The sequence below is a fragment of the Manacus candei genome, unplaced genomic scaffold, assembly GCF_025592945.1.
Source record: "Manacus candei isolate 608988 ecotype Guabito, Panama unplaced genomic scaffold, ASM2559294v1 h1tg000053l, whole genome shotgun sequence".
NCBI classification, from domain to species: Eukaryota; Metazoa; Chordata; class Aves; order Passeriformes; family Pipridae; genus Manacus; species Manacus candei.
Genome location: NW_026138101.1, coordinates 97,218 through 166,609, shown reverse-complemented (window position 1 = coordinate 166,609; position 69,392 = coordinate 97,218). Strand labels below are relative to the sequence as shown.

At 49.4% G+C, this 69,392-nt stretch overlaps 4 protein-coding genes across 5 annotated transcripts; 1 reads left to right on the top strand and 3 right to left on the bottom strand.

Moving 5' to 3' along the window:
• Positions 1-13,754: 13,754 nt before the first annotated feature.
• On the bottom strand, positions 13,755-15,702 carry FOXL1 (forkhead box L1). The gene has a single exon (XM_051801804.1). The coding sequence runs from the start codon at positions 15,560-15,562 to the stop codon at positions 14,684-14,686; it is 879 nt and encodes a 292-aa protein (XP_051657764.1). The 5' UTR covers positions 15,563-15,702; the 3' UTR covers positions 13,755-14,683.
• A 5,545-nt stretch (positions 15,703-21,247) lies between these two features.
• FOXC2 (forkhead box C2) lies at positions 21,248-24,372 on the bottom strand. Its single transcript, XM_051801770.1, has one exon. The coding sequence runs from the start codon at positions 23,646-23,648 to the stop codon at positions 22,182-22,184; it is 1,467 nt and encodes a 488-aa protein (XP_051657730.1). The 5' UTR covers positions 23,649-24,372; the 3' UTR covers positions 21,248-22,181.
• Positions 24,373-29,377: 5,005 nt separating this feature from the next.
• MTHFSD (methenyltetrahydrofolate synthetase domain containing) lies at positions 29,378-48,563 on the top strand. Of its 2 annotated transcripts, none has more exons than XM_051801787.1 (8): positions 29,378-29,428; positions 29,602-29,708; positions 30,391-30,504; positions 31,562-31,675; positions 33,455-33,545; positions 34,389-34,501; positions 34,713-34,838; positions 42,842-48,563. In XM_051801787.1, the coding sequence occupies exons 1-8, from the start codon at positions 29,413-29,415 to the stop codon at positions 43,352-43,354; spliced, it is 1,194 nt and encodes a 397-aa protein (XP_051657747.1). In that variant the 5' UTR covers positions 29,378-29,412; the 3' UTR covers positions 43,355-48,563. The 2 variants fall into 2 exon arrangements, with proteins under 2 accessions (XP_051657747.1, XP_051657746.1); XM_051801786.1 differs by lacking the exon at positions 30,391-30,504 and adding an exon at positions 30,547-30,660 and having other exon boundaries at positions 42,842-48,556.
• Positions 48,564-54,106: 5,543 nt separating this feature from the next.
• FOXF1 (forkhead box F1) lies at positions 54,107-58,574 on the bottom strand. Its single transcript, XM_051801779.1, has 2 exons — positions 57,515-58,574; positions 54,107-55,869 (listed from the first exon to the last, which is right to left on the bottom strand). The coding sequence occupies exons 1-2, from the start codon at positions 58,572-58,574 to the stop codon at positions 55,709-55,711; spliced, it is 1,221 nt and encodes a 406-aa protein (XP_051657739.1). The 3' UTR covers positions 54,107-55,708.
• Positions 58,575-69,392: the final 10,818 nt, after the last annotated feature.

The following is a 69,392-nucleotide window of genomic DNA, read 5'->3' as shown; positions in this document are numbered from 1 at the left end:
ATGCATTAAATAAAGGAAAAGAAAACATCCCCAAAGCCAGGATCTGGTCAGCAGATGAACCCTCATCCATGGAAGGAACATAGAGGATGATTTCTCTCAGTCAGAGCCTTTCCACAGTGATGAAGAGGGGGGAAAAAACTGGGAAAGTTCAAGATAAGATTGACTTAAAGATCACATGAAGTGGTTGATTATGCTTGGAGACAATTTGACTTGACAATCTGAATTTCTCCCGTGGGAAATCTCCCACTGCCATTTTCTGCACAACCTGCACCTTTGGAAGAAAAGCTTAAAACTTTCTCCTGAAGGTGGATGACTTAATTTCTGTGTTAGAGCCTGAATCCTATGGAAGAATCAGGGATCCCAAGATCTGAGTTGTTCTCCACACAAAGACCAAGGTGTATTTGAAGGCAGGATTTAGGGCTGTACCACAGCTCTGTGCTGAGCCAGGCAGAGGGTGAGGTTACAGCTACACCAGGAAGTAAATCTGCTAAGGCAGATACTACTGGTATTCCATGAGATAGTAGCCAAAGGAATCCAACAACTATCTCTGATTTCTCCTCTTGTGTGCAGGTTTCTCAAAGCATTTATAACCCTTAACATCCTTTTCCATTACGGCAGGGAGGAGGACAGTTGGGCACTGTCCCTCCAGCTGCTGGTAGGACCTCCAGGCTCCCCTGTCCCAAGCTTCAAGCCCTCAGAAGCAGTACAATAAACAGACTACAGGGAATTACTCCCTTTAGTAATTTAGTGTGTGAGAAAAGAGGCATCACCTCCTCTGCATGTGGGGTCGGGGGGGGCAGGAAACTGCCTTGAGCCCACCCCAGGATCCCTCTGTGGAGTGGCTGAAGGGGAAGGGAGATGCAGGAGACCCAGCTCCCACCCACAGGTTCAGCCAGAGAGAGGAGATCCAGCACACTGGTGCAGAGCAGCAGTGAAAGCTGAGTGCTGCAGGTTCAAAAGGCCAAAGAGACTGAATTCAGAACGGATTTCTCTGCCCTCGCTTTCACAGGCACGAGATGATCCCGGATCCAGCCAGTCCCGTCTGCGGACAAGGACGTGCCGTCTCTGTTCTACCCAGTGTCACCATAAGAGGGATCCTTTCGCCTGTCCCTGGAGGCTTGCCTGACATTTCTTTTGAAAATTAAGAAAACAAAGCCGTGTGAGTTGAGTGAAAGTGCAATTACACAACGCTTTGAAGTGCCTTGCTAATCCTCGCGCTCCCTCGGGACATGAGGCACAGGTTTGTGGAGTGACAGACACATCCCTTCACCTTACTGTTGATGCTGGCTCACAGTAAAGGTGGTGGAGGAACTGCTGCCTCAGGACAACACCATGGACTTGGGCAGAAAACGTCCCAAAACCTCTGTCCGGGCAGACAGTCCTTTGGTTGTACCATGAGCAAGGAGGAGGTACCTCAGGGTAGCAGGAGAAACCCCAGCAGTGCTGAGAACCCCTCTGCATGCAGAAGCAGTCAGTATTGGTGATTTGAAACCAAAGAGGACCGTGGTAGGAATGTAGTCACTACAGTATTTTAGGATACCTCAATTCAGGTCCCAGGATGCTCTGCAGAAGAATAAACCAGGTGAGGCTGGTGTGGATCTTACCCTGCCTTCTTCTTTACCAGGAATTGGATTTCAGTGATCCTTGTGGGTCCCTTCCAGCTCAGAATACTCTATGATTCTGTGATTCTAACCCTGGCATAGCTCAGAAGGGAGCTGTGGTTTTGCCTCCTGCCTTCCACCACCTCCCTCTCGGAGGCCAGGGATGTCCCAGCTGCAGAGAGCAGCAAGCCATGGGGCTCCCAGAGGGACTTGGGAGAGGCGTTCTCACCTGCCTCCAGCACCTTGGCAGAGCTCTTGGCCCCAGTCTATTTACACAGTGTTTAATGCTCTTGATGTCAGTGTGGAGATGTGTTAATAACCCAATTAAACTGTTCACCCAACTATGTCAAATCCAATCTCTTGAGGAAGGCTTGTGTGTTTTGCTTTGTAATTCTTGTGCCTGGTTGCAGCATGCCAGAGCCATGTCCTCGTGGCTGACACGTAGCCCCAGCTCGTCACCAGCGGGGTCTCTTGCAGGATTAGGCAGTGAAGTGCTGATATAAAGTTGTATGAGCACATGAACACCACCTGCACTCACTGACTGCTTCCTCCCCATCATGAGGATGGAGGCACACAGGGGCGTGAGATCCCGTGCGAAACTTGGCAGAAGGTGCTCTGGTGGTGGCTTTTTGAGGTGGGAAACGTCCATATGAGACTTTGGCAAGTGGACTGCAAAAGAGGGGGGGTGAATTCCTACGGCAAGGGCACTGGGTTAATGGCAGGACAACCCACTGGTTAGGCACAGTGCAGAGTGTACGTGGCACCGACCACGCCGGCTGTGGCTCCGCGCAGGCAGCAGGATGAGGCCTCAGGTCTGCCTGAACTTGCCCGTGCGTGGCTGTCATGACTGTGTCTCTGCTTTCCCATCCACCAAAGGAAGGCAGGAATGTTTCCCTGCCCCACTCAGTCATTTGGGAGGTTCCAGTCACTCCTGTCTGAGAAGGGATCACCAGTCTGAAGCTCTGTTTTGCAGAGGTGTTTACTAGAAAAGATCAGCTATTATTGTCCCTCTGTCATTATCCATGACTGTCACCCTCTGGATGTGAGCAGCCTGTGAAGCCCAGCACATGTGCAGGTGTGTGTGTATGTCCATATATCCATATACACAACAGACCCATGTTTATATCTCAGTGTATAAATCACAAATATTTGAATGATGTGGTTTTTATTTCCTTGAGATTTATCCAACTTCCTTCTCTTCTGATCAAAATCTGTAAGCTCAGAGTGTCCACAGAACTACAAATTTAACACAAACTCCTCCAGGAGCAAAGAAATTGAAAATTTTGGTCTTGTGGTCCCACTAGAAGAAAATATCTCCCCTTCAGGAAGTCCCTAAGCACGTACTTAACTGTAGGCATGTTAATGCCAGCTGGGATCCTCAGAGCTGAAAAACACATCCATAAAGCTGAAGTTCACCAATTCACCGAAGGGCTGTTCCAAACAGGGACCAACTTAAGCATGTGCTTAAATATTTTCTTGAATCTAAGCCTGTATTAGTGGAAAAGTCATTGTTCCATACTAGATTTTTATACGTCTGTGACTTTAGGGTAGTTTTAGTATTCTCAATAGATTCCTTCTTTGGATGGATTCCTCCCCTCATCATTAATATCTGGCGTCAACTGTCTTTCTTTCTCATCCATTCCCAGAGACAAGGAAAAATTTTCCCTTCTTTCCACGGATGTATTTATGTTCCCTATGGAAATTCTTCTCTATGATATATGAACTATTTTCAGAGAAGTTTAGCAAAGCCTAAATCACAAAGGGGAAGAAAACCCCCTCGGCTTGAGTTCATAAGGGGAAAAGTTGAGATTGCAGTGACCTGTAGTGTGAATTTTTTCTTGAGTTTAATTGTTATTTCCATTCAAATCCCTTATATCCTTAGCCATAAATAAGACTCCTGAATAATCCTTTATTTTTTGTCCCTATATCTGCCTGCCATAAAATTAGGAGGGAATATTTAGGAGCTGTCAAGATGACAAAGCGTCCTTTCTGGTGGCCGAAAGACAGGAAGATTTTAACTTTGGGAGAAAGGAACATGCTTTTCTTCAGCATAGGATTTCCTCCACAGAGACATCATCACAGAGTGTCAGAAGCTGGGCAACTCTCCAAAGGTTAGAGACAGGGCCAAAACTTACAATTTCTGCTTTACACAGGGCCATTTCTGTCCCTGAGATTTTAAAGACTGTCTCACCACAGCTGTGAAATTCGGAGCTCCCACATTGCAGCTTGCTTGAGGCAGCCTGGGAGATGTTTCACATCTAGGGCTGTACAGGCTATTTCTAGTAAACCAGTTGGAAATTAGTTGTAAGCTGTGAGTGCCAGGAAGGACACAGCCTGATCCTGCGAGATGACTTGTTATCTCTGCAGCTGCCATGGGAAAGCTCAGCTGCACAGACCCCCTGAGGGACAGACGGACTTCTCCCTGCAGTGCCCACACCAAACCACCCTCAAACCCACTTCCTAAAAAACCTCCCCTCTCTCTCTGCAGAGCCAAGTGTGGTCCCCCAGGCGGGTGTGAACCGGGGGAGCTGAGTCACCTAATTGTTGTTGGGGTGTTTTGCACGGCCTGGGACACTGGACCCTTTGTGTGAGAGCTGTGCAGAGGCACAGGAAGGCGTGTGGTCTCCAGTATTTCACATGTGAAGTTTCCATGGCCCGTAAGGTCACCCTCTGGATCACACATCCACTTGGAGCTCAATTCCTCCGCCTGTCACTATGCCTAAGCCGGGGAGAGCTGATGGAGAGCAACGAGGCTCTGCTCAGGCCACCCAGGAGACATCCACCTTCTTACAGAACCCAAAGGCTCTCCTTAGCTGAGGATGGGGTCAGGGTGCAGCTGCCCTTGACAGAAGGTGGGTGACTTCACCTACGATGCCAAAACAAGCCACTTTCTTAAGAACCGGAAGAATCAGCTCACAGACTCCACATCCACATCTCTGTGCCACATCCACAGGCCTGAGGAGATCCACGTGGAACCGTGTGCAGCCATGACCTTGGATTTCCATCCGAGCACTTTCCACTGGATGCAAAGCCATCCAGTGAGACGCTGAGCCTGGGAAAGGTCTGCACAGCCCAGCCTGACTCTCCAGTGGTTACCCTTTGGGCCAAAGCGGAGCTGCTGGTCTTATCTTTGCTGGGGCAAAGTGAGCCAGGATTTATGGGCTCCCAGATGCTGCTCTAAGCCCTCCATGCACGCACAAATGAACACACAGGAATCCCCCGTTCATCGGCTCACTGATCCTTCCCAACCTTAGGAAACAAGAGGAGATGGATTTTCCCTCAGACATCAGAGTTTGGGAGGCAAACGCACAGCTCTGGCACTGATCCAAGGAAGTGAGCCTGGGATAGGTTTTCTTTCAAGAATTTCAACCCATTCATGTACTTTCTTAATGATTCGAAGCCTTCAAGGAGTTGCCTTTTAGCTTTAGCTCCCTTTCAATATTTGTCATGTGTGTCAAAGTCGATTCTTCATGTTTCCTCTGTAGCTTTAATGGAGAAACTTCATTTCTTAGGCATTTGAAAGATATTTTTCCCTATCGCTGGTTTTTTTTTAATTCATGGAAGAAAAGGTCACTTCGAAAGCAAGTAACAAGGATATACAAGGGTAAGAGCAGAGGGAAGTGTATCTCATTTGGAGACTTGATGTTAATGTTCTAGCATGAAGAAATCTTAGTGAATGACTGGAAAAGGCCATGGAGTCACTAATTCCTTATTAAGGTTGGATAGACAAGCAAGTACCTGCAGGCAGTGACCACTTGTCCAGGCTGCTGAGTTCTTGGAAACTCCAGGGAAATGCCCTACACCAGGTGGTCCTGATAAAGAGAAGGAATGGGAAGGAAAGCTTCCCATCCTCCAGCTCCTCCAGGAGCTTTTCTCCCAACATGCCTACACATCTGGAAGCTGAAGGAAGGGCCAGAAGGTCTTCAACATTTGCTGAGCCACCAGGGTGGAGTATGACTAGTCCTGTCTTGACTAAAGACTTGACAAAAGCATTTGACAAAGCAAGGTCGAGCGACCGATCCGACAAAACCCTGTTAGATTCCTGCCCAGGCAAAGCCTGAGGATTGCAAATTAAACACTCAGCAAAGCTCACCTGAGCCCCGAGACAGGGAGAGACAGAGTCCCCCTCCAAACACCCCTCCTGCTCCTCTTGGCTCCGAGGAAGTCAGACCAGAAGGAACTTCTGCAGCCAAAAGCCCAATTCCATGTCTGGAGAGGCAGGAGAGCACCTGGGATTTTTGGATTTTGCACGGGATTTTTTATCACCGGCTGCAGAAATCATATATGGATACAATAAGAATTAGTTCAAAGGGCTGAATCACATCTCAGTCTGGTCCTGGGCTGTCTCTGCTCAGCCACAGTCCTTATCAGACAGGTTTGGCTACATGATTGCATTTCACACTCTGAACACAATTATTTTCTTAATCTTTTATAAACTACAGCTACAAGTTTTTGCGACTTGGTTTTGCTGACCTGCAGTTTCCTATTGACGCTCGAGCCATAAGTAAAATATCTCTGAAATAAGCTAAGGAAATAAAACTGGGCAATCAAAGGTTTCAAGAGACCCATCAGGCTGCACAGGAGTGCAGAGCAGCAGGCTGGGTGCCCTGTTTTAAGCTTTAACTTAGGCTGCTACTATTTATTCTCATTAAATTCAGAGTCATCTGGCTTAATTTGGTTTGCCAGAAATTTGCTTTAGGAAAATTTAGAGTAGGATCAGAGTCACCAGGCTTTTTTTCCCCACCATTTTAGGACAGAGGATAATAATAGAGGATTTTTTTTTTCCATGAAAGCATATGCAATTTCCTCTACAACCATCCAAAACAAATAATCAGGAGATTTCCCCATGTTTACAATGGGGCTTTCTACTGACCTTCCCTGCAAAGCACTGTAGGAGAAATCAGTGAAAAATACTCTGTAAGAAGTGGGTCACAATTGCTGTTATTGTTACTTAGAAATTATGTAGCGTCTAATCTGAAACCAGACACAACAATTAAGGGCTTCTCTTTGCCCTTTTCATAACAAACCAATTATATTCAACAGTAGGAACAGTTAAATTGGAATAAATCTAGTTTGTACACAGAGACATTTCATGTTTATTAATAATCATTGTGTTTAGTGTTTAGACCAATTCCAAATATAAGCTGTAACGATGTATAAAAACTTTTCTCCTTGGCATGACTGAGTGAACATGACTGACTTGGCTCTCCCTCTCTTTTTGAACAACTATAATTATATCAGTATAAAAGTGACTACATGAGCCTCAATTTGTAGCAAAGCAAAGATGGACAAAAGTGAGAGTATTACTTTCAGATTTCATGAGGAAAGAGATTTTTCAGCCCCTAATTTGATGAGTTTTGACAGATTTCTTTATCTTGTGCCTCTGTTTGAGGAAGCAACTACTGTGCTGCCTTTAAATCACATCACTAGTGGTGATTTGGGAGTCCCTGCTCTAAATCTGAGCACAAGGAAACCAGGGATGTCTTACTGGCACTGCAGCACAACCCAGCCAGGAACAGCTGGTAAGGAAGAGAAAAGGAGCCTTTTGGGTGAGTTTAGAGAGGATATTGTTTAGGCAAAGGTTGCATTTGCCAAGCAAGCTGACAGGTTTAGAAGATGTAACCTGCTGCACATGGCTTCCACCTGCCCTAATTCCCTAAACCACAGATGTTATCCAGCTCCTCCTCATGTAACCAAAGGGTGATTTTACCCACCTCAAAGCTTGTGCCTCAAGTGGTTGGAAGTTTCAGTCCTCTGAAGGTCTTTTGTGTCACAGCAGATTCTGGAGATAATTTTGATGGCCAGCTTAGACCAGGACTGGAGTTGTCATGTGACAGTGTTGATTGAGACATATTGAGCCATATGCAAAGTGTCCTGCCCAGGTTTGCATGAGTAATGGCAGAGATGGAAAGAGATCCCTGGGAAAAAGATCCCTGGGAAACAGTATCCTCATCTCTGTACTTTAATTTTTTGGAGATGTGATTATGAAATTTTATGCAATGCGTGCCAGGAGCTGGAGGTCCATATTGCCTTCAGGACTCCTAATCTTGAGATGGAAACAAGTGAGTCTGTCTCAAAAAAAACACAGTTTGAGGATGCTGTTACTATGACATGGCTGATCACAGAGTCCCTGTTCCTCCAGGGTCCTCCAGGTAGGTCTCACTCATGTGGAGCTGTTATTGGGACAGGGACAAAAAGGAGAGAGATCACAGAATCACAGAATGGTTTGGGTTGGAAAGGACTGAAAGCTCATCTCGTTCCACCCCCTGCCATGGGCAGGGGCACCTTCCACTAGCCCAGGTTGCTCCAAGCCCCATCCGACCTGGCCTTGGACACTTCCAGGGATGGGGCAGCCACAGCTTCTCTGGGCAACCTGTGCCAGGGCCTCACCACCCTCACAGGTAAGGATTTCTGATTTGCCTTGAAACAGTCCTGGTACAAAAGTGACCTGATCTGTCCTGTGAGGGCTGGTGCTGGTCCAGGGAAGGGCAGCACTAGATCTCTCATATATTTAAGTTTCTGCAGGACTATCATGACCATCAAAGCCAATGCAGCACAGCTCACTGTACAGAGGAAGGTAAAATAAGAAATAAAAGAAAGTAAAGATGACGAAATACAGCTGTTTTTATTCCATATATCTGCCTTTAGGGAGGTGGGTGCTATCTGATGACTACTCAGCATTTCTCATTAGGTTCCTGCTGTGCTGATGGGTGGATGTGCAAGCAGCTGAGACGAGTGGAAGGACAACACCAGTTTTGCAAGAGGTGAAGAGCTCCTTACGCACTGTGAGATCACAAATCCATCACATGAAGCCTAATGAGGAGGCTGAGCCAGTACAAATACAACTGTTTAACAGTTTATTTTAACCATCCAATGAGAATGAAACAACTTAAAAGGATTCATGCTGCCAACAATCTTTTCCCTTTTTTTTTTCCTTTTCCTCTTCCCCTCCTTGCATGGCATTTGTTAGAAATCAGGATTTTCCTTAACTAAATGTCTTGTGGTCTCCTTAGCTTTGTTTCTTAACAGGGTTGTCTTTATGTTAGTTTTCTTTGGCTTCCCAATAGAAGAGTAACAGATTTCTTTTGAAGTTTTTATTGATGAATGAGCTCCTATAAATAACTCTCTGTGGCAGCAGCTTGATCTCAGAGTTTACTCTGGAATAATAGTAGCAATGGGAATGGAGGAAATTTATGGCAGCATGACATGAAATAGTTTAATGGGCTTCATACTGTTTAACTTAATCTTTACAGATGTAAAAACAGAAATACAATTATTTTAACAACTATTATTACATATTGCTCTTCTAATGAAAACAGAAACTTAGTAAGCAATTGAAGATAGGTAGGGAAGAATTAAGGAGTCCACCTCCCTGCAGATTTGGGAATTAGTGTGTTGGGCCAGTGTATTTGCAAATCTCCGTGTGAAGAGCTGTGGAAGATCCAAGGTGGTTGCAGAGGATGGGTCTGCAGGTGGGAATTGGTACTTGCATGTAAAGCTGAATCACAGGGCTTTGGATCAGGATGTAGATGCTTTGGGAAAAAAAAAATCAACTCTGTGTTTTCTTCCACACCTCCTTATTCCACCCATCTGCCTGGTGAGGAGTTGATCCCGATCCCACCAAAGTCCATCCTTGGTGATGCTGTGGGATGATTGGTCACATCCCTTGTATCTTGTAGCCCCATGAGTGGTACAGCTGTAATCCTCCCACCTTAGGAGCAGAAAGGGGGACTAAACTCACACCAACCAAAGGATGAAAAGGACAGAGGGACATGATGAAAACTGACCTGATAAAAGAGAATTTAACTGTTTATCATCACGTCTGCTCACCTTCCCATCATGGGTCTGCTTGCGTCTCTAAGGCAATGCCACTTGATGCAAAGGTGACCCAAATGTGCCTCTTTAACCTGTGTAAAATCAGGAAGGTGAAAAGGAAAATCATCCTAAAATCATCAGTTTTCTGTGTAAATGCCCAGCCTACAGGCAGGCTGGTATTTAACCCAGCCAGGGATCCAGACCGAGGACGTGTGGAACACAATGTGCAAGGGGTGGGTGTAAAATCCACTATTATAATTACTAGGAAGAGGCACAGGACCTAATTCAACCCTGAGATTTCCTTTGCAGGGGGTTGGATGTGGCTCGTAGCCAAGGGCAGTTCCATTGCACTTCTTGGTGCTTTGCAAAGAGCTTGAGTAAATATTGAAACATGTTGGTACTCTGCGTAATTTCTATAACAAAAGCTGACAGCTTTTGTTTCCTCCTTGAGGGAGCATTATTTGAAATGAAACTGCAGTGAAATTTATTAGCGTTGTGTGCTTTCAACTGTCTGTTCAGTGGGAAATTTGTGCTATCCATAACATTTTCCAATCCGCAGAAATCGCCCGTGCAAGGAATAACTTGCAAATTCTTACTCCATTTCCAAAAATGTGGGAAAGTTTATTTATTTCTCCATGCATTCCTGATTCGCAATGTGCTCTCTAAAAATGTCGCTAAGATTTAGGCTAACCAAGCTCATGCTAAATTTAGCAACTATATTTTAAATAAACATTCTTTACGCTTTACTGAACCGGCTTTGAAGCCGCTTAAAACAAATCGTGTTCGCATGAACATGAACAATGTTTTACTTTGGACTAAGTGAACATCTGAATAAGTAATAATGTATTATTATTCAGTATAATCCGAAAATGAGATTTTAGGGATCTAATTCAGTTAATTTAGGCAAGATTCCTGTGAGGAATACCGAACCAGGCCTGTATTTATTTCTGGAAGAGCCTGGTTTTTTTCTCTTTGACCACACAAAACTTCCTTCTGGTGTCTTATTAGAACTGAAGCTCCAAGGGTTGGTGAAATCAGCTGTGATTTTGCACGCACTGCACTTGAGGAATCTGGCCCATTTTAAAGCACTTAATGATTTGTCTGGATAAAGCACTAAAAATATACTGTGGGGAGCAATTATGCAATGTCCAGACTGATGGATTGCATAACCTCATAGACCTTTTCCATCTGTAACCTCTCTAATTCTGTGATCTTGTCTTCTTGGTCTTTCACTTAAAATCAAATATGTGATCTGTTTAATATCCCAAACGCTGTCTCCTGGGAGATCTGTTTTCTGGGTGTGTGGGGCTACGAATCAAGTAAAGAAGCAGATCCTTCTTCCCCTCTCATTTGGCAAATTGGCTGCTTCTCTCACCAGGCTTGGGAGCAGCCAGTGGGTTTTGGTGTGAAAAAGGATGCTCTCTCCTTTATGTGTCTTCCTTGGCGAAGGATGGAAAGAAAATTAACTATAAAATGGTGTGAGGGGAAGCAAAAGCAGCTACAAAGTCCCTCAGATTTATGTCACCTGTAAATCAGACACACAGACAGCCACTTGCAGTGACGAGCCCTGAAAGTGGTTCCTGCTCACATGTAAATACTCGATTATATTTTATATAAGCTGCGGGACCAACTTTAGGAGAACACACACTGAGCGCATTTAAAGACTGGGAGCCCCATTTATGAGAAATTAAACTCCGGAATTATTTTAATACGCCAAATTTTCAGTTCCCCTCAAAGGAAACGTGTGTTTGGAGCGAAGCCGCCCTGTGAACCGAACGAGCCTCTTCCACTGTGGGATCTTCTCTGCCCCTACGAGTTAAAATTGGCTGCGGAGCTCGGAGACGTGGAACCTTGCTGGGTTGGGAGAGGTCACTCCTCTCCAGAGGAACGGAAAGGCACATATATCGCCCACACAAGAAGTGTGCTGTTTATACTGCATCCTGGGCTATTTTCTCCATTTCTCCACAGTATTCCAGACTGGTGTTTACAGCCAACCCTGAGAGGTTGGGAAAGCCAGGAGGGGGAAGATTCCAGGGATGAGTTAAATACTGGGTGGCAGTTTTGTGCTTGGCAGCTGGTTTGGGGGGGGGGGTGTGTGAAACAGGTGTGAAACCATTGGCATCAATTCTTTGCAGCTTGTCAAGTCCTTGATATTCATGTGGCACTTTGGCTGATTTAAACTACACCACATCAAAATTCACATGATATATAGAGGATTAAAGGATGCTCAGTCACATCCAAAGGCCAGGAACTAGTGGATTGACACTCACACTCATTTCTCTGCACCGAAGCACTGTTGCTTTTATTTTATGTTTTTATTGTATGTTTTTATTGTATGTTTTTATTGTATGTTTTTATTTTATGTTTTTATTGTATGTTTTTATTGTACCATTACTTGTCCTCTCTCTATAAACAGATGACGTGCAAGAGCTGTGTGTGGTTAGTCATCCTGCCTGCTGGCAATAAGACCCTTTTTCGTGGTATTCATCCCCTGTTACAGCACTGGCCTGATCCCAATTAATTCCAAATTGCCCCTCATAACTATTCACTCTGTTGTGAGTTCATTTGAGTTAGTGTCACTTTTGTGCAGAGCATGTTAAGTTTACTAATTTTACTCTCTCAAGCGAAACCAAAATCAAGCTCAATGTGGCTTTTAAATAGTGCAGCTGTACTTGGTCCCACTTCACTCCACCAAAACAGAAATAAGATCAAATGTCAAAGCAAAGCTGCACTAAAAAACAAATTCCCATTGCATAGAAAATGCTGAATCTCCCCCCCCCCTCCAAAAAAAAGCGTCTGTGATAAAAATATACATGGTCTACATATTAAACTGAGACTTATTCCTTTGGATGATTTTTTTGACCACTAAAAACTGCTCTTGCACAGAAAGGGCTGTGAGATGGAGAGGTTATAGATGTATGAGTAGGAAAGGAATTAAAGGCCTGTTTACGGTTCAAAAAAGGTACTTTGTGAAGCTGGAATAGGAGCATAGAGGTGACAAAACGGGGGGAGGGGGGTGTCACAGCTGGGATGCCAAGTTAGGAGAAAGGAAAACAAAGGAGCTTGAAGACACAGGTTAAAACTGGTGATTAAGAGCATAAATATCCACGGTGGTGGGGGCCAGGCTGCCAGGACGCCAGGGATGCAGGATCCCCACCTGTAGGAACTGGCTCTGGAGCTTGATGGAGATCCATCAAACAAGTCTCAGAGGCAGCATTAACCTCCCATCTCACACCCGAGCCCAAAGCATCACTCAGGGAGTGGAGAGATGATTGGAGGTCTCTGCTGGGCAAGAACTGAGCTGGATCATTTTCCTACCCCTGCAGCTTCCTGTGAGTGATGTCACCTCACGGACTCCAAACAGACTGGTGATGTCAGTCCCCAACCTTGAACAGAAACCTCCTGGCAAAGTGGTCACTGATTTAACCAATACCTGTCTCTAATTACACACAGGAGTGGCACTGCAGGGATAGGATTTCACACAGGGAGCATCAACACTCTCAGCACTTGCCCAGCCTTGTAAATGGTGGTGGGGACACATGTCCCTTTGGCTGAGCAGTGACACCTTCATTTTACAAGTGCTTTTTTTTTTATTATTTTTTATTTCAGTGCCATAGCTTTAAAGAACTTATTCAATATATATTCAAGTTGTCAGAGTTGTCAGAACTACTTAAATAAAGTCTATCTTGCAAATCTGTTTTAAAAAAATCTCTTCTATTCCCTTTTTTCACATTGAGAAGAAGGAGCTCGACCTATCCAGGGATCTGCCTGTAAGCATCATTCTTTTGGGAACCTCAGTATCAGTTCCCACCTTTTGGAGATTTTCTGTATTTCCCCATATGAGAGTTCTTTGCCTTGTGCTGGAATGAGGCCCCTGAGCTCCTGGTCCAAATGTCAAAGTTGTTTGGTACTGATCTTCTTCTGCGCAAACTGAATCACAACTCACCTGAGAAACCCACATTTCCAATATCCAGGTGCTAATTTAAGGACAAGCTTTTCTAGCGAGATGGGGTGGGATGGAGGGAAGAGAAGGAGAAACAATCATTTTGGGAAACATTACCTCAGTTTCAAGGAACAGGTAATTTCCCAGGACTCTGTTTTTAGTCTCTCCCATCTTTTATAAGGTCCGTCATGTCCTCACCAGGATATTCACTGCATCCAGCAGCAGACCCCACTCCTTGATCCTCCAGGGTGTTTTACATCACACCAGCCACACTCCTGAACAAAATACTTTTATTGGATATAGGTTTAGTTTCATAATGAAAATTGAGAATATAGATTTTTTTTTCCAAAATGGCATTTATCCACTAATATACAAAAAGCCTCTATTTATGGCAAACAAAAATAAGAAATATTCCTGATTTCTTGCAGTCTGGATTCTTCCTTCTTTAAGAAAAAATAAAATTTTAGATACATAGCTGATGTCTTTTTTTTTTCCTGGTAGTTGTCCTGGTTGTTAAAAGACATATTTCAAAATGCCAAGAGTGGCCTCCACAACCCTGCTTCAGTCTTTTCGTGGTCAGAAGCAACTGATCCCAGCAAGATATGGAAAGGGGATGCATCCTTGTGTTTGCTCATCCATCCCCCTCTCATCAGTGAGCAGAAACTCTTTTGAGATACTCGAGAAGCACGAGTGCTGGGCAGGAAACCAGTTACACACAGTGCTGAGCCTAAGCAAGCAGGAATGTGCAGGATGAGTCTGGATTGCTTGGTCTGCCCTTATTTCATCTCCAGTTACTTGCCTTTACCCACTGGGAGGACTGGGCCAATGGGGAGTATCAGGAATTATTAATATCTGTGGGTATTAACGGCAAAACAAAGCTCAGCCCCCTCCCCCACGGATGGACAGAGTGGGTTGGGTTTCCAAAAGGAAAATAAAAGAAGAAAACCAGAGACCTGAAGGGCTCGAAAGAAACCAGGTCTGAGGAACCTGAGGGATGCAAAGAGAAGAGGTGCAGAGCAAACCCAACAGAGCTTAGGGGCAGTGTGGGCAATCCTCCCAGTGCCTGTCTCTATCTTCACTACCCATGGGAAAAGAAAGCTGGTTTACCTTCAAAAGTCGCTCTGGCGAGGGGGTGGGAGGCAACGGCTAAAGAGAGTCCGCAGCAACACGCGGCTTGAAAATGCCCTGAAATCCTGAGTCACCTTTTACATCGCTCTGGGGTTTTTTTGGTCTACCCGCGCAGTGAGGTCTGAGTCCAGCCTCTCACCCCCATCGCGCCTCGCAAGCAGCGCCCGGGGCCGGGGGGGGTTTAATTATGGGACAACTACTGGAAATTAAATACCGCCTCGGATACGTGGAGAGGGAAGCAGGAGAGGAAGGGGATGCCGATGTGGTAGAGCCTCCCGTGCACCTGGGAGTCGAGCATGAGGGAGGCGTTGAGGGTCGGGCCGAAGCCGCCGCTGGCGACCAGGGAGCCGCCGAGGCAGCCGGCGGGGCCCTCCCGGGCCGCCTTGGGGGCTGCCCCGGGGGGCGGCTGCCGCAGCCCCTGCGCCAGGATGCTCTCGATGCTGAAGCTGCGGCCCCGCGGGCCGCTCTTGTGCGGCGGGGCGGCGGCGGGAGCGACCGGGGCCGGACCCCCCGGGGAAGCCGCTGCCCCCCGGCCCGGCCGCGGGACCCCCGCGTCCCCCGCGTCCCCCGCGGCCGCCGCACTCCCCTTGGACCGCTTGGGCTCGACGGGGCGGGCGGGCGGCCCCGGCTGCTCGCCACCCTTCGCCTCCGGCGGCCCCGGGGCTTTGGGCTTCCTCTTCCTCCGGCGGTAGTTGCCGTTTTCGAACATGTCCAGGCACCGCGGGTCCAGGGTCCAGTAGCTGCCCTTGCCGGGTCGCCCCTTCTCCCGCGGCACCTTGACGAAGCAGTCGTTGAGGGAGAGGTTGTGGCGGATGCTGTTCTGCCAGCCCTGCTTGTTGTCGTGGTAGAAGGGGAAGCGGTCCATGATGAACTGGTAGATGCCGCTGAGCGTCACCTTCTGCTCCGGGGCTTCTTTGATGGCCATGGCGATGAGGGCGATGTAGCTGTACGGGGGCTTCTGCGGGGGGTCCTGCCGGGAGATCGCCCCCCCGGGGGTGAAGCCGAGGGCAGCCGGGAGATAAACCATGGAGGGGTTGCCCAGAGGGGAGAGGTGGCTGCCGTAGATGTGGCTCATCGCCGGCGGGTTCCCAGCTCCGCGTCTTCCCCCTCGGAGCCGAGCGAAGGGACGGGGCAGGGCAGGAACCTGGGACGAGTCCACCGGGGAGCTGTTTGTACGAGCTCAGCTCCCAGCCCTGCCTGAAGGAGCTCGCTCTGCCTCTGTCCCTGCTTCATAGCTCTTAAAAAAAAAAAAAAAAAAAAAAGGGGAGGAAAAAAAAAAGTTAAATAATTGTTGTAAGTTTGCTATTATATGTTGACTTAGCACTGGAAAATAAATTGTCTCTGATAAACAGTCGTTTGTGTTCTCAGCCCACCCACATTAATTAAAATTTCATTGCTACAAAACTCCAAGCTCTCTCCACGTGTCTCGCTGGTACCAGCCAATGGTCTCCGGGTTATTCCTTCATTTGTTTATAGAATTAGTCTGTTGATAAGTCTGCCCACCCAAGTCGAATCAAGCTGTGTTTATTTGGAAAAATTTCCGGGCACCCAATATATAAACGCAGTGATCTGATGTTTGAAATATCACGTCCACCCTTTGACGCTGTAAGCACACACAGCAGAGCAGGATGTACACTGCTGGAGCTGGGGAGGAGCGGGCAGGGATCCCCGCAGGAAAACTGGGGCATTAAACAACATAAAAATTATTTAAAAAGAAAATTAAAGAAAGGAAGAAAACGGGATGGGTGAGAGGAGGAGGCAGCGCTGGGACGAGGAGGAAGGAAAAGGGGCTGACTGGAGTTCTGAGGAAAGAGGGACTCAGGTGTGGCGGGGTCTCCTGCACGTCCCAATGCAGGGACCCTGCTGTTCATCCCCGGGGGACCCCCGGGAACGGCGGAGGGGACTCCCCGTCCAGCCCCGGTCCCAGCCAGGCAGGGCTGCTTTGGGGGAATCTGCAGAAAAAGGGGAATTTGGCAGGCGCAGGGAGGAGGGTCAGTATTTGTGAATGCGGGCCTGTTGCTTTATATTATGTACTTTCCTGTTTATAACAAGGAGGGGGATTATAACAACTTTACAAGTGCACACAGCTGGCCGGTGCTTACATTAGGAATTTGTGATGCTCTTTTTCTGTATAAACGTCCAGGTTTGGGGCTGTGTTTTCTGTTATTGGACTTTTTTTTTTTTTAATTTACTGACGTAACAGCTTTAATCCGAGGCCCCGAGGGATTCCGATGCAGTTGGAGGTGTCGGCTCTTTCCCCAGTCCCCCCGCTGCTCGGACCTGCGTGAGACCCCAGGAGACTCTGCTCCGTGGAGCATCATTTCTCCGGGGGAAGGAAAAGGGCCGAGGGGGATCCCTTCCTCCTTCACCGAGAAATATCCCGACAGTGAAGCTCCCACGATCCTGGTGGGTCTTTTACCTGGAATGAGAAGAGGTAAAAGCCGGGCTTCTGGCTGTCCCCCAGCATCACCCGGCCCTGGCGATGCCTCGACCTTCGCACCCCCAGATTTCTCTGCAAACTCCCCTTCACCCGTAGGGTTTTTCGTCCACTTCTGCTCCCGTCCTCTTGGACGAAGGAGTTTCATCCCCCGGGTAAAAGCCAGCGCGATTCTGTGGAGCTGCAGATGCGTCCTGAGAGCTGCAAACCGCCATGAGAGCCTGGGAAACACAGCCAGAGTGCGAGGGGAGGCGGTTTCTGGAGCGAGGGGGATGAGGGGGTCTCTTCTCTCACTGGCTGGCCCCACGCGAGGGAGGGAAAATCACCTCTCTGACACCGCCCTTGGCGGTAACTCTGCATCCCTCCCCCGTGGTGCGCACACCCACCGGCCCCCGGGAGCTGCAGGACCCATCCGCAGCTTATTGCCATAAATGCAATAAACCTCCAAATAAATAAAAAAGGGGAGGTAAAAGAAAAGGTTGGAGGTGGGGGAGACTCCTCTCGTCTCCGCACTGAGGACCAGCCCTCCCTGGTAGCCTCCCCGCACAGGTAGCATCCTCGCCGGGGAGGATGGAACGGAGTCCGGCTGCTCTAACCCGCCCGGAGCATCCTTAGGGCAGCCGGACGAGGGTCTTCCCCCCTAAAGCCCCTTCCTCTCCCCAGTTCGGGGAATCCCCCGCTACTTGGGACACTCCAAGCACGGATTAGTAAAACAATAAATACTCGCATGTACGGCAGGAGACAGACACACGGGCTCCCGCTCTCTCCCTGAGATCCCTCCCCCTGCAAAATTCTTCCTTGTTTTCCCCTCTTCGCGGTGGGAAATCCTTGGAGGCGGGGATGCGGCTTTTCTCTTCGTTCCTTCTTCCCAACTCGTGTGCTGCCTGTTATCCCTGTTATCCCTCTCTTGCCGGCGGCATCCCCGGAGCTCGCTGCGTTATCCACCCGGAATCAGCCCTCCGAGCGGTTCCGATGGCTGCGGGGGGACCGGGGAAGTGGGAGAAAGGGATTCTTGTTGGTGTTGTTGTTTGGCCGTCGCTCTTTCCCTAAACGGGGAAAAAAAAAAAAAAAACGGAGCAGGCGATGGAGGCGCTCCTGGATGGGTTTTCCCTCCTCTCCAGCAGACAAGTCCCTTTTACAGCAGCAGCGAGGAGACGTCCCGTTCGGGGCCCTCGGGGGGGAGCAGGGCGCAAATCAGTGCTCCCCACTCCTGCTATATCCCGGAATGAGGGGGGAGAAGGAGTGTAAGTCAGAGCTCCCTATTCCTGTTGCATCCCGGACTGGTGGAAGTGAAGGAGTAAATCAGTGCTCCCCACTCCTGTTGCATCCTGGGATGGGGAGAGCAGGGGTGTAAATCAGAGCTCCCCATTCCTGCTGCATCCCGGGATGGCGAGGAGAAGGGGTGTAAATCAGTTCTTCCTATTCTTGCTGCGTGCCGGGAAGGGGGGAACAGGACACAAACCAGTGCTTCCCACTCCTGTTGCACCCCAGCCTAGGGGGCAACGAGGATGTAAATCAGTGCTCTCCACTCCTGCTGCATCCCGTCCTGGGCTCCCTTAGGAATTATCTCCCGGCGGGAATTGCCCACCCCTCGCTGCCTCGCCGTGCACGGCCCTGTACAGTTGCGAGGTCGCTCGGTATTGCCCCGGGCTCAGGGATATAATTCCTTCTCCCCTCCAAAACGACAGAAGAGCTCGCGGCCTTCCCCAAAAACCTCCTGCACGGTGCCTTCCTACGAACTCTGGGGAAGATGGGGTTGATTGGAAGGGGTCAGACAGCTCGTGCCTGGGTCGTGCAGAGGCCTGAGGGGCTTTCTAAGGGGACTGTGTTTTACCTGGGTCCTGCAGCACCAGAGAAACGCTCCTTTGACTGAGTTATGGGGACCTTCCCGGTGGGGACGAGATAGAAAACCGCTGTCCCTTCTCCCAAAACCCGGAGCTGTCTGGGTTTTCGGACAGGTTTGCAAACGTGGAGGTGAAAGGTAGCACAAGAAAAAAAATCATACATATATGAAAACCCATCCACCATCCTCTTCCCGGAGCCACCGGCCACGCAGCAGCATCAGCTCGTCCCCCCCATGGAGAGCTTGTCCCCCCTGATCTGCGAGGAGAGGGTTACAGGGGTGGGGGGGTTACACCGGTCCTTCGGCTTCGAGGGACTGCAGAGCCCGACCCGGCCGCGGCTGCTGCTGCAGCTACCCTGGGCCTTCCTCCTTCCTCCCTTTCTTCCTTCCTCCCCCTCTGCTTCAGCCAGGCTGAAATCACCTGTCGCGACAGGCGCCTATCGCCTTGTTGACCTCCATATCTCAGCTTTTAAAGAGAGTCCCAAATACATGCCTGCATCCCGCACTTAGCTCTCGCCTCTCCTGCGACACCAGCCCACCCAAAAGGGCTCCCAGCGGGATGATGGGGGTGACTGGGGGTCGACGGAGAGGGATAGGTGGGGTCCAACCCCCCACCCCAGGACGGGACAGAGCAAAGGGACGATGCTCTGAGCCCCCAGGCCCGGAAGAACACCTCCAGGAGGGAGACAGAGCGGGAAGGTCCCACCGGGACAAGCCGGGAAAGAAAACACCAGCAAGGAGCGGTAGGGTGAGATGAGACCCCTAAACCCGGTTCAAGCTGAGACCCCCCAGGAACTGTCCAGCAGCAGCGCGGGGGGAGCTTGCAGAGCCACAGGGGTTCCCCGACCCCCAGTACCGCACTCCTCGGCATCCCAGCCCTGCCTGCCGGCGAGGAAAAGGTCCCCGTGTGCCCAGAGCCCTTGGCCGGCGTGGGAAGTTGTGGGAGCATCGGAGGCCCCGGGATTTCTGAACGCTTGTGGGAAAACCCACAGCAGCCACCTGACTTCAGCCATCTCCCTCACGGCGTTCCCGTGCGGGGAAAAACCCGGAGGAAACAGGTCTGAGCCGGGGGAGAATTCTTTCCCAATTCGGTTTTTTCCCCCCTTTTATCCTGTTTATTTTCTAGCCATCGTTTTACTCTAATTATTTCCCTTGTAACTTTTTTTTTTACCCTTTACATTATGTATTTTCTCTTTTTAAAATTGCACTTGGGATTTTATTTCATTTTTAAAAAATAAAGAGAACTAAAAAAAAAAATAAAAACCACCCTCTGAGAGCCAGGAAAAACGGCAGGAGTTTTTTTACAAGAATGTTCCTTAAAATACAGATCAAGCGAGGCTCGGACATTTTTTTCTCATTTAAATCGAGTTTCAGTGCTGTTTGCCAGCTTTTAAGCGCATGCGAAATTTAATCGGTCAAAACCAATTTATTTCATCAATTTTAGAAGCCTGACACGGGTATAATCACTCCCGAACTCAGAAAAAGGGCTACTAGGGATATTGGGGGGGCTACAGAAGGTGGGACAGGAGCACGGCTGGGAAATATCCCCTGGAAATACTGTTTGGCTGAGATTTTGCAGCCGGAAAAGGACATGGCTCCAGTGAGCTGGGCTTGAAAAGTCCCAAAGACCCTCCTAAACTCTGCTTCAGGCTTTGCCGGCATTCCCGTGCTTTCAGCCTTGCTAAACCCCACGCTTCTGCCCTGGGTTAAAGCTGCTGGAACAGGTAAAAGGATGGTTTGGGGCAAAGGCACAACATCTGGCAGTGTCCAGCATTTCGAACTAGAGCTTAAAGAGATAAAGAGAAGGTTAAAATCAGCTAATTCTTAGTACAGGAGAGGATTTAAAAACTGTACTGTTTTTAAATTTAAAAACTATTTGGTTTTAAATGATTGTCAAGTGAACTTTCCACTTTGCTTTTTGAAGTCTCCACAATGAGTCCGGGTTTAAGTGATCACTCTCATCACCCGCACCCACTCCCAGCCTCACAGGCTTCCTTTAAAGAAAAATAAATACATAAATAAAATGGATTTTTTTGTTTTGTTTTCTGTCGTGGAAAGATCAGGCCCCAGGCTCGGAGACACGCCGAGCACTGCGCAAGGCCCGCACTCGCAGAGATGGGGCGAGGGGAGCAGAAATCCCCTTCCCTACTCCTGTTTTCCCGGTTCTACCCATCGCAGGCCTGGGAAAACTCCCTAAATTTCGAGCTGACAGGGATTCCGGATTGAGGGTGTTCAGCCCCGGCTGCCAGCGCAGTGCCTTATTCTTTCCCCTCCACCACAGTTGTACAGTTTCCATCTCTCCACGTGAATTAAACCTTTCATCTAAGAAATAATCATCAGAAACCTTTAGGCTCCAGGAAAAGGACTTGGTTTTAAAAACAACCAGTGCCACGTTTTCTGCATGAAGGAAAGGTGAGGGGAGAAAAAAAAAAAAACCTGCAAAAAACCCAGTATATACACAGAGAAGCGCCAGACTTGGAGCAGAAAAAACCAGCATGGATTTATTTTAAGGTAAGTACAACAATTAGGACCACATAAGACAAACGAATTTTGAAGCAGGTTAAAGCAAATAGTCCCTAAGAATGGTCAAGGTGAAATCTATTATACAAAACATCACACATTGTAAATAATAATAAAAAAGTATCAGATACTTTGTCTATTTTTCCTTTAAAAAAAAATCCACCAGCAAAAAATAAATTATTTCCTCATCTTGCGAGAAGAACAGCTCTAAAACGAAAGAAACTCTATTGCATAATTGTACACAGAAAAAGAAGAAATCACTTGTCATTAATTTGGAAGTTAAGAATCGTTGGGCGAGACAAAAATAATCCAGTGAACTCAACTTTAAATATTATATTAATGGCTCTGAAAATCAGCCTGATTAGAAATCCACACATTTTTTACATCACAACAGAGAACTTAAAAAATACCCAGGACATATATTTATATATATATTTATATACTTTTTTTCCTTTTAAAATGTATAAATGGTCGTTGTGATATTGGTCCATAACTTATTTTTCGGAGACCCCCTATATTTTAGCATATAAAATTTGCCACTTTTAGATAGACATATATATATATAAAATGATTCTCTTTTTTTGCCACTTTTTTTTTTTTTTTTTTTTTTTTTTAGGAGAGATCCCCGTTTTTTCAAGTACGATTTACTTGCCTGGAATCTAAGGAGGCCCGAAACGGGGCTTTTTGGGATCTACAAACTCTGTGACTCCCAGGTTGGCGGGGAGACTGTCAGGTTGTTTCTGGTTTTATTTTGGTTTGTGTTTTTTTTTCCTGCGTTTGGTGCGGTTTTATTTCTCCCGATCTTTTTTTTTTTTTTAATAATTATTATTAATAATAATTTTTTTAAAACTTTTTTTTTTTTCCAGATGGCCCTAGGCGGGGGGTCGCGGCTACTCAGTACTTAGTGCAGTCGTAGGAGTAGGGGGCGGCGTGGCGGTATAGGGAGGGCGCGGATCTGTAGGGGATCTGACAGGCGGAGTTGCTGCTCACCTGGTGGTCGCTGAGCGAGGCGCTCTCCATCCCCAGCCGGTGCGACGTGAACATTTCCCGCACGTTGGGAAAAGTCTGTTGCTGAGAGCCAAAAGTGTGCCCGGGCAGGTGGCTCAGCTCAGCCCCGTGGTTGAGGTACCAGGAGGCGGGGGGCTGTCCCCCCGCCGCCCCTCCGCCGCCGCCGCCGTGCGGGTGCCCGGTGCCCAGCGCGCCGTCCTGCCCCGACGGCAGGCTCAGGGTGCCGAGGGGCGACGGGGCGCCGGTGGGATGCTCGGCCAGACCCTCCTCCAGCGGCGCGCACATGTGGCCCGGCCTCTCGCCGCTGTAGAGGCTCATGGCCCGCATGCTGCAGTGGTAGCTCCCACTAGTGTCCAGGGCCTGGCTACACGCCGCGCTGTAGCCCGACGGCTGCCCCGCGGGGTAGCCCAGCGGCATCCCGGCGCCCGTCCTGCCAGAGGCGGCACTCACCGGGCTGAGGTCCCCCGCGGGGGAAGTCCGCAGGGTCATGATGCTCTCCACGCTGAAGCCCGGCAGCCCGTTGCCCGCGGGGTGATGCTCGGGCAGCGAGGCCTCGGGGGAGGCGGCGGCGGGGGGCGAGGCGGCGCTGCGGGGGCTGTCCCGCAGGGCCCCGCCGCTGGCCGGGCTCAGCGTCTCCACCTTGGTGATCACTGGCAGCTCGGGGGACGCCGTCTCGCTCTTGATCACCACCTTCTTCTCGGAGGCCGGCGCCGAGGCGGAGGAAGAGGAAGAGGAGGAGGAGGCTTCCTTGGGAAGGTCGGCGCCGGGCAGCCCGGGGGGCTTGGGCTGCTCCTTCAGCAGCCGTTCCCGGGCCTCCTCTTTCTCCTTGGAGACATCCTTCTTCTTGAAGCGTCTCCGGCGGCGCAGGAAGCTGCCGTTCTCGAACATGTTGTAGGAGTCGGGGTCCAGGGTCCAGTAGCTGCCCTTGCCCGGCTTCTTGTCGTCGCGAGGCACCTTGACGAAGCACTCGTTGAGGGAGAGGTTGTGGCGGATGCTGTTCTGCCAGCCCTGCTTGTTCTCTCGGTAGAAAGGGAAGCGGTCCATGATGAACTGGTAAATCCCATTGAGCGTGATCTTCTTGTCGGGGGCGTTCTGGATGGCCATGGTGATGAGGGCGATGTAGCTGTAAGGTGGCTTCACCAGGTCCTTGGGGGCGGTGGGTTGGTGGGGGTGGTAGGGGCCGTAGGAGCGCCCCATGCCCGCCGCGTACTGCTCGGCGTGGCCCGAGTAGACGCTCATGGGGTTGCCCATGCCGCCGTACGTCCCCGCCGCCCGGTAGTAGTTCTGCTCGCTTAAATACGGCACCACTCCCAAAGCGTTGGGGTCCGAGACGGAGTAGCGAGCCTGCATCATGGAGAGGGGCTTCCCGCGGCCGGGGAGGCGAGGAGGAAGAGGAAGAGGGTGGAAGGGCCTCACCCCCGTCCGGGACCCCTCTGCGGAGAAGGGAGAGAGGGAGAGAGCGGGAGAGAGAGAGTGAGTCCCGGAGCCGAGCTAAATCCCAGCGTGTCCTCTAGCAGCGGCACCGCAGCGGCATCCTCCGGGTCGCCGGGGGCAGGGTGGTCTCTGGCGGCCTCTCCCTCCCTCTGTATGACTGTGATTCTTGTACACACGGCTACGGCCCGCGGCGGCGGCGGGCACTGCTGCGGGGAGCTGGGCGGGGGAGGGGGGCCCTGTTCTCGCAGGAAAAGGGAATTAAAAAAAAAACGAAAAACAAAACGAAAAAAAAAATAATTAAAAATATTTAAAAAAAAAAAAAAAAAAGGAGGAGAAGAAGAAGAAGAAGCCTTGCGGAAAGCCCAGTTCTTGTCACAACAGCGGCCCGAGGCGCTCCGGAGCCCCCGGAGGGGTGCGGGGGGTGCGGGAGCGGCCGAGCTCCGTCCCGGCCGCGCTGCGCAGCTTCAAAACTCGCCCCGCGCCGCCGCCGCGCTTTTACTGCCCGCTGGCCCCGCCCCCGCCCGCCGCTGCCGGCCAATGGCGGTGCGCGCCGCCGCCGCCGCAGCCAATGGGAGCGCGGGATGCGGCGGCGCCGGCAGCATCCCCCCCGCGCGCGCTCCCGCCGCGCCGCGCCCGGGGCCGCGCCGACCCCCGGGATGGGCATGGACACGGGCACGGGCACCGGCACCGGCACGGACATCCCCAACCCCCCCGACCGCGGAGAGCTTAACGCTCTCGCCCTCAAAGGAGCCCCGGCCGCGGGCTCTGCCCGCTCCCGCAAAACACCACGTTTTTAAGCACTTTTCGGACGCAGGTTGATGGCGAGGCCGGCGGGAGTCGCGATGCCGGTATAACGGTGTCCCAGCACTCGGGCAGGTCGTTTGTCTCACTTTTAAAGTGTATTTAAGTGAACGGCCCCGCGGTTCCTCGGGAAAGGCCGCCGAGTCCCTCGCCGCGGTGCTCGCCCGGTGGCGAGGGCATCGCGCCCAGGTTCGGCCCCGGTCGCCCGCGGGCTGAGAGGTTCCCTCTGTCGCGTTAGGGGAGTTTGGGGTATTTTATTATTTTTATTTAAAAAAAAAATCAAAACAAAAAAATAGTGAGCGAATTTAAGCGGATTTTTTTTCGTTCCGGGCTTTGAGGCGGATTTTCTTGTGCCTGTGAAATCCGCCCCCCTGCCTTCTCTAATGAGTCCATTAGAGGCAATCAGATGGGACAATTAGGGACGCTTGGTGACCAAGTGTAGACTCAAGTACTGGGGGAAACGGCTGCGAGATGTTCTGTTCCACCCGGGAGAAGCGTGGATCTGCCCAGCGAAGGAATGAAGGTGGGAAACCAGCGATTTCCCCGCTTCGCGAAAAAAAAATTTAAATATATATATATATATAAAATAGCGCTGCAAAATCGATTCGAGCCCGAAAAGATTAAGATAAGGTTGAAGTTAATTAGCTGTCACTTCGACTGGGCTCCTTCCCGCTGCCTCCCTTGGGTTCGGCTGTTCCCGCTCTGATTCCTAAGCGGTGATTTTTTGGTTTCTTACACTGTAATTCTGCCTTTCCCTCCTTGCAATTTGTGTGGTTTCCTAAGGCTTTAAACAAAGATATTTTTCTCCCCCAAAGTCAGGCTGGGATTTTTGCTGGCTGCTGGACGAAGGGTCCCTTTCCCGCTCCCAGCCGGGGCGGTGGGGACGAGACCGCAGCCGGCTCCGGCCGTGGGAACTCGGTGGTGCTGTTAATTACCGGCGATTTTCTTAATAAGAAAGGAAACGATTTTATGCGAGAACTGGGGGGAGAAAAAATACTAAAATTACGAGGCAGCTCCTCTACAAGGAGGTATGGTTAAAAATGATCTGCGATGGAAAAATTGATTGGAAAGTTTCGCCGGGCTCTTCAAAATTGTTATTTAATTTTGATGGAAATAATTTTAAATGTTCTGGGAGATTTCATCCACCCAGAAAACGTCCGGGGGATTTTTATTTTTTTTTTTATAAAAACAAATAGTGAATTCAGCGAGCTCTGCGGCTACTTTTCATATAAATGTACGACCGTAAGAGAAAACTTTTTTTTTTCTTTTCTGGAATAATTTGAGAACGACTTCACACTTCTATGTTCGGTTTTCAAATAAATCGTATTTCTCGTAAAAAACTAAGGCTGTGTCTCAGCGTACACAAGCACATGGGATTCCTTTAACGATATAACTTTTTAAAATGCAGGAAATTTTAAATGCGAAGTCTGAGCAAAGCTACCCCTGCGGCGTCCCTGTGCTGTCCCTTCCTAGAAGCCTGGAACGCGCTCGAGAAACAACCTTGATTGAATCTTACCTCTCCTCGGCTGAAAACTTTACCGAGATGAATTTCTACAGAACCCCTAGAAGCAGCAAAAGGTCTTTGCTTGCTGCAGCTGGGGACAGAGCAGAGACTGAACCAACGGGCTCGGAAAAGCCCGAAATTCGAATGGCTCGAAGGGAAAAAAAAAAATCGGCATTATGAAAAACAAGCTAGAAAGCGCAGGGATAGGAGCCCCTTCAAGGAAGAGAGCGGGAGGCGCTTGAAAACGCGCTGCCCCCCTGCCCCGGGCACGGTGGGTTCCCGTCCGCGGGGCTCCGCGGGCGGTGTTTGCCCGGTTCGCCCCGACAGCCACGGGTGGGAGACACTGGTTTTGCTTCAGCAGCCTTTATCGGGCTTTGGGAGCAGCATCCGAGGCTTTCCAGGCTCGGGGCGCTCCCCGCGCCGGCCGCTCCCGGGGCCGCTCCCGGGGCCGCTCCCGGGGCCGCTCCGCGCTCACCTGCCCGGCCCGGGCTCCGCGCGGCGTGTGCTGCCCCCCAGGGGACACCGCGGGGGTTGCACCGCACCGGCACCGCACCGGGACCCACCGAGTGCGCGGGGACAGCGCGGGGACAGCGCGGGCAGCGGGAGGGAGAGGGGAAAGTGAGAGAGGGTCACAGAAAGAGAGGGTGAGAGAGGGAGCGGGCAAAGAGTAAAGAGTGCGGGAGGGAGAATGGAGATGGGAATGAATGAGAGAGAGCGGCAGAAAGACGGGGGAGAGAGAGGGAGGGGGAAAGTAGGGAAGAAGGGGAAAAGCAGAGGAGGAAAGAGAGAGAAAGGAAGAGATAAAGAAGGGAAAGAGGGAAAGAAGGAAAGAGAGAAGAAAGGAAGAAAGGAAAGAAAAATAAAGAAAGAGATAAAGAAAGAGAGAGAAAGAAAGAAAGAAAGAAAGAAAGAAAGAAAGAAAGAAAGAAAGAAAGAAAGAAAGAAAGAAAGAAAGAAAGAAAGAAAGAAAGAAAGAAAGAAAGAAAGAAAGAAAGAAAGAAAGAAAGAAAGAAAGAAAGAAAGAAAGAAAGAAAGAAAGAAAGAAAGAAAGAAAGAAAGAGAAAGACAATAAAGCTGTCTAGCCGTCTCTTGCCAATGCAAACAGTGGCACCAGTCCAGCAAAGACCCATCGATGCACATGGATTTCTCCCAATTTTGCATCTGTGACTAGCCCAGGACTGGTCTCCAGCACTGATGGCTACAAGGGCTGACCCAAATCCCACACCTATTTCCCAGCAGAAGACATTGTTGGGCTCAAATGTGTTCACTCAGTCCAGCCCCTCCTGCCCTAATGTGCGTCCTTTGCTGGGTTATTTCATAAGCACAAAAATTTAGTCATACACTGTTTATTCATGCATGGAAATCCATCTTCTAGCACCCAGTTAATGCGCTGTATGATGAAAACCTCATTAAAAGCTCTTGCCTTTCAAATTTGAAGCCTATTTTTACCTTTCAATCCTGAAACCCCAGTAGAGCATTAGCACTGGTTTGATTCTTTGGGTGCATTTTGGCTGCTTTCTGTGGTTGCCCTTGTGTGTTCAGCCTGCACTTCAGAGAAATGATTCCTGCAGCAAAGGGAGGTTCTTTCTGCATTATTCACTGGGTTTGGATTATCTGTCCCTCCCTTTTTCTAGGTGTTTTCCCAACTTGCAGCTGTTTCAAACAAGAGCTGCATTTTGTCTTTTGTGCCAAAATCCAGGATTCCTCTTCAACCTCTTTCACTGTTGGTAAAATGGATATTAGAAGTGATTCAGGCATGTCCAACAGACTAATTTAATTCATAAGGATGCTGGTAGCCCTATCTGTTTCCTAATGGAAAGAGAAGTTTTCCAGTGGCATCTGTAGGAGCTGCATGAGGCTGCTGGAGCTACAGCTAAAGGCTGCAGTGTGTGTGACGGAAGAGGCCCCGCAAAATGGATTTGGAGCAAATTTCAGACCTGTGAAGCCAAAGAGAGAATTAAACCATCAGGAAAGATGCCTCCTATCAGCAAACTCCTCATTTGCTTGAGGCAGAGTACTTGATTTCTAGAAAGCCAACTCAGGCCCTTGTATTTGGAAGCAAATCCACGTAAGGAACAGCTTTACTGAGCATGGTTGGAGGGAGCTGTAGGTGGTCTGGAAGAATCTCAGCCCCTCTTGATTGTTAATGTATTAATTAATAGCACTGTTGCTACCACCCTCACTTTCCCTCCTCAAAGGAGAGGAGGAAGAGTGTGGAGTGGACACAAGTCCCAGGGGCTGCAGCCTGGTGATTTTGTGGCAGTGGACAGACAGACAGCACTGGCACTTCCAGCCCAGGAGCACAAATCACTCCTGAGTTACAGGGAGGCTGTAAATTGCTCACCAAGGGCCTGATCCCGAACTCCCCGCAGAGATATCAGAGTCACGGGGAGTTTTCCGTGAGTAGGAAGTGGAGGAATGAGCTTCAAACATTCAGGCCCAGCTCCACATGGGTGGTCTGTTATGCCTGGATGGATTCCCACCGGCTCCAGCCGCGTTCTGAGGTAGTAGAAAGGCTCTTCCCAAACGCACCCCGATGCAGATCCAGCACTCTGAGCACTCTGAGCACTTGCGAGGGACCCCAGTGAAAAGGCGAAGCCTCAGGCTCACCAAAATTATATTAATCCCACTTCGGAAAACATGGTTGGAGGGGAAGAGCTCCTGGACCACTTTGTAGAATCATTCAACAATCTTTGAGAGAAAAGGGGTTTCCATCTGCAGCTGCTCAGAGAGGAGCATCACAGTTTGTTCTGGTTTTTGGGTTGGCAGAGCAGCCTTCGGCTCTGAGGGGGACGTGGAGCAGCAGCACCCGAGCCAAGCAGATCAGAAACCAAATTCTAAAGCCATTTATCTCCACCATTCCCCGATACACTTTAAAATAAACCTCCGTTCCATTGTTCCCATGACCCCTCCATCCCGCTCCGCTCAGGAATGTTGGGATTCTCCACGTCCTCTTCTTGGGGGTAATTGTGGGATACACTAATTCTACAAATAATAAATTGTGCAAACGAATCATTTATTATCCTATTAAACGCAAACAAGAAATGCACTGTCGGAAAGCTGGCAGGTTGGGAAACCCACGTAGGGGCTGGATATTGTTTTATCCACCAGCAGCCGATTTTAAATGGAAAAATAGTTAATTTTGGGGGAGGTATTTTACAAAAAGTGGTGTGGGGAAAGCCCGTGGGATTCGTATAAGTTGTGCGGCCCGTTAATGCTGCAGCACAGCCTTTTTAATGTTTAATTCGAGAGGGAAATCGAGCCCTCAGAGACCCTCAACCCTCCCTATTTCGCCGCCGAGGCGTTTTGGCCCCTCCGTGCCGCTGTAGGAGGAAGGGGCGTGGCCAGGGAGGAGACTCCGCCCCCTCGGCGCCCGCCATGGAGGGGCGCGCGGGTGAGCGGGGGCGCGCGCGGGGGGGCGGGGCCGAGCGGCCTTGACGTCACCGCTGGAGGGCGGTGATGTCACTGCTGGGTGGGGGTGACGTCACTGCTAAGGGGGTGAGGGTGACGTCACTTCTAAGGGGTGAGAGAAGGCCCCCCCTTCACCTCCGCCTCCCCCCCCCACAGGCGCCTCCTCCAAGTGGGACATCCGGGAGAAGGTTTGGGATCACCTGGAGAGCACCGGCCTGGCCGAGTTCCCGCGGCCCGTCCACCGCCGCATCCCCAACTTCAAGGTACCGCCCACCTCGTCTCCTGGTGCTCCGAGCCCCGTCCAGCCCGGCCTGGGACACTCCAGGGATACAGAGGCAGCCTCAGTTCTGCGGGATACGTTCTGCCTCAGTTTTGCGGGATATGGTTTTCCTGTTTAAGATAAAATGGGTGCTGAAGTGGGTGGAGGAAGGTTGAGGCTTCATCGCGCCCTAAATCAGAGGATATCAGCTTAAATTACAGGAGGAGCGTGTGCTCTGCTAAACTGGAGCTCCTCGGTTAAGTAGCGAATCTTCTGAGTTTTCAGTATAATCACTGTCAAGGGAGAGCCTTGTCCAGGAATTCTTCATTTTAAAAAAAGTTTTTATGACTTGCGTTTAAAGGAATCTGTTTATATTCAGTCACTGAAAAGGAAAATTGATCTCTGCCTTTCTTTGATGAAAGAATAATTGTGATGTTGATGTCTGTCTTTAGGTGTGAATGAGGGGGAATTCAGGCAAAGAGGCTGTATTTGGATCCCCTCTTTTTCTGTGAGATAGCCAAGCACTCAGCTCGTATGAGAGTTTCCCATAGAACCATCACAAAATGAACAGTATGTCCCCCATATTTAAAATCTGGGGAAATCAGCCCCTCCAGAGGATGAGAGGTTGCAAATTGGCGTCTGTGCTGTGAGCTCCTTGGTGATGCACTGATATCCTCTGCAAACAGGGTGCCTCCCACGCTGCCACGAGGCTTCTGGCTTTGCAGGAGTTCAGAGCTGCCAGGACTGTAAAGATAAACCCCGATGCCCCCCAGAGGAATGCTCGCTTCCTCACGCTGGAAGTAAGTGAAGGTGTTCTCTTCTTCCTTCCTTTCCTGCCCCAGGGCTCTCTCCAGGCCTGCTCCTCTATCCAAGAGCTGGATGTGTTCAGCAGAGCACGGGAGGTTAAGGTGGATCCCGACAAACCTTTGGAAGGGGTTCGGCTGGCAGCTCTGCAGGTAATGGCACCTCTGCACCCCTGAGGAGGGGAGTGCAGAGCTTGGCAGCATCCTACCATCGATACCTGCCGTTTCTCAGGCAGGTTGTTCATGTAAGAAAGCATATCTCTGCCCTCCTGGCAAATGGCCAAGGTGCAGGTAAGGTTTGGGGAAATTAATGTGTTTCTGCAGAGCAGTAGCTGTTTCACCATCGCTGTGTTCTTACTCCCCAAAACACAATTTGAGGAAGCCTTGCCTCAAATTATCACAAGGTGAATGTATGACAAACTTATCTCAGACCTGTGCATGTTTAGGAGCTGATCTATGTCTCTTATTTATGGACATGCACTTTGGATCAATAAGTATTCACATAATTACAGGATGATTTGGGTTGAAAGAGACCTTCAAGCTCATCCAGTTCCACCCCCTGCCATGGGCAGGGACACCTTCCACTAGACCAGGCTGCTCCAAGCCCTGTCCAACCTGGCCTTGGACACTTCCAGGGATGGGGCAGCCACAGCTTCTCTGGGCAACCTGTGCCAGGGCCTCACCACCCTCACAGGAAGACTTTGTTCCCAGTATCCCATCTGACTCTGCCCTCTGGCAGTGTGAAGCCATTCCTCATCATAAAGACATTATAAGATACACCTTAAAAAATATGTAAAGATACACCTTTAAAGAGGTGTCCTTAAATATCTTTAAAGGTTAAAGGTATGTCTTACTTTTTATTTCTTAAATAAACCCTTGTCTGGAATTTTCCTGTAATGGAGGGGATGAATCTGCAAGCACTATACAATAAATAACACTAATTACTCTCTAGCAAATTAGATGATTGGCCACATAATTTTTACTGGGTGACAGTAAAATTATTTCTTTAGTGTAAAACAAGCCTTTTAATGTGGCAACTTCTTCTGTTCCACAGGCAAGGAAGACTTTGTTGGTTCCCACACCACGCCTGAGGACTGGGCTGTTCAATAGGATTGTTCCGCCTCCAGGTGCAACTAAGGAAGTCCTGAGAATATGTGCCACGTCTCAGGTAGGAATGAAAGATGAGGGAGGCCTGAATTAACTCATGGATGACTGTGGTGTTATGACAGACCACTTGGAATTTGAAAAAACAGATGCTACTTCAAATATAATTCTACCACGATGTTATTTCTCGGTCTGTGTACACAACTGCCATTAATAATTTTTAAATCATGGGGAAATTTAATCTTCTTGTTATGTTTTCTTAGCAGAGTGGTATTGATATTTTCTCGGTACTTTTTGGAACATTATGAGCAACTTTTATAGCTGAGGTAGATCTTTCTAACAAATCATGCTCCTAAGAAATAATTTATTTCTAATAAATCATGCCCCTGTATTCTATAACATTGAGCTACTGAAACCTGGTTAGTGTTTACAGTTTTTGCATAATCTTGATAGAATATTAGGTGTTACGAAGTAGGAAAGATAAGTTCTTTTAGAATACTAGGTCTAAAGAAACATTAATTCTGGCATCTGCCTCAGTGGAGGCACAAAAACACAGGTTTTGGTCCTGCAGTGTGGTCTGTTGCTGCCCTCTCGTGTTACAATCTCAAACTGTACAGCTGAAGGCTTTTGGCAGAGAAACCTCTGTTATTTTATATCCCTCTTCAGCTGCTATGAAAACCTAACCTGTACAAAAAGAACAGGCCAGTTATAGATTTATTTCCTTCTTTATCTCCTGCTCAAGGCACTAAAATTCTACAGTAATCCCGTATACAACTGAGGTTGTAAATGGGTGGTAATTAGTAGTGACTTTCTTTGTTGCAAGTTCTATTGAGGCCATTAACTAATTAAGCTTTTCAGGGTTGAAGAGCACTTTTGAAAGAGACCTTTCTCTTGCCTGTTTCTGTGATCTGTGATTTTACCACCATGTGTCTGGTTTTTCCCCCACCCAGGCCCACTAATGAATAAATGCTGTTGGCAGTTTATATTTACAAAGCACTGTGCAAACAGTCCTTACCACACTGCTGTGAAGTGGATAATGAACATTAATACTGATGATCAGCCACAAATTACTGAACTTTTTGGTTTTGCGCTCTGCACAGAAGATGTTTGTCTTTTTATTGTGAGGATTGACTTAGCACGAACTTCCATTGATGTGAGGAGGATTTAAGCTGTACACATATACTGAGTGAATGAATCACTTTAAAAGTTCTAAACCTGTGATATTTGAAAGCCCAAGTAAAGATAATTCTTAATTTCTGCAGCTCTGGACCCAATTTTGTTAGGATGTGTTTTTTAGAGAGAAGATTGAAGAGAGGTGGGTTGAGATGAGTGGGGAGAGAGGGAAAGAAAAAAAAATCATTGTATCAGTTTGTGTCACTTAAGACTTCTTTATGCTGTAGCTGCCTGTGTCTAAATTAACTTTGTGATTTGTATGTGAGACTTAATTCAGGAATTTGTAGTACTCTGGTATGAGTTTACATAATTATGACTCTAAGTTAGTAGTGCTAAGGTAGGAAGTATCTGTTGCCCTCATTTTTAGGAATAGATTTCCAATAAAGGGTTTCAAAATATGAGGGTTTGATCCTAAATAAGTAACCTTGCTTAAAGAAAGTGCCCACCTCCCTCAGCTCTCCTTGTAGTGTGCCAAAATTCTTGTTACTGTAGTAGGGAATCTATTCTAGGATTCCCTAGAGGATAACATTCCAGACATGTACAGCTTGGCTATACATGGAAGAGACACTTTGAAAGAGGGAGTTAGTTGGATTTATCAAAATATCCTGGATTTCTGCCTCAGTGGCTGGAAGACTCTGCACTGAGTGAACCTAAAATGTTTTCCTTGCAGGGTGTAAAAGATTACAGTGTGCCCGTGGGGCTGGATGGGAGAGCACGAGTGGACTTGGTTGTTGTGGGATCAGTGGCTGTCTCCGAAAAAGGTAAGGAAAAGCCTTGTCAGCTTTTCAGGAGGAGGGTCCTAAGTCACAATTCCCAGTGTCAGTAGGACACGTGTTCCTTTTGGCAGAGATGAACATATCCCTGGAACTGAGTTGTGGTCTTGAGTTCTGTCTGTTCTGTGTGACAAATCCCTGATCCCAATCCAACCAGGAAGGAGCAGTGCCTCCAGCACTTAGTGGGCAGGCAGCAGTGTGGTTTAGGGCATGTGGGCCTGTGCTTTGGCTTTCAAGAGAACTATTAAGGCAAGCAATTATTTTTGTTTTGAAAGAATCAAAGCAGGCTCCCTGTTCAGAGGATCTGCTTCACTCACACAGGGTGTGTGACAGCACACACATTAGACCTGCTGAGTCAGTACTTCTTTGGGGATCAGATTTTGCATCTTCTACTGTTTTGAAGACCTGCTGCTGGTGAAAATTTTTCCACTGACTTTATCCATTGCCTAAAACAACATGTTTTTTTGTGTATGACCCAGACTCCTCTTTACCCACCTTAACCTATGTGGACATGAATAGAAGGTTCTGAGTACAATGGGTAAATAACCTTCTGTGTTAAGTGGACTAAGTTTGGTTTATTCTGAATGGGGGGCTCCTGGAATCTTTTAGGGGTTCATTGAAACTGATGTTTTATTTCATTTCAGTGCTGATTTCAAGGAAAGTTGCATTCTGTGAGAGATGCTGACCTGAACTTTTCCTGAGTTACAACTCTGTACTTGGTTTATCTGTTGCAGACTGCTTAATTTAATTACATGATTTTAACAGTTAACCAACTTTCCATTCTGCTGGGTTTTGGGGTTTTTTTTCACTGTTTAGTTCTATGTATTTTAGGCTGGAGAATTGGAAAAGGGGAAGGTTATGCAGACATGGAATACGCAATGATGGTGTCAATGGGTGCAGTGCAGGAGGATACACCTGTAGTAACCATTGTGCATGATTGTCAGGTAAGTTAAAATATCCCCTCTCAAATAACAAATCAGAATTCTGTAATAATGACTGGTCTGGCTGAAGAAGAGACGTGGAATAATGTTGGTTGGTTTGGCATCTTTATTTCCACTGTCTGATGTATTTTCATATGTTGCAAGACATCAGGAATGGTGCACAATTTTAGTGAATTTGTTTTTAACCACTTAGCAAATCTCTTGTTCCTTGCAGGTGGTTGACATAGAAGAAGAGCTTCTTGATGATCATGATTTAACTGTGGATTATATCCTCACCCCAACAAGAATTATCAAGACTAATTGCAAGAGACCCAAACCTCAGGGAATAATATGGCATAAGGCAAGTTCCCTCTGCTACCAGTGGTACCAACATCCTGGTGGTAAACCCCACATTTTTGAATATAAACACATTTGTTGTGTTAGAAATACTTGGAAAAGGAACAGATCTGTTTTTCAGGTGAAACAAAACAGCAGCATCCATTTTCAGCGGGTTTTAAGTGGGAATGGTGAGGAGGAGAATGTATCACTGCAGCTGAGGTTGCTGTACCAAATGGATTCCCCAAAAAAGTGTTGGATGCCCCATCCCTGGAAGTGTTCAAGACCAGTTTGGATGGCACTCTGAGCCACCTGGTCTAGTGGAAGGTGTCCCTGCCCGTGGCAGGGGGGTTGAAACTAGTGGGTAGAGTATGTGCTACTCTGGTTGTGAAAGCAAAACATGACCTGGTGGTGGTACATTCCTGTTTATGTAGTGGATTAACTTTCCAAGGATAAATTTGTGGCTGGAGCTCGTTTTCAGGTAGAGAAACAGTGACTTTATACTGTTTTAAACCAGGAATCTTTATTTATTGATCATTAATTGTATTATGGGTTTACCCTTTCTCCGTCCAGCCCAGATTGTCAGAAACTTCCTCAGCTTCACAAATAGTTTCAGAAAAGCATTTAGTGAATTGTTTTACTGGAAGTTCATGCTGGGAAAACTTTTCCTTTGTTATTGGATTTTCATTTCTGAAAACCTCCAGTTAGGGAGCAGAGACAATCCAGCATGATTGAGTAACAGTAGGAATACTGAAATGAGAAATATTGTGCCTGTGTCTTGGAGAAACTGCCGAGGAATTACTAAGGGAATACTTGTAGGGAAATCAGAGTTGTTTGTTAAACAGTTGCCAACCAGCAAAAAGAGTTAAATTTCTTTAGGTAATGTATCTACAACAAACAATTGTAGCCAGCACTATTTTTATTCCCATGGTGGGAGAGCATTTTACCCTGCCTGTGGTTACGGGTTTGAGGTTATAAATAAATAAATAACAGCTCTGTCTGTACTAGTGCATTTTTTCCATTGAATTATTTTTGAATTGTAATTTTTTTTAGGATATTATTGAATGTAATTGTGTTGAAGGTCTACCCCTTGTGCTCCATCCATCTTGCCAACATACTTCTGATCACAGTTTGTCTGTCTTAGTGTCAGACTTCTCAGTAAGTGGCCTTGCTGACACTTTTTCCTTTTTTTTTTCTGTCTTGATTCCCCGTAGCTGCAACTGAATTTTCTCCAGGTTCACTGAGAATGGAGCACTATTGATGCTTTATGTGAATACTTGAATGTTGATTTAACACCTAAAGCTGGTTTTGGCTGTTCTTTGGAGTGTTGTGTTGCTTAGATAGGAATATTGGAGAATACCAGGCAGTTTTGGGAGAAGAAAAAGGTGTGGTGTCTATATGAAGATAAAAGAAATGGCCATTATTCTTTCACAGGGAGATAAATGACATTTATTTTGTTTGTGCTTGTGGTGGTAACTCTGTGTTCAGTTCTTGCAGGGAGTGTTATGGAGGTGGGAGGTCTGGTTAATCAGCAGGGTGTTAAAAAGGCAGGATTTGATATGGGTTATTTAAATGTTTGTCCTTTGGCTTGTCCTGGCTACTTCTACATCCTTTTCTCCTCATCCTTTTCTCCTTCAAATCCCAGCTTTGCTGGTGCATTCCTGTTCCTCAGAGCAAAACTAAATGAACCAAGAGGTAGTGAGTAAATAAAGAACCCACTTCTAAATAGGGTGCTTTGTCAACAGAAAGTAGCTTAACTTTATTGTTGAGATGTGTGATGTGTAAAATACACTGTAAAAAGGTTTATCCTTGGGGAACATGGCTGGATCAGGCCAAGACAATGATTAAGATCTTAAATTACAGGTGTTTGCAAACATGGGATTAGAGCTAAGTGTTGTTGTGAAGGATGTGCTGCCCTGAAGCCAGCAGGATAAACAGCCAGGAACACATACACTGTGTTTTCAGCTCCAGAGGGGTGAGGAGGTGCCTACCCAGCAAACAAAGCCATGTCTCCAGGCTGGATTTCTGTGCTTAAGGAAGTGCTGGAGTGTTCACGTTTTTTATGTGCTATTTAAAGACTTCCTATAAAGTATAAGACCCACGATATCATTAATAGCAAGTAATCATTATCAATATCAGTGCTAAACACTCTGGAAACACTTGTAAATCCAAGTACTGGGAGGTTTCTATGGGTAAGTTTTCTGCCTCTGAGTTTTGAGAAATCAATATGAGTTATTGGAGGGCAGCAAGAGCTGCTGGGAGCTGAGCACTCTGGAAAACTTTATTTGGATCCAGTGGAGAATTATTTGGCTTCGTCTGTCTTGAAAATCTAACCCATTGTTTCTGGGAAATCTAAATTCATGAAATGACTTACTTTCTCATTTAATATTTTCTATGGGTAGCTGTGATCTTTATCTGGGACACTGTGTATTATATTTTGTCACAATTACCAAGTTATTTGTGCTGTGCTTATTTTAAATTGCAACTATACAGACCAATTAAAATATTTGGGGTCATGAAGAGGGAAATGAGAGTAGTTGGTGGAAAAATCACTATATTCTAGCAAGCATTTCCTTCTGGTTTTTAAATCATTCTTTTGCTGAGAATTTTATAGCAGTAGGAAAAGATTTTTTCCTGAAGTGAAATGAACTGGGGGGAATCCCTGGGTCCAGTGCTGTGGCAGAGATGGAAACTATCTGACAACAAACAGCTTCTGAGTTGGGTCTGTGATAGAACATTTGGAAAGTAACGCTCAGAAAGTTCACACATCCAAGCTGGCAAACCTTTAGCAGGGACATAGTGTTGCCATCAGAGGAAAATTGCTGTTAGTTTAGCCAGGGTTTTGTTTTGCTGTGTGTTTTGGAGGGACAGTGTGAGCAGGGCACACTTCCACACGTGGTTAAACATCTCAACACCTTTGCAGATCTGACCCTTGCTGCGGAGTCCACGGAATCCAGTTTTCTCTGATGGATTCCAAATGTGGGTTGCATAAGTCTCTCCTGAGGGACATTAGCAGACTTCACGGGCTGCCAGCTCCCAGAAATATGCCCTGGGATTGTGTGCACATATTTGGACATTTCGTGCAAATGAATGATAAAATGTTCAACTGTGCTGGCCTGTCCTGGCTGTCCTGGCATTGTCTGTGCTTTAAATCCCTGTGAGCTCAGTGCTCCTTGAAACAATCAGCTGGTTAAGGACACAGCGTGAGAAGTGGGGTCTGTTCTTGAGGTCTTTATGAACATTCTTGGGTCAGAGACCCCTGAGGGTGGGCGAAAATTAATCTTTCAAACACCTTCTGCTTACCAGCCTGGAAGGGCAGGTGGATCTGCTGTAGAGATTTTTTTAGTCTTGTTCACAGCCTTCCAGGGCAGCAGCATCAGTCTCCATCTTAGAATAATGGAATGGTTTGGATTGGAAGGGACCTTCAAGCTCATCTCATTCCCACCCCCCACCATGGGCAGGGACACTTTCTACTAGCCCAGGTTGCTCCAAGCCCTGTCCAACCTGGCCTTGGACACTTCCAGGGATGGGGCAGCCACAGCTTTTCTGGGCAACCTGTGCCAGGGCCTCACCACCCCCACAAGGAGCAATTTCTTTGGTATATCTAAACTAAATTTCCCTTCTTTCAGTGTGAAGCTCCTTGTCCTGTCACCACAGTTCCTGATGAAGAGTCCCTCTCCAGCTTCCCTGTAGCCCCTTCAGATACTGGAGAGGACTATGAGGTCTCCACACAACCTTCTCTTCTCCAGGCTGAACAGCCCCAACTTTCTCAGCCTGTGTTCATGCAGGAGGCACTGCAGTCCCCTTGTCAACTTTGTGGCCTCCTGGACTTGCTCCAACAGTTCTATGTCCTTCTTATGTTGGGGACCCCAGAACTGTGCACAGGATTCCAGGGTGGGTCTCAAGAGAGCCACATGTTCCTGTATCAGTGGTATGTGCACGTGGGGAGCTGTGGGGAGCAGAATTAAATACCAGGCCCAGCACAGTCTCCGGTCCAGAGCTGTCCTTCCCTCATCTGCAGTGCACCAGGACTGCACCTCTGCTCCTGCCAGGGAAATTAAAGTGGTGTTTGGCTTGGCCTGTGCTGTATCAGGGGTCAGCATTACTCACTCTGACAGAGGACAAACACATCCTTCATTTTCCCCAGCAAAATATTGAAAGTGGCTCCATTCACTGTTCTGGGAGAGCAGAGGGTGAAGGGAGCCCTGATGCTCCAGCAGGGATGTTGCAGCAGTTCAGCTGCCACTCTGTTGTTTTGGGATCAGACCAGGTGTCATAAGAGTGGAGGCTCTGGGTTAAGTGCTGGGAGATTTGTGTTGGCACTCAGCATCCAAGACTCTTTTCCTCAGGATTCTGTCACAAAGGGGCCACATTTTCCTCCTCAGCTCCTTTCCCATAGCCCAGTAATCGTGTGCCAGAAGAATTCATCCACCCTGCTGTCCTCTTTCCCCGAGGCTCTCCCAGCTATGGCAGGGAATAGGCAGTGGTGTTAAATGATTAATTGCCTTTGGTGGAGTTATTTTTAACCTGAATCACTTCAGTTAGTGAGTTTACAGCCCACAGGCACTTCTGTTGGCCAACCCCAGAGGGCTGAAGTGTGGAACTGGCCTGGGAATTGGTGGTCAAGGGATAATAGGAAACTTCTTCAGCTGGTTTTGCTGCCAAAGCCAATCATTGAGCTAAATCCCAACACTCAATACAAAGTTTACAAACATCAATAAATGGTTTGGCCTTGACTTTATAGGGATGGGAGGAGCAAGGGAAGAAGTTTTAACTGCAGGGATTACCCAGGTCCGTATAGCTGGATCAGCCAGACTTGATGTGGAACCCTTATCCCTTCCATCCTGGCTTAGCCCAAAGCAGTAAGCAAGGATAGGGATAGACAAGGATAGGGAGGACTGACCAGCAGGCACAGAACCAAGAAATGTGCAGCTTGTTTGAAAGAGAGGAGGAATATCTTTGGCCTCTCTCCACATGGAAATAAATCATTGCAATCCTCCACAGCTCACAGGACAAAAGGAACTTTTTGCATGATCATAATTAGCAACACATTGTACTACCACAGAGTTCTTTTGTTTGCTCTTTTGCAACAGAGCAGAGCAAGCTTTTTCCTCTCCTCTGCCACCCACTGCCCCCTTTGCCCTTTTGGTTCTCACCCCCCTCACCCCAAAAAAAGCAGTGAATTTCTTCACTGAATTGAAACTGAATTCCCAAACTGGCATAAGAGTAGGGGAAAATAGGGAAGGATTTAGAAGGTTTGACCCAGCTGAAATATTCTCCTAGACCCCAGGGACAACAGCCCTTAAGGTAAATCCTCTGTGTCTCTTGTGGCAGGAAGATGTCAATTGACAATATCAAAACTTGTCTAATGTAGTTTTTTTTACTGAATGTTTCCTAATACAAAAATATCCAAGTGCCAAATCAGCTGCCTTTGTTGCTTTGGCACTGTAAAGGCTACTTAGTGTTATGTTTACACAGGGCTGAATTGAAGGGAATGAAAGAAATCACTTCATGGTGGTGTTTGATCAGAACTTCAGCTTTTAAAGAGAACAGTTCACAACCCTTACAAAAATCACAGAATCACTGAGGTTGGAAAAGACCTCTGAGATCACTGAGTCCAACCTGTGCCTGATCCCCACCTTGTCACCCAGCCCAGAGCACTGAGTGCCACATCCAGTCATTCCTTGGACACCTCCAGGGATGGGGGCTACACCACCTCCCTGGGCAGCCACTTCCAGTGTCTAATCACCCTTTTTGTGAAGAAATTCCTCCTAAAACATTTATGCTGTTGTAACTGCATCTTCCTGAGTTTGCCAGGAGCCTGAACAGTAACTCCAAGAGCTCCAGTGTGATACAAAAAACTTCTTGTCCCTTTAGTGAGAGGAGATGCCACGTTGAAGTCTCTTAGAGAGTGTGCTGGCCCCTGGATTATCTAAATCCACTCCTTGAAAGACTGGGAATTCCAGAGATCATCCCCTCAGTGCCCATCTCTGATTGCCTTAATCTACAAAGTGCTGAGGGTTTGCCCATTGACCTTTCTAACCAAACACTCAGTCCCTGCCTTGGCAACTGAGTTTAATTTCAGGATGAAAGGAACTCGGTACACTCTGTGAGAGGTCGTGCTTTGGGCCCAACCAAAGCATGAGTTGCATGAGAATAGAAAAATGTTTTTCCTGTTTGGTTTAATTAGCACAGAGCTTACATTTCACATAGAGATTTGACAGAGGACAACAAGTGTTCCTAATTGGTGGCCAGTAAAAGCAAAGTAAGATGGCTTCAGCCCTTGGTTTGATGTTGTGTCACCAGGGAAGGGGAGTTTGCTTTCAAACACAGCAGTCAGAGAACAACATGTCAGTCCAAGAATCCAGAGAGCAATAACTGCAAACTCTGAGAAAGGCAGGTACCTTTCAGAGTGTGGAGGCTCCCCGAGCCCCAGAGGAAGCCCTTGCCTCCACTGCTTGCCAGGTCAGGCCAGATTTGTTGTTTCAGTCTCAAAACTTGCTTGATCCCAAACACCTTGACCCCAGGTCTGCAGAGTGACAGAAGGGAGGTGGCTCTACCCACACTGGTTAGTCCTAATCTGCTGTTTGATATTATATCAACAGAACTAGGACAGGCTTTTTGTAAGTTATACTTTTATTTAGTTTCAGCCTGAAATGAAACCTGCTTGTTTGCTCCTCAGAAGAGGAGCTCTGGGAACATTAAGGATACTTCTGTTGACTGAGTTTCCTGTTACCTAATCCTGATGTTGCCCCCACCCTGTCTTGGGTTTTCCTCGAGTCACTTCAGGACTGGGCTGCTCTCCCCAGAGAGCTGTGCATTTTAGACTTGATGTTGTGCAGATCCAAACTTACTGTGACTGTAACTGTAGAACCAGGAATTCAGGGGCTCTGGGATGAGTGTGATCTGAGCTGGGAGATCTGCACTAGCCAGGATATGCTGGTGCTGGTCCAGTCCAGCCTGCTGAGAGGTGGCTCATCAGCTTGAGTGCAGTATCCTGCTTGCTCACACATTGCAGGCTACTAGCTTGGGTCTCTGCTAGCTCAGGCATCACCTCCCCAGGCGCTGTTTTGCTCCCTGAATTTCAGAATTGGATCTTGTGTTGATGGATGTTCTACTTGTCCAGCTGCCAAGTAGGAATTATTCCTCCTTCCAACTGCACTCTGCAAGCCAAGAGCTCGACCACATTAGCTGGGGAACCACTGCATTTCCTGCCAGTCTCTGAGAACAGCCTGGGGCATCTCATGCCTCAGATGGATGGGGTTCAGCTGTTGAGGGGAAGAGCCCTTCCAGAAAAGCTGCCTGTGAGCTGGGGCTGGCTGGCTGGAGGGGCTGGAGGGTTCACAGTTGGAAGTGCAGTGTCCGGGCGCTTCCGTTCCATGCTCCAGCCCAGCGGGGTGATGTGGGATCTGCTGAGGAGCTGCGGGGGGGGGTGTGGGGTCGGATGACAAGGGGGAGGCTGTGGGGATTTGCCACATCCAGAGAACGTGCCTCCAGCTGGGCCCACATCCATGGGAGCCCCTCTCCAAGGCACGCTCCCGCTGCAGGCTTCCACCATTGTGTGACCCAGCCCACGGGATATCCTGTTTGGGGGGAAAGAGCACAAGGAGGTCTGTGGAATGGAAGTGTCTGATGAACTGTGAGCCTGGAGGATCCTGCCAGAGCAGGAGCACAGGCCCTCAGTCAAAGCAAATACAGAGGGATAACAAGGAGAATGCAAATCTGAAAGCTCTGATAAATAAATGTCAAATTGGAATAGTTCTCAGTTTGGGTCTGATTTGCCTGCTGGATGTACATTGTGCTGCTTGCTTAAAGAGAAACTAATGTTTATTTTTGTCCTGCAGTGTGCATTTAGGAGCAACTCCACAATCAGGCCAGCAATTAGGAGCATTTGGAACGCTCTGGCACTCTGCATGGTAGCTGTATAATAAGGTTCCTCTCTTTTTATGGCACAGATGGGTCCTGATGGTCATCATCTTTTTCTGGAAGGCGAGAAATCCTATAATTATGTGTCTCCCTCCTTTTTAGGTCAGCTATGAGATGCTGGGAAAAATCCCCATCCTAAAGACTCTTCGATCCAGGGAGAAGCAGATGGGCAAGGATGTTACTCTCCGAGATGAACATCCACACTTGGCAAACACCACCAGAGCAGCAGCACTGAACAAGGAGATGGCTGAAAATACACAACCACAGGCTGCTACAGGCTCAGCTCAAATGGGACAACACCATGTTGAAAGTGATCCTTTAAGTCCCAGATTAGAGGGATCTGGCACCATTACTACTGTGTATGTGGGGAACATACCTCCCAGCCTGAGAGTGAGCGAGCTGAAGGGTGCTCTGAGGGAATTCCATGTGACTCCTTTCAGATTGAATTGGCAGGGAGCACAGCACAGGGCTTTTCTTGATTACAAGGATCAAGTAACTGCAGAGAGAGCTGTAACCTCCTTGAAAGGCCTGAGCCTCGGGGGGAACACTCTGCGAGTGGAGCTGGCCAAGAGTCAGAGGAACAAAGGACAAGGAGAAATCAATAGTCAGAAATGAGAATTAATAGAGGAGGGGGGGGAAAAAAAGGGCATGCTTTCATTGTTTTGTGAGAAGCCAACCTAAGTTTTCAAGGTTGTCCTCTGGCCTCTGCAGGCCAGACAACACAGTGTAAAGCCAGCTTTGTGAACAAATGAGGCCTCACTCCTGCATTTGTACATGCAAAGGGGGGTTGTCCAGGCAGGTGACACAGGAACCACTTCTCCAAATGGCTCCTCACAAAGTATCCACATTTTCTGTGTCTTTATTTTTCATGGGCTGATTTGCTCTTTGGTGTGTGCATTTGTTGGGCCTGGATGACAAACCTGCCCTGTGGTAGCTCTGTACAAAGCCACATGCAGCAAGGTGGTTACATTCATCTACAGTCATCTAAAGATTGGACCTGGAAATTTATACTTTAAAAGCCAGCAGCAAGAAATCTGTCCTGAGGGTTACAATTCTATTTATTAAAACATGGGGTTTGCCTTGTGGGAGTTTTAAGTTTATTTTTTATAAAAATTGCCAGGGGGAGAGAGATTGTCCTTTTTATGCTTTTGAAGAATGGCTGTGGAAACACTGGCTCAGCCATGGAGTTCTGGTTAGAGCTGTTGAACATCAGGTAGGAGAGGTTGTAGCTCTTTCCTCAGCTTTTTGTTAACTCAGCCCTTGGTAAACCTTCTATTTCTTATTTCAGTGTGACAGAGCAAAGCAAAGACCAGTTTTCTCTGCTTTTCCTCAAAACTCTTTTTGATGGATCAGATAATTATAAAAAAACCTGCTTTTCCTGATTCTCTCTCTTATAATGTGATGTGATTCCCTTGCCTCTGTGAAATTACATTAATAGTAATTACTGTAGTGAGAATGAAAAGCAGACAGATCATGGTCAAAAGTTGTTGGTGCCTAGTCTGGTGGGGAATTGTTTGGAAAATTGCTGGAGATAAAGCAAAGCCTGTTCCTCTGTGCCTTGGTCACCACCAACGTGGTCTTCCCACAACATCAGTGACAAGGGTTACTGGCAACTCCTCCTGGTCCAAGTGCTCCCAGGTACTATCCTGGACAGTAAAATTTGCAAACACATGGATGTTGCCTTCCAGTGTAAGAGAAAATGATGATTTATTTGGTGTGGTTTTATTACGATTTTTTTTTCCTTTGGTTTCCTATTCCTGAAAAACAAGTTGAATTTTGGCCGAACCATCCTCTCTAAACAGAAGCACTTTTGCCAGTGATGCTGGGCACATAGTCAAAGTAAGCATCCAAATGGATATTTTTTTTAAAGTATGAGTTGGAAACATTTTTTTTTTTTAGCCAGAGAGCACTGTTAAGTGTATTTTAAGCACATTATTATGCCTCAAGGGTCAGACATTTCATACAGAATCAAATAAAAAGTTCTCATCGTTATCATGTGCCTCTATAGGGAGGGGCTCAAGGAAAGCATTGGAGCTGCAGTACTGCCTCCAGCTCTGGGGTTCCAGCACTGGAAGGACATGGAGCTGTTGGAGCAAGTCCAGAGGAGGCACCAAGATGATCAGAGAGATGGAACATCTCTGCTGTGAGGAAAGGCTGAGAGAATTGGGATAGTTCAGCCTGGAAAAGAGAAGCTTCAGGATGACCTGATTATGGCCTTCCAAATGGAAGATAACTCCTGCTCCAGAGGGACGGGGACTATTTACAAGGGCCTAGAGTGACAGGACAAGGGGGAATGGCTTCAAACTAGCAGAGAGGAGGTTCAGATTAGATATTAGGGAGAAATTCTTCCCTGTGAGGGTGGTGAGGCCCTGGCACAGGTTGTCCAGAGAAACTGTGGCTGCCCCATCCCTGGAAGTGTCCAAGGCCAGGTTGAATGGAGCTCTGAGCAACCTGGTCTAGTGGGAGGTGTCTCTGCCCATGGCAGGGGATTGGAAGTGCATGATCTTTAAGGTCCCTTCCAACCCAAGCCATTCTATGAACTTCTTTTAAAGGCAACAAAAGAAAGGTTTCCGGAAAAAAATAAATCATTCAGTGCTCTGAAATGCTCTTTCACCAACTCAAAATGATTTCCAGTATCACTTAGTCTGAATTGAAACATCAGCACTGCAGAGCCCTCTGTGTCTCATTTCAGTGCCTGGGCACGTCAAGGGGGAGAGTCAGGGGTTGTGTTACTGCTAAAACACACCCACCACATCATGAGCTTTGAAAACAGAGGAAGGAAAAGCAAAAAAACTAATTATGCATCACTACCTGCCCCTTCCAAATGATGGCAAATTAAGTAATGTGATCATTGGATGTGCCTTTTCACTCTGTGAGGCTTCTTGCTTTGGTGAAGATGTCCAGGTGACCTTAGCAGTTAAAAGCCAGTTACTCTGCCAATGAAAACTTCCAGCATCTCAAACTTCCCCTGTTGTGTTACAGATGGAACCAGCCTGTTCTGGTCAAATTTGTGGGAATTACATCCACTCCCTTATTTCTCTTCTTAACATCTGTAGGTTCAGAGCAAATATGTTTATGTGCTTTGTAAATGTGTTAGGTTTGCTTGTTCTCCTTGTCAGCATTGGGTGCAGTCAGGGGCAGGTTTTGGACAAACATGTCTGGATGTTTTTCTGTTTGCAGTTGTAGTTCTGGGTGAGCCCCACAGGTGAGCAGTGCTGGATCTGTATCCAGAGGAACAGATCTGGTTCTTTTCCAGCCTGTCACTTTTTTCTGTCCTGTATTTTGAGGCCACATCTCAAAGGACTTACCTAATACCCTGTTACTTTCCCAGTTGGCAGTTGAACCCCAAACCACACTATGGAGGAGATATTAACTAGACAGGTATGCAACAGGTTGGATATCAGGAAGAATTTCTTCATGGAAAGGGTGGTCAGGCATTGGAAGTGGCTGCCTGGGGCGGGGTGGAGTCCCCATCCCTGGAGGTGTCCAAGGAATGACTGAACGTGGCACTCAGTGCTCTGGGCTGGGTGACAAGGTGGGGATCGGGCACAGGTTGGACTCAAGGGGCTGGGAGGGCTTTTCCAACCTTTATGATTCTATGAACTCTATTTGGGCTCAGAGAGGAAAAATAATTCCTATAAAGTTAAGCTCACACTCCATCATTAGCATTTTGAATGGAGTGGAATAATGATTCTTTGATCCTTTTACTTTTAATTCAGGTTATTAGTAAATGTCAGGATCTTTCAGGCTTTGCCATCCTAAAGTCATAAAGTCCCACTCTGAAATCAGTGCTGTTTCTGCCTGGGAGAGCCAGGGAAGCAGGGGCAAGGATGGGGCTCTTCCTGCTGTTTGGGCAGTTGCTCATCTTCAGCTAAAAGACATTTCAGTGCAGGACACCAAATTGCTATTTAATTAAATAACACAAGAATGCCCAAGGCACAGGCCTACACAGCCTTCTGGTGTCTTCAGCTGTGTGATGTGGATTTCTTCTTGTGGGCTGACCCAAGTTCCTCCTTGAGGAAACAGCAGATCCTGTAGAAAAAGTGAATGGGGCACTCTGCATCTCTTAGATCTATTGTTCCAGGCTCTCTGCATGCTCACAAGGGCATCAGTTAGGGAAAAGTCAGAAGGGACTCATGTTTAAGTCCACAAAACTCTGAAATGCGATAGAATTTATTGAATCCTTGGACTCTGATCTCATAATAAAACTTAAGGAACTGAAGCCTGCTTATGTTTTACTTTGGCCCGGGCCAAGACTGTGCAAGATACCAACAATCAAACCATAAAGTCCGTGCCCTGAGGAATTGACTGTCTGAATTAACAGGCTTTAAAGATGAGAATATTAAGTCATAATTCTTCATTCTGTGCCTGCTGTAGCTGTGGCCCTGCTGTAGGCTGACCTTGGCTGTGCCTACATAGATATAAAATGTGCCTCATTCAGGTGGATACTGTCCCAGTTTTGCCACTTAAGACTCGTGATAAAAACATCAACAGTGGCAAAAAAATGCCTGGATGCTGCAGAAAAGCCTGAAATGCTGGTGATAGATGTCTAGTCTGCTTCTAATAGGGAGTGAAGTGATCCCTAACACAACCTTGGTTCAGCAGCAGCACAGCCTGCGTCTCACTGCTGTGTGATGAGAAGAAAAGTTCAGCAGTACAATGGGAAATACTTTCCTGAGCCAACTTTGTTCAGAAGCAATTAAAAATGAGCTCTCTCTATTCTCTGATGTCCTCGCCTGTCATGTGGTTCAGCACATTCTTTTCAGCTCCTTTCATGGCACAAACAAGTTGGGATGTTGCTGCTGCTGCAGCTCCTCGTTTGGAGGGTTCAGTGGGGGAAGATGCTGAGCAGTTCCAGGGGCTGGTCCTGGTGTGAGCGAGCCCAGCTTGGCTCTCCTGGAGCAGCGACCACCCGAGGTGTCACATCACAGATGTGACCTTCCCAGGGCTATTCTGCTCTTCTTCTCGGAGAGGATGAGGAAGTAAAACAGTATGGGATGAATGGAGCCTCTACCAGCTCCACCAGGCTGGAGGACATGGTCACTTTGGAGGGGATTTTCTTTTGTTGGATGATGTTAGTCACAGCGTGGTGTGTGGCACAGAGCAGTGAGGCAACATTGTGATCTGCTAACAATAAAAGCGAGGTGGCTCGTTGCCACTCAGCACTGCAAACTGTACAGGCAGGAGGGTTTTCCTTCACACAGCTCTGTCCATGCATTTCCTGGAAGAGGGATAAGGCCACACAGCTTCAATCCACGAAGACAACAGCGAGTAAACAAGCTGTGTTGCTGTGTAGTCTTCTCTGAGTGACAAGAGTCAGAGACTGTTTGTGTCCATGGAGGAAAACAGGGAAAAATAATTTCACCATCAGGGTGGGAAGGGAATAGAGCCTTTCCTGAGTCACATCCAGGTCCCCATCAGCCCCTCCAGCATCTCCACATTAGTCCCTGATCCCTTCCAGAGCTGTAAGGACAGAGGCTTTATCCCATTTTCTGAGGACACCATTAAAATATGTCAGAAAAGGGATGGTTAAACACTGTCTTCAAGTCATGCCTCTTTTTAATGTGTTTTTTTATTTCATCATCTTCTACTGCTCCAAAGGGAGAAGCAAATGGTTTTTAGGGGAATGTCTCCAGCACTGGGGCTGTGTTTTTCTCCACAGGGGCGAGGAGAGGGAGGAAAAGCATGTGCAGGGATTTCTCTCATTCCGGTTCCTCAGGAGGAACAGCCCCTTGCAGCACTTCTGGCTCTGGAGGAAACATCTGTGGCTGTGGCCAAGTTCCTTGGGCAAACACCCCGCAGTCAGGGGCAGGCTGTTGTGTACCAAATGCTTTTATTTCCTAGTTGCCATCTATTAAAGATTATCTCCCTGCAAAAAAAGTGCCCCATTTCCCATGTTTCCATGTGTAATGTCCGTGATGTCTGCTATAAACATCATGAAGCGTTTCCCTGCCCCTCCACTGACATAGGTAGAAAAGTCACTGCTTTTCATCTTTCAAAGCACTGCAGAAATGTTTAGGGTCGTGTATCCTGCCATTGTTCTGGGCTGGGCATCCCACTGAAGTCCCTGGGAGAAATGAGTTCAGGATATGGATCTATCTAGTCAATCTTTGCTGTGGCCCCAGTAACATCCACGTTTTACAGATGGGAAAGCAAGGACGGCGGAGATGGCTCCTGATAGACTGGATGTGACTGGTAATTCCCACCACTTTAGAAAACAACAAGAAAACAGGCCAGAAACTCATCAGGAGCTTTCAAAAGAAAAAAAGAAAAAACACCAGAGAAAACAAAAAACCCAACCAAACCCCATAGCATGGTAGTTGTTCGGACTTGGATGTCCCCGTGGAGACCTTTGGTATCATGATCTCTCTGCCTCCACACACCAGCCAGAGCCTCTGGGGAGCTTTTAATCCTGCAGGTCCTCCTGCTCCAGAGCTTTCCAGTCAAGGAACCCAGCACCTAACACCCAACAAGGCCTCTCTCCAGGTCAGGGACAAGCCACAGCTCTTGCTCTGTGAGACAAGACACAAAACAGAAATGGAGATACTTTTCCCAAAACATGCCACCTCCAGAGGTCTCACAAGTCCCACAGGGGTGTTGTGGTCCACCCATCCCACTCAGGAACATGTGGAGCTAAACTAGGGTGATTTTCTCTCTTTGAGGAATAAAGCAAACATACAGGACTGTTAGATGGGATCAAAAAAAGGGCAGGGAAAGAAGTGAAACATTCATGAACTGAGGCAAAAGCTGCTACATTTCTAAGCATTACGGTATCCACTGCTGCCACTCCTTAGTGTTTTTGAGTGCATAATTGTTCAGACAAGAGTAATACTTATATTTTTCCAGAGGGATATCGTGTTTTCAGAGTGTTTCCAGGCACCTGCACTGCTTAAGCTCCAGAGTGCTGTGTTTCTATCTCTGAAGGAGGTGGTTGCTGGTCTGCAGTGGCTTTTCTTTACCACCACAGAGGAACACAATTGCTGCAGCAAGTTCTGCTCCAAGTGAACTCTTGCTACTCTTAAGTCCCTGCAAAACTTTCCAGGCCATGTCATCTTGTTTTCCCAGGTGTGTTTGCTTATTTTTTCAGTAATTAGCCTGAAGCTGAGCTGAGCCACAGAACTACCCTTTCTGTGCCATTCTGGGGTTTTTAACTCCTGTTGCTTTAAATAAAGAAACATCTGTGCTCAGGCTCATGTTCACACCAGCATAAGAACTACCGAAGTCAAGTGGCACTGCCAGTGTCCCCACACCTCTTTCCATGATTAAACTGAGGTTGTTTGACCTCTGAAATTGTCGTTTGCTCTCTGATGCTCGTGCCAGTGGCCTGCAGGCCTCTTGGGATCCCTCAGGGGACCTGTGAGAAGTGTCTGAGAAAAGGAACTCCATGGTTTTGACGCAGTGATTCACCTCAGTGAAATTTCCCAAAGGACCTGCATCTCCCTTGCAAAAATTTAGCTCACTTTAAGATTGAAGTTGAAATATTTATTAGAAGTTTGATGGATCAGAGCAACCCATGATTATAGAATCATGGAATGGGTTGGGTTGGAAGGGATCTTAAAGCTCATCTCATTCCAACACCTTCCACTAGACCAGGTTGCTCCAAGCCCTGTCCAACCTGGCCTTGGACAATTCCAGGGATGGGACAGCCACAGCTTCTCTGAGCAACCTGTAATAATGGGAATTGGTCTCAAAGAGTTTTTATAAGCCTGTGCAAACAGATCTCCAACCAAGAAACTCAGTAACAATAAGATTTATTCCTTCTGTTGCCTTTCTTTATTAACAAAATCATAGGATCATTTAGATTGGAAAAGACCTCTAAGATCATCGAGTCCAACCACTAATATTAATAATCTGATTTTAATTTCTTACTGGGCAAGATGAATTCTGACAAGGAAAGTTGCTTAAGAAAACAACAGAGCCACATGCCTTTCCTCACTTCTTGAGCCAATCTGATAATTGTTTCTATGAATAACATCAGCTCACAACCACAGAGCTGCTGGCACTGGGGGTATCTCCTGCTCCTCAGAGGGGGTCCTTTATCCAGCCCACCTGCATCAGGATGACTCCACATGGCAAAGATTTTTTTGGCAGAGATTTGAAATGCAAAGCCCACAGCAGCGTCCTAGTGCTGCCTTTTCCTGCACAGCATCAGGCAGCAGTTACACTTGTAAATATGCTTGGAAAGGGAACAAATGTTCAGGTGTGGTCACCCAGAAGCATTTCAGTGACACAGAAATCAAATTCCCCTCTGCAAAAGTGACAAGAACTGTTTCCCAGATATCCTGAGTACACAGGTCCTAAATTTCTTGGGTTTGAGGGAGAAATCAGGCACCTACTTATTATGGATCTAGGCCTTTAACCTGTTAAGATCTTGGTACCAAACTCATCACCTGGTATTCCAAATACCCCTTTAAGATTCCAGGTGTTTGTTCCCACCAGTAAAGTCTCCAAGGTACCGAGTTTTCTGCAGATCTGGATAACCAAGCCCACCCAAGAGCATCATGTGCCAGGTGTCTGTATCCATGGGATACTCCATTCTATCCCATGCCACGTATTCCGATCTGTCCCACCTGGGTGTGGAACAGATCTGATCCACAAATATACCATAGAGGAGTTCCACCCAGTGTATTCAACAGCCAGTACATCTGAAGATGGGATAAAGGGATGTTCCCCTTCAGAGCTCCAGATGCCAAAATGGAAAATTAAAACCGAACTAAATAAACTTTAAGAAGAGATAAAAATAATAAAAATACAAAAAAATATTTAAAAATAAAATAATTAAAGAAAGAAAGCAAACTTTTAACACCCACCCCGTGGAGAAAAGGTCCAAAACCGCCCGAACCGGCCGGGTTTTAATCCCAAATTTTGGGGAAAGCCGCGGCCGGGCGGGAGCGGGGACGAGGTGCGGGCGGTGCCGGTTTGTTGCCGCCAGATGGTGCTGCCGCCAAGGGAACGGTGCGGCCCCCCCGGCCCGGGTACCCCGGGATCCCTCCAAAACCCGCCCCGGGATCCCTCCAATCCCCCCGCTGAGCATCCCTCCAAATCCCCCTCTCGGGATCCCTCCAATCTCCCCGGGATCCCTCCAAACTCCCTCCCCGGATCCCTCCAATCCCTCTCTCGGGATCCCTCCAAACTCCCTTAAATCCCTCCCACCTCTGGGATCCCTCCAATCCTCCCGGATACCTTCAAATCCCCCTTCTCCAGGAGACCCCTCCGTAACATTCCTGCCCCCATGCTGCCTCCCAAAAAGGGCCTCAGATCGTGCCCATGGGCCCTCCCAAAATTTTGTCCCCCTCCAACAGCAGATCCAGCCCCACATCTCCTCTTCCAGGGGCTCTGCAGGGCATCTCCCTGCCTTGGTATCCCTGCAGCATCCCACAGGTCCTCAAGTCCTGGCCCCTCAAGGGACCATGTGCCTTAGGGACATAAACACCCCTGGGGACACACGGGCAGGTGACAGAGGTAAACGTGGAGTTCCTGCTCAATGGTGGCCTTGCAAGGATGGGGAGAAGCATCCTGGAAGGATCAGAGGGAAGTGCCTCACCATCAGGATCCCTACCATGGCAGGGCACAGCCCAGGGCACAGCACACCTGGGGACCCCCATGTCCCCTGATCCAGGGGGACATCTGGAATCAAACCCAGCTGGAGACACCAGGCCCTGCTTCTCATCATGCTCCAAAATGTCATCGCTGTAGAAAACTCCTGGGCCTGCACAGGGCACCCATGGGGAGAAACTATTTCCTACAGTAGAAATGCCAAAACCCCAAAGAAAACCGTGTTGTGTCACCTACAGACTGGGATGTGGGTGACAAGGAGCAGGGAGCAGATCTCTGAGTTGAGCCACAGCAGCTGAGCACGGCCAGACCTGGGCTGTTACAGGAGCAAATACCACATTTCTGAGCAAGCCCGTGGCTCATCTCCTCTTACAGGGCTCCCACAGCCTCTCTGAGCAAGTTTATTCCTCCTGACCTCCTTCCAGAGCCCAACTGCTCCTGGAGCTTGTACAAAGGCACCGCTTGTGGCAGCAGCTCGGGATTTGCCACCCCATGGGACAATATACGCTGGGAAAAATCAAACTGGTCTTGTGCAGACGAAGGGCTGGGGGCAGGAGCCTGTGGGGTTTCAGGCTCTGCTCCCTGATGTGGGTGTCTGAGATGGAGAGCTGTCTGTTTAGACTGCGCTCACTGGCTTGAGGAATATGTGGCGTCCACGGTATGTGGTGGTTCTGTTTTTCCAGGTTTGGAAAACGACGGAAGAGAGAAAAATGAATCATGTCAACCTTTGTTGGGGACCAGATATCAAACCTCTCTGAGCTGGGCCTGAGGCTTGCAAAGTGCCTCTCTGCCCCTTCCAGCCTGGCATCAGCTCTATGTGCCAATGAGTGAGTCCAATATTAATCCAAAGGATGAAAATGAAGCTTAGGAGTGACAGTGAGATTTCAAGGAAAGAAGAACCACTTGGCAGAGACTGAACTCCTAACCCTGGACCTTTATCTCAGCCACACCTAGTGCAGATATTTGCTTCAGGGGCAAAAAACCCTCTGGTTTTGGCTTGTATTTAAAAAGGATGGTAACATTGTGCTCACCTCCAACAGGGATGGGCAGCGATGGAGGGAAGGATCAACCCAGAAAGGTATAAAAACAGGGAAAACAAGGAATACTGCAGGTAGATTGTCAGTATCTTAAAGAGATCTAAAAAGAGATTAAAAAAAACCCCACCCAAACAACAACAACGACAACAAAAAGCCCCCAACACCTCGAAACCCCACAAACCTTCTCAAAAAAAACCACAAAACAACAAAAAACCCCACTGTGAGAAAGGCCTCCACCAACTCTCATAAAGCTATTCCCGCCTGCCTTAATTAAAATAATATTTCAAATTTGTTGGTTGTTGTTCCAGCAAAAAAACCCCTTTGCTTTTAATTAAGCTGATTACACGGAGCTGGGCTAATTAGTGTGCAGTTACTAAATGTCCTTATATAAAGACAGAAATACACAACCAAGTAATCAGATTAATTCGCCTGCATCTATTTTTTATATGCATTCATATCCATAGTATGAGCGTTGATAGAGACATATTGGCCCACAAACTAAGGCACAAAAATTCCTGGATACTGTAGTATCCACAATTAGACCAAATACTCCCAAATTTAGCAGGAAAATACCAATTTTTCAGACAGGGATTTTATCGCTGCCCAGAGCAGGACAGAGATGGTGCAGGAGTTAATGTGCTTGATTTTTCTTCTTTTTATTCCTGTTTATTAATTTTTAATAATTTTCTTAAACTTTATTAACTTTCATTTCTTTTTAACCCCGCGGGAAAGTTTTAGTGCTCTCCCAGCCGCGGCCGCTCTTGTAGCCCTCGGAGATTCCACAGGGATGCGCGGCTTGGAAAATGCCCGTGTCCCTCTGGGACGGAGGAGGAGAGACAAGGAGCCGCGGGCTCCATCCCTGCAGCCACACGCCTTGACTCCGAGTGAGGGGTAAAGAGCTGTCAAACACCGCCTTTCGCTTTCTTCTTGGAGGGGAAAAAATGAAATAATAAGAAGAAGAATTAAAAGATAAAAATAAAAATCACCTCCGGTTTTCCTCCTTCGTTTCAATATCCTCATTTGAAATATTTCCGCGCGGGGAAATGAGTAACCGGGACTCCGCGGAAGCCGCAAAAAGCCACAAAAAGGTCCTTTTTTGAGTCTGCATCGAGACGGGGAATTATCGCCCGAAGGTTTGCGGGGCCGGGCCGGGCGCTGCGTGGCCCCTCCGCGCTCCGCGGACTCCTCAGATATAATTACGCCTGTTACACCGCATGCTCATTTATTTGCTGCTCATACAATCGTGAAGCCCATGTACAAATAACATACATGTTTTATTTCGTTTTTTTTTTCTTTAGAGACAAAACGTACACAAAAGGGCAGGGCGAAAAAAAACCAAAAAAAAAAACAAAAAACAAACCCACATAATTACAATTTTATACAGTGCAGAAAGAATTAAAATAGGTGTCACGGAACTGTACAACGTCAGGGAGAAAAAAATAGAGAGGGAGAGGGAGGGGAATAATCCTTCATTATATATATATTTCTATAAAAACATATGGAGGATTGTCTTTACACAGAGACCACGATCGGTTTAAAATTTACAGAGGTTAACTAAAAAACAAAAATCTATATGGCAAATATTGCCAACAGAGATTCCCCGATTTAATACTGATCAACTGAGACTGTTCGTGTCTCGATTATTAGCAACAACAAAAAAAAAAAAGTCGAATAAATAACAGGATGAGCATGGCTGTCTCTTTCCAAAGTGCCTTATTCTCTCTGCATAGGGTCTGATCCTGCAGTCTTTATGCAGGCAAAACCCACAAAATTAACAGTTTAAAAAAAAAAAATCCCTCTGAGAGATTTTTGCCCGCTGGGTGTTTGCCGGCAAAAAAAAAAAAAAAAAAAAAAAAAGTATTTTTCCGGGCTCGAAGTGAGACGGGACCGAGGGGGTTTGGGGTCGGGGTCCTTTCCAGCGCCCCCAGCCCGATCCGGTTCTGTTCCTCCCAGTCGGGCCGGTGGCATCGCTCAACACCAATTCCAAAACAGAATTTGTAATTTAATTTTTTTTTTTTTAAGAAGCATCAAAACCTCATTTGTCAAACCCTTCACCCAAACTCGCAGGCGGGGGTTTCGGGGGTGATGGGGGTGTGGGGGGGGCTGCTTTTGCTTTCTTCTCAACCCGTCCCCAAGCAGAAGAAGGCAGAGACGGTCTGTGATCGCAGACCCGGCTGGGCCGGGTCCGGCCGATGCTCAGCTGCGGGTCAGGCTCAGCCCCAGGGCCGCACTCCCCGCCGCTTCCCGGGGCTCCAGTCTTTTCCTCCTGCCCATAGCCAGTCTGCAGAGACCCCCCCTTCCACCGAGAGGGTCCTGGGGGATGCTCAGCGCCCGGGTCAGGCCTTGCCGGCCCAGGAGGTGTTTTTTCCGCCCCGTATCACATAACGCACGGCTTGATGTCCTGGTATGTCACTTGTTGGTGGTAATAGGAGCCGCTGCCCGCCGAATGCATGGAAGAGGAGGCCATGGCGTTGAAAGAGAAGACGAATTCCTTTCTGTCACACATGCTCGGAGACTGGGAGTGATACCGCGGGATGCCTGCGGGACGGGGGGAAAGATGGTCAGCAGCCGCCGTCTGGGGTTGAAAAATAACCCCCAACAACCCAATCCCTCCGCACCCCCCAGTCTGAGCGCGGAACTGGGGGTATTTTCCCATGCACGGGCACTGTTGGGGCTCCGCGGGCGCGGGCAGGTGGGCAGGGGGGACTCCCGAGGCCCCGCGAAAGCGCTTCCCTGCCCGGCCCAAGGGCGCTGCGAGGAGAAGGGATTTCGGCTGGGTTTAGGATTTTTTTGACATTTTATATTTTTTTTCGCCCCGACTGCTTTTCCCATCGCCTCCGCCCGCGCGGAATACCCGCCGGGTGCGGAGAGGGGAAGCCCGTCCGTTCCCGGGGCCGGCGGTGGAGACCGGGAGGGGGGCCGGGGGTGAGAGGCCACGGGGAGCGGGGCTGTTCCTGCCGCTCCTTCCGCCACTTCGGCACGGAAAAGCGCCCCTGGAATTCGGGGTGCGCTGGGGATGGGGTGCCCTGCCCGGACCGCTCCCCATCGCCCATTTGGGTGTTAATCGGAGTGTTTCGTTTTAAGGCCTCGGATGGCCCGGTGGCTCCTCCGGGCAGATTCCAGCTCCGTTTTCCAGAGACCTTGGGCGCGCTGAGCGCCGGGAACACACCCTGGAGCGGAGGGTGCCCTTAGCGGGCGCTGCCCCAGCCCAACCCCGCTCGGGGCTCTGTCCGGGCTCCACCGCTCCGGCCCGGTTCATGCTTTTCCTCTGCTTCGCTCGGTGATTTTGACCCGCTAATGGTCCGCTTCACACCCGTTTCTGTCAGGTACATCCCACTCCCCTGAAAGGCCCGGGGTGATGTGCAGAGCCCCCCAGATCTGCCCGATCACCCGGCCATGGCTCCCGGGGCTCCCCAGTGCCTGAGAGTCCCCCATCCACCCCATCCCGAGGTGAATTTGGGCCGCAGGGCGAAGCCTAGAGCTGGCCTCGTCCTTCCCAAGGCCTATTCCAGGACAAAACACCATCTCCCTTCCAAGACCCAGGGCAAATTCACCCCCGTCAGCTCCATTGCGGGGTCAGGGATAAGGCTACAGAGCGTGGGGGACTCGGGGGACCTGGGCCGCCTGCTTTGGCGTGGGCGGAGGGAGGCGATGGGCCTGGAAAATACAGCCCTGAGATGTGTGGAAAACACAGCTGATGGCGGGGAACGGGAACGGATGGGACGGGGTGGGAGGGCGCGGGTGGCGGACCCCTCGATGAGGACATTCCCCCTCTTCTCCCTCCGGAGTCCTCTAAGTCCCGATGGAGGTGGAAGAGCCCTCGGGCGCATACCCGGCCTCGCCTTCCCGGAGCTCCCGCCTGCCTGAACCCACCGGCCTTAGGCCCGGAGACAAAGCAGCCGTCCGGGGGAGCGGAGCCATGGCCCGGGGGAGCGGAGCCCCGGCCCGGGGGAGCGGAGCCTCGGCCCAGCGGTTCCCGGCCCCGCAGCGGCGAAGAGCCCCGACGGCTGCCCGGTTGTCCCCAGGAAGGGAGACGAGGAGCGAGGGCACAGCGGCTCTCCCTCGGGAAGCGCATTAAAACTGCCCACGAAGCAGGATCCCCGCTCGGAGCAGCCCGACCGGGATCCACGCATGGTCGGCAGTCCCCGGTCCCGGGCGTGTCCCACGCGTGTCCGCACCTTACCTTGGAGGTCGGCGGTGTTGTGGCTGTTCTGGTGCAGGTAGGGCTGGTCGAGGGAGTGCGTGGAGAGGCTGGAGGAGAGCGGGTTGGCTGTGGGGTTGCAGGGCGAGAGAGGCTGCTGTTTGATGTAGGACGCGCCGGTGTTGAGGGCCGCCGAGGCGGTGGGTGCCCACGCCGAGGCCGAGCTGGAGTAAACCGAGTGGGGCTCCATCACGCCGCCGGCGGGGAGCAGCGGGGAGGCGGGCACGGAGCTGTCGTGGTGCGGGTATTCCCCTGCCGAGGAGCCGGTGCAGCCGCCCATGTAGGTGTGCCCACCGTTGGCAGGCAGGTGGGGCACGGAGTGTCCCGCCAGGCCCATTCCCTCCACGTTGCTGGACAAATGCCCGTTCATCATCCCCAAGCCCCCTTCGAGGGAGAGGCTGTTGGGGGGGCAGGAGAGCCCGCTAGCCGGGCTCTGGAAGCCGTAGCTGTCGGGGAGGTGGTTGAAGCTGAGCCCGTTCATCATGCTGTACATGGGCTTCAGCGCCTGGCATTTCCTCCGGAACCCGCGGGGCCGGCGGCGGAACGAGCCCTCCTCGAACATGAACTCACTGGCCGGGTCGATGGTCCAGTAGTGGCCCTTGCCGGGGCGTCCCAGCCCTTTGGGCAGCTTGATGAAGCACTCGTTGAGCGAGAGGTTGTGGCGCACTGAGTTTTTCCAGCCCTGGTAGGAGCCTCGGAAGAAAGGGAAGCGGCTCTGCAAGAACTGGTAGATCTCGCTGAGGGTCAGGCGCTTGGAGGGAGAGCTCTGGATAGCCATGACGATGAGGGCGATGTAGGAATAAGGCGGTTTCTCCGGCCGCCGGATCCCCGCGTTGGTCTTCTTCGCCTTAGGGCCGGCGCTGCCCGGGGCCCCGCCGCTGCCCGGGGCGCTGCCGGCGGCCCCGCCGGTCCCCGCCGACGCGGTGTCCATGGCCGAGCTCTGCGGCTGCTTCTCAGCCACCGAGGACATGGGGCCGTAGCTGCTCTGCACCGGAGGAGGAGGGGGCTGAGAGGACAGAGCCTGCTGCGCTTCTGCAGTCATCTACGGCCAGGTCCGCGGCGGCCAGCCCCAGCCCCGGCCCTCCTCCGCCGCCCCCCCAGCGCCCCCCCAAAAGGCCACGCTGCTGGGGGCTCGCCGCCACTCACCCACCACCCTCCCTCCGGCCTCCTCCCGGCCCCCCGGCGGGGTTTTCTTTCCACCGGGAGACTTCACCCCTCCGCGGATAAACAAATGGAAGCGACGACACCCCCCACCCCCCCTTTTCACTCCTCCTCCCACTTTATCCCTAAATCCGAGCGCGGTTGCAGAAGGCGAGCGAGAGGCGGAGGGTCGGGGGGTGGCCGCAGGGAGGCGGGATGGGTGGAAGCGATCTGAGCTGGGCTGCTGCGAGCCAGGAGCCGGCGGCCGCCGCCTCCGCCTGCCCCGCTCCCCTCGGCGGGCCGGGCTCCCGGGGCCGCCGCCGTCCCTCCGCCGGCTCTAGCTGGGCTGGCGCTGCCGGTGCTGCGCGGAGCTGCTTCCCATCGCCGTGGCTGTCGAGTCTGCCTCCGGCCCCGCCGCTCGCCTTCTACTTTATCTCTTTGCAGCGGCGTCTGCCGCTCCTTGACAGACGTAAGCGCGGAGCGGAGATCCCCGCCCCGGCCCGCTCCCCCCCGCCCTCCCGGGCGGCCCCTCCGCCGCCTCGTCCCGGCCCCCTCCGCTCCCGCTCCCCGCTGGCGGGCAGCTTTTAAAGAGCCCTTTCCACGCCGCCCTACCCCACTCGGGGGGGCCTGCGCGACGCCCCCCTGCCCGACGCGGGGCACCGCGTGTGTATGTGTGTGTGTGTGTTTTATGCCACGAGTGACCGCGACGCTGCGTGGGGCTCCTCCGCCCCCTCCCTACCCGCCTTCCCACTGCTGAAAACCACGGGAAGGGCCCCACGAGGGCCGTGGAAGGGGCCGGGGCCCGCGGAGGTTCCGCGCGTGGCGTGGGGCAGCGGAGGAGCTGCCCGACCTCCAGCTTCGCGCTGCGCGGAGCTTCACCCACTTCAAACCCCCTCTCCGTGAGCTCTTTTAAGCTCGGCGGGCCCGGGCAGGATGTTTATACTGCTCAATGTAAACACGGGCTCGGGGGTGCTTTAATAAAAAGAAATCGGCGAAAACTCCCGCTGCCTCGAGAAATGCCCTTTTCTGCCTCCGCCGCCGCTCCGAGGCCGGGAACGGGCTTCGGACCCCTCACCTGCTCCGAGGCTGCTTTAGGGATGAGGGTGGGTTGTTTTGTTTTGGGTTGCTTTGGGGTTTTTTCGGGGGGCATATATAAATCTGTGCCGGAGTTCCACAGTTGAATGCCCAGAGCCCGATGCTCAGCTCCGGCGGTGCCACTGGCACACACAGCGGGCGGGGGGAGGGAGAATAGACAGGCAGAGGGGTAGAGACCCCCTTTTCTCCCTCCCCTCCCCCCCAGAAAGCCTCCTTTCTGAGCATCGTGCCATCGGGAGAGCTGTCACTCGAGGTAAGTCGCTTGAAACCTTTGTCACCTTCTTGCGGACTGTGCGTGGAAAGCTGCGCTGCGGGGGTGTGGGATTGTGGGTGGGCACGGAGGAAGGAGCCTGGGCTTTCAGGGCTGCTGATGTGCTGGCTGCTGCAGCGAGCTCCCTTCCGCGACTGGGGAAAGGAAGAGAGAAAGGAAGGGGGGAAAAAAATACACCCCACCACAAACCACTTGCAGGCCTCGCCGCAGTGCTGTGGGTGCATCTTGCTGCACCCCCAGCAGAGAGAGGGGGGACACCCCCCTCCCCAAGCCCCCCTTCTACCAGATTCGCTTTTCAAGTTTTTAATGATAATTTAATGCCTTTTAAAGGAAAGATAGATACCGATCGGGTTTCCAAACTCCCTCCGCGTTATTGGCGAGCAGTTGTGAGCAGCCTCCGGGGCGCCTGTCACATCTGTGGTACAACCAAGAGGGATTTCACATCGGGGTTGTCGTTGGCTTTTTTTCCGTCTATCCTCCCTCTTCCCCTCCTTTGCCCCCTCTCCTCCAAAAAAAAAAGTCCTCCTGCAGAAAGCACCGGCCCTCTCGTTCCCGGTGCGATGGGATGGGGACAGGCACGGGAGAGCCCTGGGGAAAGCCCAGGCCGGGGGCAGGTAGCCAGGGAGGGGGTGGGAGAAGGTTGGGACAGTTATTTCTGGAGCTTTTCCCTTGAGGAGGAGGAAGAGGACGACGAGCAGCTCCGGCTGTCCGGGCAGGCGGCGGCCGCTGCTCCTCCCGCCCGGGGCCGCGGGCGCGGAGCAGAACGCGGAGCAGAGCGACTGCTCGGGAAGGGGGACAATCACCAAAAAAATCGCTTTTTTTGGGAAGCGATCACCGTCCCCGGTGTTTACAGCCCCGAGGCGGCTAGTGCAGAATAACCTCGCCGCTTCTCGCTGCATTTCTTTTTATTTTTGCCGTGGGAGAGCATCCCCGACCCGGAGCTTTGCTCCGCATCGAATGTCTTCCCCCGGATCGCGAAAGGGGTGTTTTTCTTTGTTTTATGTAATTCTGAGACTGAATCTCCACGATCTGTCCCCAAAACACCCGGGGATGGAGCTCGAAACACAACACCAGGAGCTCGTGGAAAAGCCACGTTCAAAACCGTCCCCAACGGCAGCGTTTCCACTAGGAAAAAAAATATCTCAGGGTGAAAAAAACCCCAAAACTCTCCGTGTAAATCAAACTATTTCCATTCAACGAAAATCAGTTCCTTCTCGAGTGCCCTTTCCCCCTCTCGCAGTATCTTTCAGGAATGTGAAGATTTTGTTTCCGATGTATTTATTAAAGGGAGCCAATGTTAAAAGAGGGAATACATAGCTCTGGGTCCTATAGGCCTCGTCGTGGGAATAGCAGAAAGGTTGGAGGGTTTTAACCCAAGCCTGCGAGTTGGGGAAAGGAGAACTTTGGGGGAGAAAAGCCGGGTCGTGGCTGGTGTGGGAGGAGGAGGATGGTGTGTGGAGGACCGGGATCCGCTTTTGGTGTCGTTTGCTGGTGGTTTGGGTGGGTGAAGCGTGTCCTCCTCCAGTCGTCGACTGGGAGAGATGGAAAGAAAGGAGAAAAAGAAGAAAATACAAAAATTAAACCATCATCTGGCGCAATTAGCCTTTCTAATCCCGTTTGGATCCCGTTTTACCGGTCCCGCGAACACCCCCCGGCCCCGCTGCTCTTCCCAACCGGCTGCTTCCCAAACCCGCTCCCCTTCCTTCCCCCTCCCCGAAACTCGGGCCGTGTTTTGTGTAAAAATAGACAAATCCGAGCTTTCTTCCTTTTCCTGCGCCGAAGGTATTTTTACTAGCTAATTGCTTAAGTGAAGTCAACTTTGCAAGCAGGCCGGGTGTAATCCGAGTATGGAAATGTATATAGGTGGTATTGTTAGAGGCGGGCTGGGTGCTGCTCCGAGAGGGGCCGGGGTGTTCCTGCGAGCCCGGACCACCCAGGGCGAGGGGAGTGACCGCCTCATGTCCCCCTCCTCGCTGCCCTGCTTTGCATTAACACCACTCGCAAGACACCCCCCCTTCTTCCCCAGCACCAGCCTGTTTCCCTCGGCTGGTTGGGGTTTTTTTCGGTCTCGTCCATCCCCGTGGCCACCGGCCCCAAATCCGCGGCGAATCGATCCCTAAATGTTTATTTAAAGGCGAGGGGCTCGAGGCTGGGGAGAGGGGCGCTGGGGGGAAGGTGGAAGCACCGAGGGAGAGGTTGTTTTTACGGACACACACGCACCCCTAGCCATTTTTTTGCGGGTCCATCACACACGGCAGCGCTTTGCTCCACGCGTGTGCGAGTACCCGATCGTGGACGGGCCCTTTCCAGTGCTACCCACAGCCCAGCCTCGGGCCCTCGCATCCCTGGAGGCTGAGTTCGGCCTCCAGGATCGAACGGGACCTGGAGGAGATTTTGGCAAAGCAGAAGCCGAAATTGGGAGCGGGTGCGCAGCTAAGCTGCCGAAGAGCCTCAGGCGGCTGCGGGGAGGTGCGGGCTGGCTGTCACCGCCGCGCCTCAGGCAGGAGTTCAGGCTTTGGTCAGAAAGGAAAAAAAAAAAAAAGGAAAATCTTAATCCCCCCTTTTTGTCTCCCTTTTCCCCCCTCTGCCCGTCCCGAGACCCCCCCCTTCAAGCCCAGATTTTCCGTGACGTCCTTCGATGAAATATTGCAGCACAGGAATTTACAGCCTTCTTCAGAGCAGGATTTTTTTTTTCTTTGGAGTTTTCTGGCAGGACCTAGTCCCTGCAATACAAATCGGTTCCAGCGATAATAAGCTCCGAGCGCTACCACTTAGACACAATCGCTTCCCACAGAGATCTTCCAAATATCTCCGGGTATTTATATCCCTGCTCAGGGACGGATAGCTAGAATACTTTCCCGGGGGGGATGCTTTGGACTGGCTGGGATTCAGCCCCGAGGACCTGGGTACCGAGAGAAACAGCAGGGCTGAGCCGGAGAAGAGCTGGGACCCGGCGCGTGATGCTCCTGGCCATCCTTCAACGAACAAGTTCCCCCCTAAAGACAGCCCGAATTGTAAATCCAGGTGTAAATCCAGGTGTAAATCCAATCTGGCATTGCTGAGACATCCATGCTTTCTTGGAAAGTTTTCTTCCCTGGGGGCCCGGTGCTGGGGATGCTCCCAAAGCAAACAGGACCCTTGGGAAGGGATAACCCCTCTCCCAGCAACCTGACACAACAGTGGCATCCAAACAAAACGAGTAGCCACTACCAGCTTTTCTAGCCCCAAATTCCATCGGGTTAGAGGTAAAATTGTGACAGCGGTTTCGATCCGCTGAGCTTTTTTTCGGGTCGGGAACCACCTCCAGTCCCCGCGGCTGCCGATGTGAAAAGCCTGGTCGGGCCGAGCCGGGTCGGGGGGTCCCCACTAAACGGGGAGAACAAGAGGCTTCCCCGGGGCTCAGTCTTATTTCCAGCCTTATGAAACTTTTCTTTTTCGTTGTTTTCTTCCCAACTTTAGACCAAAACCCCATCGAAATCGCATCAATGTGTCGGTGATAGTGGAGGGGGGAATTTTTAGCGTCGAGCAGACGAGGGACATCAGCCCCCGGTTTCAGGGTATCACACAAAATCCTTCTGCACGGAGAGGTGGGAGAAGTTAAAACGGAATATCCCACATAAAGGAGGAGCAGGTTATTTTCTTCCACGTCCACTAAAAGCAACAGGGACCGTATATACGGGATAAATAATAGGAAAGGTGGCTGCAACGTCTGCTTCTAAATATCGCGGGGACATGCGGAAAACAAACCCAGAGGGTTTTGGGAAGGATCCGGCCTCCTTGTTCCAGGGGACAGCACCCCGGGGTGCGGAGGGTACCCTGGGACTGGGGGTGCGGGCAAAGGGCCCCTTAAGAGGAAAAGCCCTGGGGGAGGTTGGGGGGACCCACACGGTCTCCGTGACCCTGCAGAGCCCCGGGGTGCGGATCCGGGGGGATTCCTCGGAGGAAGAAAGGACCACGTGCAGCACCGTCCCACCCAGGACCACCGAGGCAGGAGCATCAGCCATCCCCGGGGTAAGAGGGAGTGTCAGCACCCGGGAGCTCCCCAGGGAAAATATCCCTGGGATTCCCAACATCCACATCAGCCACTACCCCCTCTGCCTTGTCACCTGCCGAGCAGGGACAGGGGGCTGAGGAGGTAGAGCCTCCCACGCAGGACACGGTGGTCCGTCGTAGGGAGGGATGTGGCAAGAGAAGCGGCTGCCAGAGAAGGATGCTGAGGGCCAGGGTGCTCAGGGACCGTGACCTGCCGGGAGGTACCGCCCTGCCCGGGTACCTGGCCGGGGGAGCAAAGTCCGCAGCGGGGCTCGATGAGAATGTCCCTGGTGCAGAAGATGGGCTTTGACCCTCTTATCTCTGCCCACGGAGCTCCCACGCTGCCTCGGGACCGAGCAGGTTCCTCAGCTTGCAAAAGCAATTTTTCTGGAAGGAACCTCGGTGTATCCCTCTGGGGGAAGAAAAAACCCACCACCCGTGGGCCGTTTCCCCAAGGAGAGGGTCTGGGCTGCAGAACGGCCTTGTAGCCTCCATTTTTTTAACCTTCTTTCAGTATTAAATCCCGCATATAAACTCCATGTCTCCCTTTCCCAACCCGAAGTGGGGGTTCGGGACACATGTTCACAGACAACGTGAGAAATCCCATCTTTAAACAACTGCAGTTGCTCTCTCCCTGCTCCCCGCTTAGCAAAGACCTGGGGATGGTTTTCCTTGGAAGCTTTCCCGACAAAAACTGTTTTCCGTCTCTAAAACTCCCAACTAATGATGGAGTGCACCAGCGGGCTCTGGAACCACACTACAAAGTGCTGCAGATTCGTGACTCCCTTTACTTTGCCGTTGTCAGAGCAGAGAGTTAAAATACACCCAAAATTCGTAAAAAAACTTTCCCACCTCCTTATAACAGGTGCCCAGGTTTGCACTACCGGTTCCCAGCTAAACATTAAAAGTGATTGGGGGGGACTTTAAAGAATGTTCTGCAGGGAACAAAATTCTCAGTTGGCATTCCCGGGAAATATGCACAGTGGATACTTGAAATGCCAGACCTAAGGTGGGAAGACTTTCCACAGCACGAGTTGTTATGACTCGAAATTAAACAATTTCTGTTGCAAAGAGGTTGCTTTTTCTATTTTGGTGAGAATCAGCCTGATAGCAGGAATCGAACGGGTATATCTTTTTCCCGTTGCACATCTGGGGTTCTTGGAGAAAAGGACGTGCGTGTGTGAAAGGAGAGGAGTAGGGAACAGTTCTGTTATAAAAAAAAGCCCACACAAAGCAAAACAAAAAAAATCACAAACAAATCCCCAGACAAAGAAAAAACTGCACCAAAACAAAACACCAAAGCTGGTGTAGAACTCACGAAAAATTCGAAACCCCAGAAATGGTTTTGCTTTTCCCGTTCTCAGAATCTCTCCGAAAATTATAAAATGTCCCAGAGCGTTTTGTGCAGTCCCCTCAGCTTAGTGCTCTTAATCTCCCTCAAATTCAAGTTTTTAAAATATACCAAATGATTTTGCATTGTAATTCCTGAAAATCGGTGAATGAGGGAATTTTTGCCCGGCTACCGAAGCGCTGGGAGCAAATCCCTTTCCCCCGCAGATTTTGCGGGTACCTGCGCAGAAAGATGCTGCCCGAGGGCTTAGGTTGCAGTATAAGATCTTTTTCCTCCACGAATATTCGTTTCTCCCTTGGAAACGATCGAATTTGAACACTTGGCTCAAAGCACTGCGAGATAAAGGACTTTTCCCCCACCCGCAGCCGCGGGATTTCTGCGGGGACGGAGCCGATGGAGTTGCCGGTACCCGGGGCAGGGACAGCCCCAGGACACCCGTGTCCCCCATCCCCGCGCGGGGGGACATCGGACCACGGTGCTGAGCCTTTAAACAGTATCGAAATCTGCCTGCGCAGCCCTGGGTGGGAGCGGGTCCGACTCGCGGGGGTCTCCGAACCCTCCCGACTGAGCTTAAACGGCTGCGGTGGAGCCAAATACAGCTGGGCTGGGGAATTTGCGCTGGCACTGCAGGAAAGGGCTTTTTCTTTACATCGGGAAGAGGTTTTGGAGCAGAGCTGGAGCAGAGCCCTGTTTCGGGTTTGCCCCGCAGTCCCAGAAAAGGAAAACAGAAGTGCCTCCAAGTACTGCTATGAATAAATGGGTATGGGAAGAGATTGTTCTGGAGGCGAGAGAGGAGAGAAAATAGGAGAGTAAGGGAGAACAGACAAAATGGAGAGAAGGACACACATTAAGATAGAAAGACGAAGAAAAAAGACAGAGAGAGAGAAAGAAAATAAGGTATTTATTTTAAAAGAATATTTCTTTTCTATTAAAAAGTAGAAAATTATATAAAAAACTAGAACTGGAAAGAGAACACCAAAAAAAAAAGAGAGAAACAAAGAGAAAGGAGAGAGAAAAAGGAAAGAGAGAAATGAAGAGCAGAGAGTGAGAAAGAGAGAAAGTTGAAAGAAAACGGAGAAATAGGGAAACGGAGAAGCAAGAAAAAAGGAAACAAAGTGTAAGAGAGAGAAAGAAAGAAAGAAAGAAAGAAAGAAAGAAAGAAAGAAAGAAAGAAAGAAAGAAAGAAAGAAAGAAAGAAAGAAAGAAAGAAAGAAAGAAAGAAAGAAAGAAAAAGAAAAATTAAAGGAAGAGGGAGAAAGGAAAAAAAAGAAGGAAAGGACAAGAGAAAGACAGAAAGAGAAGGAAAGGACAAGAGAAAGACAAAAAGAGAAGAGAGAAAGAAAGAAAATGAAAGGAAGGAAGGACTCAAAGAGAGAGAAAGGAAGGGGAAAAAAAAGAAAAAAAGAAAGATTAAAAGAGCGAGAGAAAAGTGAAAAAGAAAGAAGTGAGAGACAGAAAAGGGGAGAATGGAGAAAAAGCACAAAAGCCAAAACCCCAAAGCAAGCAAGGCAGCGGGTACAGAGGGGGAAATAATTTTCTTGAGAAACCAATAATAAGACATAGACAATATCTTTTTTTTTTTTCCCTAGAAAACAAGGGTGAGCTGGAGGGAAAGACTCCCGCGGGCAGAACAGTCCGGCCCGGTCGGGGCCCAGTCCCGGCCCCGCTGCCGCCCCCGCTGCCGTTATCCGTGTGCGGGGCCCCGCGGAACAGAGGGATGGAGGGAAAACACCCCGGGATCGGGTCTGTGTGCTGGGTAATTGTGTTCGGTAATTCCTTCTTTCCCTGATATTATCCCGGGGCAGGGACAGGAGCGAGAACACCGGTTTACCACCGGTTTCCCCGTGGGTTTTCCACGCACTCCGCGCCCGGTAAACCCGGCTTGATCCCCGGGGAGAGGGCGGCGCGCCCGGTCCGCGCTCCCTCCGCCGGCTCCGTAGGTGGCCGTGTATATTTTGGTTGAAGTAGTGTTTATGTTAATGAAAAAGGCTGAGATTACAAACAGACCACTGAATGCCCGGGGTGTTGCTGCCGGATTGGTCTAAGCTGTGTACTTTAAACCTAATCAGTTTTGGGGAGCAAATATGATTTAAAAAATTACGTAGAATTATTATTTTTAACAGAAAGACGTTTGGAGTTTTTGAGGAGCCCCGGGCAGCCCCTTCCCACTGGTTTCCCGGAGTAGTAGGCAGGGATGGAGGGGGGTTGCAGTGAAAAATCTCCAAAAATTAGTCATAAATCCAACGAAAACGAGCCATGGGCTCCTGGACGAAGGCAGGGGAAGGGGGGGTTCATCTCGCCCTCTCTGAGTCCACCTCGATCCCGCAGAGGGTTTCCCAGTGGCAAATGGACGCATGGCCCCCAAAACCTCGGCTGCTGGGGACATTGTGCTCAGGGGTTTGTCCTTGCCGGGTGAGGATTCAAATTCAGCCCCCAAAACCCCATTAATTTACCCATTTAGGATGGTTATATATATATATATATATATACACATATATATATATATATATACATACATACACACATATGAAATTCAAGTCCTTTACAATGCAACTAAGAGAGACTCAATTAATTAATTTACAAAAAAATAAAATACAGGGAGGTTTTAATTTATTTTTTTTCTCCTGGGGGAAGCAGTAATCATCTCTCTGTTACTTTGATTTCAGAATCTGGCTTTGGGGTCAACCTCCTCCTTGTTTTCTTAACAAAACCCCTCTCTCCAAAATTGTTCTTGACCCCCCAGCTGCTTCTATCCCCATCTGCATTTGAAAGTTTAAACAGTCGATCGTTTAAAAAATCGGATTTTTACAGACTTTTTTCCCCGACTCGATAATTTCCCAGCTTGGACGAATCCCCTTTGGGTCCAAGGGAAAGGTTTTTCCACCCCCACCCCCCCAGGAGCTCTGGGAGCAAACGTGCGTTTAGCATTTGGCATCTCACTCCTTTTCAACACTTTCCTTTTGTGGGCAAAAGCTCTCGGCGGAGGAGCCTCTCCGGTAGAGCCAGGCAGACCTGGAGAATTTGGACATTCAGATGCTTTACTACTGTTATGGTTCCTCATTGACTAAAGCACAAAGAAAATCAGAGAGGAAACAAGTCGCCATTGAAAAGGGACGGAAACAGAATTTGGGGCGACTGAGACTTTAGCAGGGAAGGGATTCAAGAAAACAAGGGGGGAAAGGGAAAATGAGAAAACCCTACCCAAAATTTTCCCCATGCAATGGCTGTGCTGCACTAGAGATGCAGGGGAGAATTCGCCCTTAAGTTTTTGGAGGCAGAGGAGTGCACCGAAACCAGCTTTTGCTCCCTTAAAATATCTTTAGGGTGTCAAACCATCTCCCCGAGAAAGTGAAGATTCACAGCATGGGGCTTAGTGCGACCATAGAGGAGTTTCTGTGTTCTCTCCTCGCACCTGAAATTATCCTTTAAATTATCCTCTATTCCTTGATGAGTTTTTATTCCTCTTTCCTTTTTTTTTTTTTTTTTTTTTTTTGGTCGGGAGGAGGTGGGGAGCACTGTTTTTTCTCCGTGGTATTAAAGGATTTTGTAGGAGGGATTGTCAGGGCAAAAAAAAAATCCCAAAAAACTCAAACCCAGTAGAGCAGATAGCTTTGGAGAAAATGTCACCAAAATAACCCCGTGCTGTCAGAGCCAGGTAGGCCCTGCAGAGGTGCCGGCGGTGGGGGGCAGCAGGGCAGGGGGTTCTGGGGGCTCTCAGACATGTGGACCCTCAGTGGTGCCCGCCCTGCAGCAGGGACAGCTCTGTGCTGGCCGCCGTGGGCAGTCCCAGCGTGGGGACCAGCTGAAGGACGGGCACACAGGGCTGTCCCCTGCCCCGACACACACCCGTGTGCGCACACACACACTCACAGACCCCCTCACGGGCACCCTCCCCTCCTGTAACCCCCACATCCGACCGCGCTGCTCTCTGGCAGCACTAATGATGCCGCGGACCGGCCCTGCGGTGTGAG

Excerpts from the sequence above, each read along its gene's own strand:
- FOXF1 (XM_051801779.1), bottom strand. The coding sequence starts at position 58,574 with ATGACTGCAGAAGCGCAGCAGGCTCTGTCCTCTCAGCCCCCTCCTCCT. Across the intron at positions 55,870-57,514 it reads CAACACCGCCGACCTCCAAG|GCATCCCGCGGTATCACTCC; the intron begins GTAAGGTGCGGA and ends CCCGTCCCGCAG.
- FOXC2 (XM_051801770.1), bottom strand. The coding sequence starts at position 23,648 with ATGATGCAGGCTCGCTACTCCGTCTCGGACCCCAACGCTTTGGGAGTG.
- FOXL1 (XM_051801804.1), bottom strand. The coding sequence starts at position 15,562 with ATGAGCCACATCTACGGCAGCCACCTCTCCCCTCTGGGCAACCCCTCC.
- MTHFSD (XM_051801787.1), top strand. Across the intron at positions 29,709-30,390 it reads GCCGCATCCCCAACTTCAAG|GGTGCCTCCCACGCTGCCAC; the intron begins GTACCGCCCACC and ends CTCTGCAAACAG. Across the intron at positions 30,505-31,561 it reads CTCGCTTCCTCACGCTGGAA|GCAAGGAAGACTTTGTTGGT; the intron begins GTAAGTGAAGGT and ends TCTGTTCCACAG.